We start from the raw sequence: 72089 nt of genomic DNA, 5'->3' as shown, positions 1-72089 counted from the left end.
TTTGCTAGTGGAAATCTGGGTAATGAGGTGGGAGATGCTGTGTTTCCTGCTGCTCCAGAAGAGCAGGAGCCTGTTGCCATTCAGGGGCCGGCTGCCGGGTTAGCTGAGCTCCTTCGCCCTTGAGCTACAGGTTAAGAGCCAGAGATTAACGGCTTTGAGGGCCTGGGTAGGTCAGCTGGCTTTTGTCACTTGTACTTGGGGTTGTGCTAAGGGTGTGTTCATGACCAGAGCATTAGGGGTTAATAGGACACTGAGAGGTGTTTTAATATATGGTTAATTAGTTATCATGCAGGCTGATTGATTGCCTATCTATTAAATCTTCTGTTGATGGACTTGTAAAATGTATTACTCATCTGTAAAATGGTTATAACAGCTATAAATCATTTAAGAAACCTTATAATTCATTTATGAACCTATTCTTTAGAGTAAAGTGGGATTGATCTTCATCTTCATACCTTGTATTTTTAAATTACACGTATGATGACAGCACCTCATGTGAGCATGTATACCATACCGGGCAATTTAATAGAAAGAATCCCATGTGTTTCACAGTGGCTCCTTATTTTCTACTACAAGTTTTGGTCTTTGTCTTTGTGAATGTTGTCACACTGCCTTTAAAGATGCGCTACAGGGCCTGTTGCAAAACCCTGTATAGCTATTGGAGCTGACTGGAACACAGCAATTTGCTCAGTTGGTGGGAATTACTGAGTTTTGGACTGTTGCACTACCGTGAGAACTGAAGTGTGTGGTCCTCTCCCGTGGAAGCTGCTGGGGTTCTCTGTGGCTTATGAAGAACAACGTAAGCTCTTGACCAACACAGTTTTGGTTTGACCAAGTTGTGGATAGGCTGGTTTAACCTGGTGGTACCTAAGGGCATTTCTGGGCTTGTGCTCAATTATGCCAGTTTGTGGCGCTGAGAAATGCTTCCAGGGACTGTGAAAACCTGGGAGTGAAACATGTTCCCAAACCCTCTTTTTCGCTCTCTGTCTGAAAGGGTGAGGGCTATCCCAGCCTTGGGCCATCCCATCATTTCCCTGCTTTTGGAGAGACCCTGTGGAGGACTTGCAGACCCTTTTGCCTGACTTGGAAGATGTGTGGCTAGGCTGCCGGTATAATTCCGGCTATTTTTATGGCCACACTTTCTGGCTCAATTCAGTTCTTTGTTCATACACTGCGATTTGTAATCTCTAACGGAGATGTCACTTGCCGAAGACGGCGCTGTCGCCGCTAGGTGCCAGTGTGTTCCGGCAGGACCCGCCGGGATGCGGGCTCACCGCGGGTGCGAGGGGCTCTGCTGCGGCGGGAGCCTTGGGAAACTCACCGAGGACTTTTTTTCTTTCCCTCCTCCACCCCCCTAACCGCCCCTCCCGCCCCCCATTCACCTACAAATGTATCATCCAGCCGCACCGCTGCTGCTGGGAAGAGACTGCCAGGGCATTTCTTAAAATGAAATTTTCAAATGCTTCCCTCCCACCCCTTTTTGAGATCCATTTCCTCACTCAGATTTTATTTCTCTCTTCTTTTTTTTCTCCTTTTCTCCCTAATATTGCTCGAGCATTTGATGGCTGCGTTTTAAAGGCAGCCTGTAAGTTCATGAAGTGAAACAAGCAAAGAAACTGTACTATATTGAGAAGAATGTTAATACATTTTGCAGAAAGGCTTTGCAGACTTTAGATCCAGACAGGAAAGCAAGGACACTATAGGTAATATTAGCATGGACTGTAATCCCTTAAATATTTCTGTGCCGCTCTACCACAGATGTGGGCTGCCAATAAGCAGCTGGTGCCAGACCAGACCCTATGCAATTCCATGCAAGTCTCTATGCTGTGTGACAAAGATGTTTATAGCTGCTGGAGTGCATCATGTCTGATGCATCTTTCAGGATATTATTCACATAGATCTGTCCTATGTCCTGGAGACCTTGTTCACTTGCAAAACAATTAAGAGTCCCAAATGAAACGTGTCTCATTGTGGCATATACTACATTACACCTCAGGACATGTTGTCATGAAGGCTGGACGTCAGAACATTGGTCCAACAAACAATGCCAATTTCTCTCCGTGTCCTGTTAGCGCAGCGGGGTGTGATGTCATGCAGCTGTCTGGAGGTGACGCTGACTCAGCCTGGGCTTTCTGGCACTATGCCCCTGAAACCCATCATCTCTCAGGATGCATCAGCACTATATAGCAACTGAGGAGCCTGTGCCTGTCTTATTCCTCTTTCCATGTCCCCTTCCCTCCTGTCAAGGGATTAACTTTAGGTATGAGATGCTAAGAAAACCAGTCACTTCTTTTGTAATAAAAACCTGACTCCAAGAGTCATGGTCAGTGTTGCTGGCTTTGGGGATTTCATCCTGGAATTCAAGCAATTTGTGCGTTTTCATTAAAAAACCAGACTCCTAAAAAAGCAACTCAGCTTTTCAATTATTTAGAGAGGCAAGGTTTTCAGGACTGGGAGCTCTGGGATGTGAGTTCCAAGGTTGCCAGTGTTAGTGGCAAATTGTTAAAAACAAAATGTATTTTTTTTCTTAAAAGAAAAACATTACAATGAAGCAAAGAAAGTTTAATAATTTGGGGATAGATGACTTGTGTTTTTTTGAATGTTTGTAACTGATATAACTGGTCGCCCCTACAAAAGCAACCACAGGGGTACAGCAGGATTAACTGCCTTCCACGTCTCCTTCTAATTCCAGTATGATTTACCCTTACCATTAATACTTGGTATTAATGACATATAATATAAATCAATGATTTTGTTGTTGTTGTGCAACTTTTAGCTTCATTATTGAACACTTACCAGAGAAGGGCTTCTGGAAATGTTCTAATTAGCAAGCACAGGTATAAGGATAGGGGGCCCTTTCTCTTTCACCTGTGGCTTTGCGTGACTGTGTAACCTCCTCACCTGCATCAGAAATTCCAGCACAAAGTAGCTGCTGCAGCCATCACCTTCTGTTCATCCTCAGAGCTCTGTTCAGGCATTTCTAACACGGTCCTTACTTCACTGTCTGCCCCTTTTCCTCTAGCTAAAATGATGTGAAGTAGGATGAATGCTTTCCTATTATTGTTGTCCTGTCCTCATGTTCTGAATGTGCTCTTTGCGGCGATAAACTGAACTTCCTCACAGCTGAATACCTCCAGCTTTTCTATTCTGTCTGATTCCCAGCCTTTTTAAATAGTGCTTTCTGTCCAATGTGCCCCAAATCTCATGATCACACAGCAGCTCCCCTCCTGCTTCCCGTTGCTCTTGGATCTGCACAATCCCCAACCCTGAGACGCTACATCCTCCCTTTTCACGTGAGACGTGCTGCCCCTTAGTATGAGTCCACTCTCATATCTCAGCCACACGCCCTTGTGTATTGGCTGACCCATTGCATGGCTCATGAAGCAACAGGGAGAGGCTGATTGCACCCCATGACAGTTTGGGATTCGTGCAGCCTCCATGGGGTCTCGGTTCATGATCAGATGCATTTTTGACCCACTCTGATGTTGGCGTTTCTAGATGGAGCCCACCCACTCCAGCGCAGGCCTCAGGAATTAATTACCCTTTGACAGGGCTATCATGGATGCAAAGTAGGTATTATTCACTGTGAACTCTGTCTTGCCTGTCTCCTGCACATGACCCTCTTCTCAGCCGTGTTTGAAGCAGCTCAGCACTGAGAGAAATCCTGAGCATAGTCAGAACAAACAAAAGAGCCCTGAAGGCAGGAGCTTCCAGATTTCAGTTATAAACTCTTCTTATCCAAACACCTGAAAAATGTCACCAGACTCCACAAACACTGCTGCAGTGTGTCAAGCCCCATTGCTTGTCGCAGGGAAAGCAAGGCTTTTCCTGTTTTCAGAGTGATGCCATTGGAGCCACTGTAGGGTCAGAGTGGACTTCATTAGCTACGTGGAGCATCAGGGAAGTCAAAAGGGATGAGGGAAGGCAGGAGGCCAGCAGGTGTAATGGTGCAGCCAGCTCACAAGAAGTTGCATTAGAGCCCAACCATACTGTGGCTCCTGATGCCTTGCCTCATTTTCAGCAAAGGGAGACACTCCAGCTTTTATAATGTATTGATTAGCAGAGAAAATAACGCGGTGCATGATGATGCTGTCTGTAGGGTCTCTGCGAAACTTTCCAGCCAAAACTAGGTCAGGTTTAAAAGCCTAATGTGTGCACTGAAGTGCAAAGGCAGTGAGAGAGATGACTTGTTCCCAGTAATGATATTTTAAACAAAAGGAAAGAGCCGGCATTCTGTTTGTTTAATGGCTGCAAGCTGATCGGATATTTCACTACAGCTGTGTTTTGTGTTTTTAGACGCTATCACAGTATTTACTTGCAGAGACAGGACAATGAGCTGCAGGCAGAGGCTGGCAGGGAGTATGCTACAGCAAAAGCAGCTAAATAGAGTAATTTTTTTTGTTATAACTCTGATACATTGCAGTAGCCATTATCCACACACAAAATGAGATACTCCCCTGGCCTTACCGGCAGAGTAGCTAAGGTGGAGGAGACCATTATCTATGATTTGTGGGCAGGTATCTGATACTAATAGAATAAATGACTTGCTACAAGTCTTTTACTTTAGAAATGTCTTTTTTTCTTTAGAATGTCTTTACCACAACTTTGTATGAAACCAGTGCCACGCTCTTGCATCTTGTCTTCAGTACAAATGTCTTATTTAAAAGATAGGCTGGCCAACTTGTTTTGGCCACGTGTCAGTTTGAACAGCAGAGGTGGTGGTAATTGATGCTGACAGCAGGTGTATCCACTGGCAGTGGCAGGTCTCACTCACCTCCTTTCTGGACTGTACACCCCTGTGAAGTAGCATGTGCAGCACTACAGGTACCTAACCCAGCAATCTGGGTTCCTCTGAGATGTTACTCTTTACCAGTGTCTCCAGCACTAATGTCTCAGTGAAACCCCTCTTTATCCCTATTGGAGATGTGCAGTCAGAAGTCAGGATGCCCTCAGTGATCCCCTGGGCACCTCTGGTCCATGTGGACACCTCCCTGTGGCCAGCAGCCAATGGCCTGGGGAGAGAGAAACACTCTTCCAGGGGCCAACTCTTCCACTCCTGAGAAGGACATCTAAGGTAATATGGTTTTCTTGCTGGGGAATCCTCCTTTATCTCTATTGTCTATAGAAAGAGCTTAGACATTTAATTTTTAGACCTGTGCTACATTTTTCTGGAAAAATGCGATCTGCTGTATTATTAATCTCAAATCCTGCTGGGCTGCACCAGGACACTCAACTGATTTTCCTTAGCAATAGTATTAACGTGTAATATTCTCCAAGGGCTACTGACAACAGAGTCACCACACATCAAGGATGCTGCGCTGCTTCAGTAATTCATATTTGCTGTGTGCTTTGATGTTTTCAGAGAGAAGGCCTGACAAAGAAACAAAATATTGTGACTACAGCTGATAAACTGAGACAAAGGGATGGATTAGGATCTGGCTTGCTACAGCATTTTGCTCAAGTCATTCCAGGTAGGCTTTAAGGGAGCATGCATGACTACAGCCTGAGGGCCTTCCAGTAGTGCGTTAAGAGATGCTACCAACATCTGCTATTTGTGAGTCATCCTCCTTTTCCTCATTTCCCAGAGCTAGAAGAGTATGTGCTTTTTGAAAAGAAATATGCAGCTTTATGTCCTATCTAGCATGTGCCTGGGGCCCTAAAATGCTTAGCAGTCTGCTTAAATAAATACTAAAACTCTTCACGTTCTTATGCTACTTTAGGGCGGGTAGCAAAGATGGTTATCCCTGTAGTATGCTGGGTGGAAAGCCACAGCACAGAAACCTTGAAAATTCATCATACTCATACGTAGAGTCAAAACCAGACCCCAACTCTCCTAGTGCCTTGGTGTTGCTTGTTAGGGATGAGCTGGGAAAGCGCATATTTGGCAATATGACATATTTGGGAAAGTGCATATTTGGCAATATGCAGCTTATACAGGGTTATGGCTGTTCACCAAAATGCCTTGCTCTCTGTGAGCCTAGATACAAAAGTACGATACTGGGATCACTAAGGAAGATTGTCAGCCTTCCCTTCTCCTTTACCAGACACGTTATTGGGGTGGCTGCTGTACTGGTTTATACAGCCTAGCTCTATTTGTGGGATGGAGCCATTTTCCTTACTGACATTAGTTTCTCTTGCTCCAACCTGCAAATGAAGTCAGGGCTGGCAAGGCACTGAGCCTACTCCCCACCAGAAAATGCTGACAGAAAATGCTTGTTTTATTTGATCTTATTCTGAGCAAAGCCAATAGTCTACCACATGTTTGAATATGCTGTTCATTTATCAAGCAGATCTGTGAGATGGCTGAAATTTTTCAGGATAAATGAAGGAGGCTCAGCATCTTATAAATTGGTCGGTTTGGAGCTCTCACTGTGAGTGATGTTTCTAAAACACTAACGTCATCTCTAATTTCTCAAAATTACATATAATTTATGTTGTGGTTGTTCACTACTTGAACAGTTTAGGAAAACACTTTACAATTAACTCTGGATAGTAAGATTTAATAACAGCTTTCACACATTTTTATCCTACTCATCTGTTTTGGGTTGTAAATGCAACATTGTCTTTTGATTTCTTTAGTGGTTGGACAGCTGGCTGGAGAGTAGTTGAGAGTTTCAAATACACGGGAGTCATGAAATGAAGTTTCCTTGGATTAGTAGCAGAGATAATTTTCTGTTGCAGAACATTATTTCTCTTTTAGTCCATAGACATGTTTATATTATCAGTTAGAAAATATCTTTATATCTGAGATCAAGCTCAAAATTCCACTGCCTACCTGCCATAGGCATAATTTACAAAGTCATAAGAGGAGGTCTGCTTAGATAACAGACTGTTGGGACAAGCTACCATTTCTACCATTATTTCCTCTGAAATTTTAGTCAGTTTTTGAACTTCTGTGTGCTTCCATTTATATGTCTGTAAAAAAACCCCTATGGTTATTCTGTACCAGATATGAGAGCCTTATTTCACTGAGTTTTGCAAAACACTTTGCACTCTCAGGACAAGAGCATACAGTCTAAAGGCAGGATATGCATGTTTTTCCTTTTACTGGACATCTGAAATGCAAGACACTTCTCCATGGACAATAGGCACAAGGTTATTAAGTGCACCATTAAGGAATGGGCCTCCTGGGGAGTATGAATTTTCAAACTAACATCTTCATATCTATAGGCCAGTCTCCACGGTATTCAGACAGTGTACTGTCTTCTACATCAGCTCTTAAAAAAAACAACACATGATTTTTAAAAGTAATTGTAAAGTGACTCTCTTGACCTCCTCCACCATATTACTCTAAGGTCTCTTGGGAAATATAGTATCAGCATTGCACTGCTGCTTCTGCTCAGAGCCAGTGATGCAGGTGGCCTGATTTGCCACCTCTGAGGCCAACGGTAAAATATTTTGCATGTCAGTGGGCACATGATCTTTAGAAGTTTGATATAGGAAAGCAAAGCTGAAAATTTGTCCCTAAAGCTTTGGCTTGGCAGTGGGACTCCCCAGCCCTTACTGCTTTCCCTAGATCATAGCTCTGACTCCACCTCAGGTTCACTGCTGTCCCTGCTAATTTTCCTCTGTCTGTTTAGAGAGGATGCACTGATACAGATTATTACTGCATTACAGTCCAAATGAGAGGCAAATCACTGACCGCTATGCATGAGAATGAATCCCTGAGGCGATACAGCTGTTTTGTAGCAGTGGCTTTTCTTGGAGCACTCTGACGGCATATGTGTTGCCCTGAGAGAGACAGGGCACTACTGAGTGAAAGGCAGCTCCTCCTCTTCTGAGTGCTGCAGATCTCAGCAGGCACAAATTAGGATGTCTTGGACAGCCCCACTCTCTGTTTACACCAGCTGCATGTGAAGAGAATACATGAAGGGCTATTTCTTGAGCAGGATGCAATGGGCTGCCTCACACCCTGACAGACAAGAGCAGCAACATATTTAGCTTACAACAGTATGGACTTCCTCACATGCCATCCTCACTTGTTACTGAACCCATCTTCTTTTCTGGGGAGCAACAGCATCTCCTGGGTTTGGTCTAACTGATGGCTAAGCTGGCATAAACCAAAGTGATTATGTCTGACAGAGCCTTAGCGATAAGACCCAGCAGCACAAAGGCTAAAACAGCTGAGTCTCCTCAAATTTGAATTTGTCCAGGTCAGAACTTTTCTGGAGTCTGTCAGGCATCATTTGTGCCTCTTTTATGTGCCTCATTTCTTTTACTTATGGCCAGGATGGGTAAGATGTGATACCTATGGAGGGCAGACCGCTGGGACCCATCTGTTCCTCTGGTTTCAAGCTTCCTGGGAGCTGTGGTCAGGCAGCAGGCAATGAAGCAGGTTCTAGTTTGTGCTATAGGCCAGTTGCACCAAGCAGAAGCCAAGCATAGGCTAGTAAATCATATTTCAAGGTGACCAAAATATGACTTTTGGGTCCCCCAAGGATCTATGTCACTATTGGTTTTAATGAATGGTCTAAAAGGGGATTGCAGGCAGCAAATGTGACTGTGGCATAAAATGATTAAGAGCAATAAAAGCTGAAGGAGAAATGACAAAATCAAGAGGGACCTAATAAAGCTGGATAAATGGGCAATGCAGCAGCAAATGAAACGCAGCGTTGCAAGAAAATTTATGCCAGAAAGAATGATGTTAACTCTTTTTATACATGCTTGAGTTCTCTGTTTTGCTCTGGGAAGAGCCAGGCTCTGACAGACAGCTTAAAGAGAGCTGCTATTCAGATCCTAGATGTAATGACCAATGCAGTATAAGCGATGTCATGCAATCTGCCTAGACAAGAAATAGATGGGTAGTAGGAAGGGAAAAGAAAAACATCAGAGAGCATAGTGTTTGCCCATGGTCACTCGCAATACCACATATAGAGCAGAGGTCTTGAGAATGTCGTGCCTAGGGCCAGGCACTGAATGGCATGGATAAATCCCACAGGCCAGGCTATTAACTGAGAGAGAAGCACCTCCAGAGGGCCATAGCATCATACAGATGGCCAAGACAGGGGGAATGAATCACTCTTTGTCTAGCCCTGTTAGTTTGACAGAGAGCTTACATGAGTTGCTTAGGCCATATGCTCAATTTTTAAGTGGCTGCAATTAGTAAAATGACTGCTATTTCTTTCCTCTGAACCATTTCTTTTTGGACACAGCTGAGACTAGGGGATTGTTCCTGGATGGTAAGTCCTTTTGTTTTTTCCTGAGAACTGGCAGCTGTGAAAGAAAAATATCATGAGAGGAACGAAATAAAATGAATACTGATAAAAGCTTTATGCGCTCGGACTGGCCTTGGAGCACAGGGGGACTGGGGACAGTGGTGAGGGCACATAGGATCTTGGTCTGGCCCGCTGACATTTCTGCCCTTACATCAGGGCAGTGGGTAGAATGTAGGTCTCACACAGGACTGGGGCTGCCACTTTGAGGTGTTTGCTCGTGTGACAAAGCCCAGTTCCTCCACCATGTCAGGCTGAGCTCCCTGGCTGTAAACCAATAGCAGGTTTTATGTAGTGCCGCAAGTGTCCATGGACACTGCCAGGCCTGGCCTTGAGGAGCCCCAAAGCAGGAGACTGAGGACCTGCATGATCAGCATGTTTGTTGCACTGCCAGCCAGTGGCACCGTACATTTCCTTTGGGCTTAGAGTCTTCTCCCCTCTTCTACTTTGGACCAGGCCTGCTGAGCCCTGATATGTCCATGAATGGATCCTTTTTATAGTTCATCAGTAAAAACAGAGCATTCTTCAGTTTTGTTTGTGGGAAGGTGATAGATGAAAGTGTTGGTTGTTTGCATAGAGATTTCACAGACTGCAAAAACACTGTCACCTGTTCCATAAAATTTAAAAAAAAAAAAAAAAAAAAGTCATGCTGCCAAGTGCCTGCTAAACACCAGCTGGTAAGTGTCACAGCATCAAGCTGTCCAACTATTGACTGTGCTCACAAGCTGAGGCAAACTCAAGGAGAATCAGATAGCCTAATGGTGACATGCAGCTTAGGAAGGTGGGTTCAGAGCTCATTCTGCCTTCAGGCTCCCCTGTGGTGCGGGTCCAAGCATTTAACAAAAGTGCCTTTGGTCCTTCCCCACTGGGTGACACACAGCCCAGGAAACTGGTCCCAGCTGCTGTGTAGCTTTTCTTGCAGAAGCCAGTGCTGGGGTCTTCTGTGGAGTAAAAACTGACCCCCTGGAGCAGCTTGTCCTGGAAAAACCCTCAGTAAACACAGTAGGTATCTTCAAGTTGAAGATACCCACTGCATTTCTGGACTGCATTTCTACCCCTCTTCCTAAACCATTCCTAAACTCTTCCATAAACCACTGCAGTGTCAGGACACAATGAACTATCCAGAGGCTTTTTGTTATTGTAGACTATGTCTAAAGGAAGAGAAAGAAATGGTCTGAAAATACCAAACTGTTGGTCTACAGAGGGACAGAGTCGTCTGTGTGCATGGCAGGCTTGTATGGCAGCAAGGGATACTTGGCTTATACTTCCCAGGGAAGGCTTTCACATTGAATATACTGATGCAGTGGAAGATTGCTTAGAAAGGTTACAGAGCCTTAACAGTCAGGGGTTTTAAGAATAAACAAGTGTCTGCTTAAAATATATAAAACTGATGATTAATTCAGACAAGGAAGTGGTGGAATAGGTGTCCTCTCTATTTTCCTTCCTGGCCGCATATTCTGTCATTCCTGTTGTGTCAGGAGGTGAGGAAGCTCTCAGAAGTCTCTCAACAGCAGTTTTACATGCTCTACACCACTTTCTTGGTCATGGTGGTCGCAGTTATTTGTCTAGTGCTATAAAATCAACATGCCATGGGAGGGTAAGTGGTACGGGTTGAATGAAAAAAACCATGATCACATATTTTTCGGTGCTGTTTCTGCAATGGTGTAAAGCAGGTTCAGGTAATTGGCAGCACAGGTTTTCATCACATCAGTTGAGCAAATGTTTGATAAGTCACTAAAACTTTTTTTCCTTCCTGTCTACCTGGCTTTCCAGGGGTGCATGACTTTGTATGAGTCTCTGTGGAGACACGGATCATGTCTTAAATTGGTACAGCCAAAGACTAGGCGGAGAGAGCAGTGTTTTGTGCACATCTGCAACAGAAACTGAGCACAGTATGCACATGGTAAAAGTGTGGCAACTGAGTGGTTATGTCTGCACATCTATTTTCTGGTCAATTTTGAGATTAATAGAGCCTTTAGCTAGGAAGAAACCTCCAAGTGCCATTGTGAACTTTCACCATCTTCCATGAAACTTGTGTTAGTGTAATTTATCCAACCCTTTGCATTTACATATGTAAATGAGACAATATCCAGGCTCAAAACTTTGATTGCAGAGTAAGAATGACCATAAATGGATATTGCATGTTACAGTCTGTCATGTGTCAAAAGGCATGTAACTGGGCCGTGTAACTGGTTTCCAAGCTTCTCAATGCCCCAGCTGTAACATTTCAAAAAGTCAGCCAAGACTTTCTTTTGATTTCAGTGTGGTTGGAATAGAACAGTAACTAGTCTGATGGGCTCCACATGGGCTGATTCATGGCTGTAGACAATGTCCAAGTGAACATTGAGCAGACAATCTGCTCGAACCTGCAAATTGAAGGCTTGTTTCCTTGACATGATGCTGATGAACCACTTTTTCTCGATGCTCGAGGCATCTGGCAGTAAAGCCACAAATAAACACTAACTGCTCAGTGCAAGGTAGTCAACAAATTGCCATCAGACTTTCCCTTCTGTTTAACTTTTATTAAAAGAGGTGCTAAGGTACTGTACTGTATGCAGTACTTCATATTTATTACCAAAATTAACAAATATACAAAACTTATACATGTAATTTTCTTACATCCATTTATTGGTCTATAATACTGCATTTGTTCAAGTAGGTTATCTACAGTATGTAAACATCCCTTGGATTGACCTCACACAGATTAGGAAAGCCCATCTAACCCATGTAGTTACCAAATATAGCTTTTTCTTTTTTTAAAATTTATTTGGCTTTCATTGGTAGAATCTAATCTTCACATTTGGCACATGGAAGAGACATCTACAGTGCAAAAGAGGCAGATTTTCTGGTTTTGTTCTGAGCAGTTTAGTGGAGTCATGGTTTTAAAGAACAGAGAATAAATTTACACAAACTTGATAGGAGATGGATTAGTGTTAACACCAATGACTCATAGATCAGCCATTAAACTAGAGCAGAAATTCAAAGCCTCTTCCCCAGCCCTTTTGGCCAGGTGGAAAAAAACCTCAGCCTTGTTTCTAAAGGATCAAAAAAGGACTCTGTTAGCAACAGAGAAAGGAGGTTTAGTTTACAAAGAGCCCTCTGAGATTCCAGTTTCAATTTTCTGCTTTGTGGGATTTTTTTTTTCCTCTTGTTAGCAAGCAATTTTTTTTTCCTTTTTAATAGGGGAAAAATAACCAGTGGGGAACCGCTTTTCTGTGCTGGCAATTTCTTGGTGAGTTGAAGAGTACAATTGGAGTTTACAGATCTTTGAACCCAGACATATAGAGCTCAGTAAGCTGCCGTGTATGAGGGAGAGAGAAAGGGAGAGAGAGAAAGAGAGTAATGTCATTATATTCCAGGAGTAGGGCTTTCCAATTTTGCTGTAAAAAACAGGGAAAAACTTTCTTCCTTCTGCTTCTCATTGTTTCAAAAATGTGACTTAATTTAACTGAGTAAAGCTGATCCAGAGAGACCTTCATTCGCACCCTTCTTCCCATTCTCATCCAAGCACCGTATTGCTATTGTTTAGGAGGCCTCACCCATGTCCATGGAAGCATCTGATGAGAATGGACCTAACCGGACACCGTTTCACATGGAAACCCCTCTGCCGCTGCTCGTCCGTTACCACAGAGCCCCACTGCTGTCCGTGGCACCATACATCTCGGCCAGCTTTTTGAAGCGTGGCCCCCAGTCCGTCAGGTAGTCGTAGCTCTGGTCTGAGTCTGTTGTCACCGACTGTAGGGAGCTGAGTGACTCCGCCACTGAGCCATTCCCTTCAAACATGTACGTCTGGAGGGAGTCGAAGGGAGGTGCCCATAGGTCCATGTCAGCTTCGTACAGCTTGGCGAGCACGTAGTTGTGGACGTTGTTGTCCATGACGCACGCCTGAGGCACGTATCGGGAGAGGCTCTCTATTTCAGGGAGCATGTCCTGCCGGTTTTTCACCACCAGCTGGGCCTCCCGTGGGTTCCACATGGCGGCAATATCAAAGGCCTCCGTGTCCTCCTCCCCACCGCCCTCATCGTCGTACCTGACAATGTTCTCATGGATGTTCTCCTCCTCGTCGATGATGTACGGCTGCTTCCGCTGGCGCCGCATGGACAGGATGAGGAGCACCAGCACTGCGGGAGGTAACCGAGATATGGGGCCATCAGCAATGGGGCAGTTCTTGCAAGAACTTTAGCCTCTCTGCTGCCCTGTTTTCCCCTCAGTGAGCCCAGCCAGCCCCTTGGATTTAAAGAGCTGTGGTGTTTGTGGGTGGAGGGCTGTTGAAATCCCCTACCCTCCAGTCAAGATTAGTAGCTTGAAGTTCTGCTAATCTGTCCCTTCTCTCAACTTAATTCTTAACTCTTGGTGACACTTATGACATGTACAGTGCTTGCAATGCTTTTGCTACTTTTAAGCTTGCCAGATCAGGTATCAGTAATAGTTTGCCTGCAGTGGCTCACAACTCCATAGAGATATTTTTTCCCCACTGTGTAGCTGGATTTTGCAGCCTGCTTTGGGGATGCCTCTTGGGCTGGGTGCTGCATGTGACATAGATGGATGGTGCCAAGGTACTACGGTGATATGTTTGCCTACAGGGAGCTAGCCCCTTAGTCTGCTCCAAAAGTGGTCATACAGGCACCAGGAGCCTTTACTCTTGAAAATGTGTCATCACCTGGTGACTGTATTTCCAGGGGTAGAACTCAGCAAAGGTTTTGAATGCCGAAATTTTGGACTGAGGTGTCTAGGCTCTGTTGAAGAACCAGAAGTGAGGCACTTTTAAAGAATTTTTTGTTCAGATGCTCCTCAAACTGGGTACTCTGAAATTTCAGGGAATGTGTGTTTTGAACTAATATCTCATGACTCCAGATAGTGAATGAAGGAACTGAAGTTCTTTAGATACCAGCAGCTAACAGGAGACATAGAAGGCTGGGCAAGAAAAGGATGAAATTTATTTGTGGAGACAGAACACATGCAAGGTGCTCAGCCCCTTTAGAGCAGCACAGGCACCATTTAAATGTAGTGTCTCAAGGAAAAAGGATGGGCGGGGATGTCTCCTGCCAAAAGACAAGAGGTGGAACTAGACTTACCACTCCTGGTTCCTGTGAGATCATATGATCAAAAACTTTTGAGGGTGAGCAAGTAAACTGTCCTCATCCACAGCTCTCTACTTCCTTCTGGCATACCCCTTCCAGAAAAGCAGGGCCCTACCAGACACCCTAGCACTTTGGAGATCTGGGAGAAATATTTGCAGGCCATATTTTTCCCCCATTCCTACACCCCAGGGTCTGAAGCCATAAGCAGCTGACTACACCATCTGGTCCTTGATTTAGCCTTTTAAGTATGTGTGTGTCTACATACAATACATACATGTACATAGAAGTGTGTGTGCGTTTGTATCCTCCACCTTCAGAGGAGGACACCCCCTGGCCAGGACTAAAGAGTTTGTCCCCTCCCAGGAAGAAGCCAAGGGTTTACCTAGCAGGACAAAGATGCAGGCGAGGATAGCAATGAGTGCCCCTCTGCTCAGGCTGACAGGGAGGATGTAGGCCTCCGCGTTGCAGGACATCACCATGCCATCATCATCGCAGCTGCACACGTGGACGGTCAGCGTGCCCGTGCTGCTTAGCACAGGGCGGCCGTTGTCACTGATCAGGATGGGGAGGTAAAAGGTGTTCTGCTCATGTTGTCGGAAGCCAGAGCGCCTTGTCAAAATCCATGCAGTATTGTCTAGGGGTAGAAAATAAATCGAGAGAAGAGCTTATATGCCGAGCAAATATATTCAGCAGAGAAGAAAGGTTAAAAAAATCAGCCCTAGACCCACATCCCTTTGTCTTCTCTCTTTTTTTCCTTTTTTTTTAATCAGCTTGTTATTAATCGGCATTTTGCCTCTGCCTTCCCTATTCCAGTATCTTCCCAGGCCATAGCTCCAAACCTGCAAGGCATACACACCTTACAAGTTGCCTTTACCCCTTCTGACATAAAGTGCCCCGAGCAAACTCACAGCCTTCAGATTTAGCTAAAAGAGCTTTCAGAAGGCAAGACAGAAACAAACAGTTGAAGGCAACTTGTAGTCCCTGTTTGTTCATGCTCAGCAGCTTTTCTAGACCTCACTTTTAAGCGCTGCCACCATTTTGGAGATGCTAGTGTATAACCCTTGTGGACATGTTAAGGTTCTCTTTATGTTTTTTGATACATGGCATGGCCATCTGCTGGAGGCAACGAGGAGACAAAGGAAAAAACCAGCTTGCTATCCTAGAGCAATGAGTTGAAAATTTGCAACTAAACATTTTTCAGTGAAATGCATGCAATTTCATTGGCACTTTTGCCATTGAAAAAAGTTGGAATGCTTTATGTCATCATTTGTCACAATTACTCTGCTTTGATTTGACCATTCAGTTTCATTTAGTGTGACTGTCTGCTTTTTATAAGAACTTGAATCAAAATGAATCAAAATGATGCTCCTGAAACAAAATAGTAAGAGAGTGACCTAACAGCCAGTTGCTGTTGGTCATTTCAAGGGAAATTCCTACCTTTGGGTTTTTTTCCTCCATATTCAGCATGTTTTTTAAAACATCAGAATTTCCCAGTGGCATTTGAATTCCTGTCTACCTCCTAACTCAAATTCCTCAGACCGTGCACCAAGTTTTCTAATCACAAAGAAATTGGATTCAGGAATTTGTTCTTCTCAGTTCTCATCTCAGGAATGCCAAGGCAAATTCTTTTGTCTTTGGACAAAAAAAATTATTTTGTCAGTTCTGGCTTTCAAGCTTTTTGGCCTCAGAGACTTTTGGAAAGTGCCAGACTGAATGTCTCCAATGTGATCTGGGCCACCAGGGAGTCTAAAGGAACCTGCAAGAAAATTGGCCCTTGTCACAAACATGTCTGCAAATCTTAGGACCCAAGACAAATGGGGAACAGAGGTGCTTTTTCTGTTTGGCAGACCTACAAGCCCTCACCCTGTACAGTGATGTTGTGGGACTTTTGGGAGCTGAGCTTCATGCAGTTTCTTTGACTTAATTTTGTTTCCTGTTCCTTTGGTTGAAAAGAGGTCACAATCTGGCCATCTGCATCTCCAGGTTGTTACCAATGTACTTTTGCTACGGTTGGAAATGCAGGATGCCAATCAGCTGTTCCCAGTTGGACTGGCACAATGGAGCTGCTGCCTGGAAATGGCAAGAAACCTTCTGATCACCAGTAGCCTGTGAAAAAACCCCAAAATACCAACAGGGTGTTGTTCCATTTCCTTATTATTTCCCTGTCAATTCACTGCTAAACTTTAAATCTTGGGTGATTTTCTTCAGTGCAGAGCCTCAGGTTGCATGCAGGTAAATCAGCTGTATTATCTGCTGTAGTCTGAACATCAGAAATGATTTGATGTCTTTTAGGAGTGAAATTTGGAGTGTTACATACAGTAAGCTATGAAATATATGCAAACTCAAGCTAGACTTGCTAGACTTGCTTGCTAGACTTAAATTATGCTCCAAGCTCCATACTTTGTGCTGCAAATCTCATGGCATCAGGCAGTACTGGTGCACGTAAGTATTGAGATGTCGGGCTCCACAGTTCATGAGATTAGTTTGAATTTGTGACATGCTCTTAAAAGGAATCTCAGCGTCTTTTATTTCTTGCACGTCAATGACATTTTGAGATATTACTCTGAAAGCATAAAATTCTGAACTGTGTGTGCATGTCTGTATGAGAATATATAGTGAAATTGTAGTGTCTCAGTAATTCACATAATCCCAAGAGCTGGAACTTTGAGGGAAAAAACACAAGGCGCAAGATGAAATCCCCAAAACTGATTATGTGTCAGTGTTTACTGATTTCACCCGCTGGATGTGCCATGAGTGTGGACATAGATAATTTTCAGGAATGTATCCCAAAACCTCGCAGGGAGCAGCACCCTGTGGCTCCCATAGCTCCTGGGGAAGCGGTGTGCTGCGGCTGGGAGCCCTCACCTCCTGCACACCTCCCCCTCCTCTCTCCTGGGGCACACACAAGTGCTTTCTCTCCCTTGGGCTGTTTATGTGCCCTCTAGTATGTGCTCCCCAGCTATCATCCCACATCATATCATCACTGGGCCTACTTTAGCCAGAGTAAAAGCAGCCCAAAGGGCAGAAAATGGAAAAGTGCCTGCATTTATGCAGCGTCAATGGAAATGTCTGAGTCATCTTAACAGTGTAGTAATTTGGTTGCATTTCTCTTTCCTGGGTAAAAGATTCACTTTCTTTAAACTGACCTACAATAGAAGTCACCACTTCTATTCGGGTGATAGCAAACCTTCATTTAATGTAAAATTGCTCTTTGTGAGGGAAAAAGACTTCATTATTTTGAGCTGGTCATACTTTGCCTGTAAAAGAAGTCACAGGCAGTGAACCTGACTGAAGCTGTGCAAAATCAGCCAGTGAGAGATCTCAAGTGTTTTTAACCAGGATTCTTTTTTCAGGCCAAAACCAAGTTTCTATAATCAAATATTGAAAGGTATATACATACATATGTATATATTGTTGCTGTGATATGCTGACTGTATCCCCCAGGTCTTAAATGTTTTTGGTGATAAAATTCTCTTGGTGGAACTTGGCATTACATTTTGGCCTTTTTGTTTTGTTTTGTTTTGTACTAGGCAGGCGTCCAAATTGTCCCTAAAGAATTGTTCTACCTGTTACTCTGCAACTGCAATTCGTTGGTGCCAAAGCTCGTTGTGTGACTCATCAAAAGCCAATGTGATTTGATGTGCTACTGCAGTGCGAAGGACATGCTGAAATGTGATGCAGCATGGCAGAAGCTAGAATACACAATTTTGTTTCAAATTTGATATCCACTAAGCCCCAGCCATGCAGAGAAAAGGGCTTGTGAGGATATGAAAGCCCCTATTATACTAAAAAAAAAAAAAGCAAGCATGATAAGAATGCACAATATTTTTGCATTACAGCTTCCAACACAGCATCTTTGGCTTGCAGAGGGCTGGATGGTAGCACTTAGCTACACCACTGAGCAGAGATAGTGAAAATTGCAGCATGGTGGGTCCTGCACCTGTGGATCAGTAGGAGGTGAAAGCTGTAATCCCCGCAGGCATGCAGGCTGGTGGTTTTGAGAGCAAATCATGGAGTACCTCCTTCCTGCAGTTTTCTGCCCCACTGGAAGTGATGTACCTCCCTGGAGAGGTCAGGGGAATTAACCACTGTGTAGGTCCAACCCCCGAGATCAGAGATTACCATTGCTCTTCTCACAAGAAAGGCTTGTTTTCTTTCTGCGTCTGTGCAAGAACTGGAGATGATTAGCCCTGAACTTCTGTTAGTTTTTAGAAACTAATTGTAATAATTATGAACAGTTAGGAAAAATATAAAGAAATGTTTCACCAGGAGGGGGAGAAAGACCACAAGGAAGAAGGCATTACAGACGCCACCGACTTCAGGAAGGGGTCACATTTTTTTCTTGGGAATTTGCAGCTCACTGCTTTTGCGCTCTGCCAAAGTGTTAGGTAGACCACAGTTTTAGGGAAGGAAGAAATAGCCAAAAATTTTCCTAGGAAAAATTTAAACGCAATGGGGAGGACTGCAAGAGGTTTCCAATGACAGGCCAGGCAGTGGTGTGACACTGAGGCCTGCACCCGTTAAAATGGCTACTCTCTCCTGGTACTTAAAGACAGAGGGCAGCAGTTAAGAGTCAGCAGAAGATCAGCTCAGAGCTTAATCTGGAAATGCAGTAAGTTTATTTTGTTGTTCACCCCATTCTTACACCAAGTCTCTTTTGCCAACTTTCCCCCAGCATAATCTCACCTGGATTTGGAAGTGGGGGAAGATGGCTTGCCAATGCCCTACTTTAGTAACCGAAGGGATGGGAGACCCCAGCTCAATTCCCTGCTTCATCACATATGTCCTACACAGCCTTAGGAAGTCCTTTAGACCCAGATCTTTGCAGATACTTTCATGTCTATCTCCCACTGATTTTACTGAACTCAAAGGGAACCAGGCGTGTAAGTAGCTTAGTTTCTCCTTGCCCGAATCCCTGTCTATAAAGTGGAGAACAATAGGATTTCTCTGTCTGCCAGAGATATGTGGGAAATGAATAGACTGAAGTAGTTCTCAGAGACTAAAATGACAAGGGCCAAAGAAATATGTAAAACAGCTCATCAGAATGCAAACTGTGATCTATCTGTTGCTCAGTAATTTACACTGAGGTTCATACAAGGTTTTAATTGTTGCCAGGAAGGCTGCATGTCTTGCAGTTTCTCTTACTGCTATATTGGATAAGCAAGTAATCAGCACAATTGCTAATCTCAATAGTGCCTTCCCACAGCCTGGGAAGTGTTGCTGTCTCGTGTTTACGTTCACAGGCTGTGACTAGCAAGGTGGGTTCTGTTTCTTGTCTTGCCACCCTGTGACATACAGTATAGTTACGCTCTCTGTGACTAAGTCGCGTAATTTATATAGTCCTTAGTGGTCCCTAGATGAAAATATAGATATAAATTATTGATGCTGAAATGACGACTGCATGCCAAATTGCTGAGGCAGTAAATTAATCCTTAATGTGTATATTTCAAATAGTCAGTTGTTTGATACTTAACATTTTTATTTCAAATTTGTAACCAATAGTACCTTAAGCTTCTTGTGATATATATCTCTGGAAAACTGGTACTTTACAGAGAGCAGGAGGCACAGCCATTCAGTCACTGCTGTCACTATAAATTATCACAAGTATGGCCTTAGACAGAAAAAGTGCATCTGATGCTGGGAATTTTGTGAGCTTCTTTTTTTAGAACAATGCCTTGAGGATGAAATGAGCCTAGTTTACCAAATGTTTTAGCAATAGTTGTGTTTTATTTGTTCTCTTATTTTGGCAATATATATTAAAAAAAATAAAACAGAGGGAGACAATGATAAAGAGAGGGATAAAAATGCAAGAATTTGTGTGGGGAGGCTTCAGGGACACCACAAGGAAAAAACGTTTTTGGGATAAAAAAACAATAGCATGCTGTGGAGGAGGGCTCCAGACTCTGTAAGTAGGACCTTTTAAGACACGTTTGGTTAGTGAAGGCAAGGGCTTCTTTATTAGCCTCTATATTGCTCTTTCATGTGCCTGCAGAGGCACAGATGAGGGCTTATGGAAATAAGTGTGACAAGTGGGCATGTGTAGGAGCAGGGGTGGGCACTCTGCTTGGAGACTGGCCATGGGTGCTGCAGGTGCCTTTCTCCCCATTTATTCTGGAGTTGTTTCTGATTTGTGGTACTTACGCACTAAACTCCTACTGAAATCCAGCCCCTTCATATTGACTTTCGAAGCTCTGCAGCACGTCACTCAAGGTCATCCCTCTTTCCTGCTGGAGGCTGGTGTGGACCTGACCTTGGCATTATTGTCTCCCTATTTGACCCCCTATCAGCAGGTGTGATGTGAAGGCCTGCCACAGCAGGGCTTTTCTGTGGGCTACAAAACCAGAAAGAAGCAAATTCCACTGGGTAGGATACTCAAATGCCTGCGCTTTGCCATGAGTCTTCCCACTGGTGTTTCAGTTTCTACTTAGCACATCTTACACAGACTTTTAGCTGTACGCCAAGTTACCCCCTAAGGCTCTGCATCTCCTCCCTCCCTCCCTGCCTGCCTCTCTCCCTTTCCTAGCAAAACGAGGATGTGCAAAGAGGAAGAAAAAGAGTGCTTGGGGGGAAAGATTGGAACAGTACAAGAACCTTCCCTTTCTGTGCCTGGGAGAAAACACGAAGAGTACAAAAAAAGAGCAATGTAATTCCCTTCAGATTTGTCTCCCGGTTCCAGTTGCTATCCTACCTTTAAGCATCTCCTTTTGAACGAATGCAATTTCCACTCGGGTAATCCGAGATGCCTGCAGCCTGACCACAAGACCTGAATTTGCACAAAACACTGGCAGATTTCCTCGAAGAAGAAAAAGGGGCCTATTGCTAGACAATATTTATAGAGAAGAAAATATCATATAACCTTCAAGTGTATTAAGTAATATGTCATTTTATCACTGCCTTTAAGGAGCAGGTGTCACTTGGTATTATTTGAAATGGCAGTCTTATCACACACTGTAAGTCACAGCCTCTCAAGTCCAACTCAGGCATTAGAAATCAGAGTAGCTAACTGTCTGTGTCCACTCTGATTACCTTGATTGTCCCTTAGAGTAAAGTTGGGGTTGTTGGCTGCCTCTGGAGCCAGGCTGTAGTAGAAGTGCTGACCCTCCTGTGGGTCATCCCTATCAATGGCGCTCACTGTCTGGATCAGCTACAGAATACAAGAACAAAGTAGAAACAGGTGAGAAGCAAAATACATATAATATAAATAAATAAACAGATAACATATATGTTTATATATATAAATATAAGCAACTGGAGCATTTGAATAAAACTGCCTTGCTAAGGTACAACAGGTGAATCAACAAGAGACCCAAAACCTTGCAGGCTTCATTCGTTTTGCTATGATCATGCAAATCACTTTTAAACAAAGGAGGAGCTAGTCAGTTTGGTTCAAATAACAAACACTTTTCTCTCATGCATCCCTGTCTTCTGCTGCACATTTTGGTAGGAGGATTGGACTAGGTGATCTCCAGGGGTCCCTTCCAACCCCATATCATTCTGTGATTCTGTGAGGGCCCAGGGTGTTCAGATGATGTATTGTGCATTAATGAGCTTGTAAGAAAGCCCATACTTATTTTTAGCTTAATTTTGCAGGTAGAAAAGGACTTCAGGTTGATTATTTTATCACTCTTTTAGTTTTAAATCAATTAAACTCTTCCCAAGATATCAGTGGAAAGGAAAAAAGAAAATGCAATCATGCAGACAGCCTGCATATGCAATAAATAACACCATGGAAAGCAACTAAGACAATGCTAAATCCAGAAAGAGATTTGTCACCTCACCTATAGAGGCTTATTAAAGTAGGTCTAACAGCTTGAAGCACAGTGAGCTCTAGCTCTGTCTGAATAAACATGCTGACATCTTTTTAGACAAGGAATAAATCTTCACCTGGGTTTTTGCATTTAGAAGTTATTTTTGGATTCAAAGGCAAATGACAGACTCATAAAGTCTTATTCAACATGTTAAAACTGATTTCAGAATTTTTCAAAATGTGGCAACAGAATGTAGCTATCATCTCCACTGAAAGAGGCAGACCAAATTAGCGTGCATTTCTTGGAAAGCTTATTATTTAGGCCACTCACCCTTCAAAAAACAGGAAAAAGACTAGGCAATGACTTCTACTCCCTGTATTATTAAGGACCTCTGTAAATTAGTGGGATGAAATTATCCTGTATATGATAGTTGTGAGGACAGTTGTCCCAATAGTGAATAGCTATTTCATTCTGCTTTACAGCAAGATGGGAGTAGCTTCAGTGAACATACAGTGACATTGCTAGCATAATTTTTGCTTCACAAATCACAAGTGGTGTGCCTGTGAGTTTGAACTATGCCAGTCAGCTTTGCATTTGGAGATACAAATGCCCACTGTGAACCTTGGGTAGTGAAGCACGAGGTTGCCTCCCAGGTGATCAGCAGTAGGGCTTGCACCAGCTGCAGCCAGGGAGAGCTCATGTCCATCTGTGGCACAGACAGACCTTGTTCAATGGCTTTGATGGGGTTTTGGAAGGGAGAACAGCAAAGAGCTCTCACCGCTTGCTTGGAGGTGCTGGTTTAGTGTTCGGAGCTGGAAGATGTGTTATCTACAACTCTCTGACATCTTCAGCTCACATCAGAACAGATCCAGTTTGTCACTCCTCTGAAGGTAATGTAGTATGTTTTGTCCAGCTCCTGTAAGTCCAGGGGTGCTTAAGGCTCTTATAAATAGGGTCTTTTAAAAGTAAGCCTTGTCTGCCACACACGGGCCAGGCTGACTCTGCGGCACTTATCCTAACACTTCTACTCTCTTTGTTGGTGCTAGAGGACACACCGGGTGTTCGCCTGCTGGTGCCTGCCCAAGGGGAGGCTTTAGTTCAGTAGTGAAGTATATTGCACAGTGAGTCTGGAAACTACTGCGGGAGCAAAAAAAGGTGTTGTGTACAATGTTAATCCCGGTGCCATGTGCTTGACTTTGGAAAGCAGCACGGACAGCTGCTGATGAGAAATCAGATGAAACGTGGTCAGCAGAGCCCTTTTTCCAACGCTCACCCTTTCTGGCACACTGTCTCTGTGTAGGACAGCTTCCCCTCCCCAACCCCTGGTACTACTGGCATTTCTCACCTGCCCTGCTTTGGCGTTTTCACAGACAAAACCTTCATAAAATCTTGCAAACTCTGGTGCATTGTCGTTCACGTCCAGGACTTTCACCGTCACGGAGACACTGCCCACCTGCGAGGGGTTGTCTGGAAAGCGGAGGCAGAACATAAAGATGGGCAGGATACAGGAGGGGGAAAGGGCTGCTCCTCGCTCTGCACAAGAGGTAAAGCAGCTTTTTCGCTACTGACTGTCTTCAAATGACATTTTCTCATCGGGAACTGCGGTTGCTTGTGGGTTGTGTGACTCAGAGTGAAGTTGCAAATGCTGCTTTCTGTCTATCCTGGATTCCCGTCTAATCACATCTTTTTCAAACAAATTCCGTGAAAGACTTCGACCTGGTTCAGTCCAATGGGACTATTTCTATAACAAAAGTCTTAGACAATGCCCCATTTTTTTTTTTTATTGCCCTTTGACTGGGCAATACTGTTTGTTGGGCCTTGGTACTGGTGGCACGAATTAGAAAGGGAATCTTTAAGGATAAGCTTGTTATTTAGAGCTTGTTGAAAGTGGTAATTCTGCAGTTCAGATATGTTTTTGCTCAGAATTTATGTTCCTTGAACTCAAAAATAGTGTCAAGTCTTTGATACTTTGTACAGGGGGGTTTAAAATGTAATAACACATGAAATTGTACAGAAAAGCTTTCACTGAAGCTTAAAATTGCAATGAAAATTTTACATTCTGCATGACATCATTTCTGATGTTTCTGTCCCACTGGTTCATTAGCTTCCTTTGCCAGTAAATCCAGACATCATTTCACATATCTTCACAATTTCCAAACTAAGTGACCACAGAATAATTTTTTTCTTACTGTGTTTTTCTGTCCCCAAACATTTTTCCCCTTATTTAAAGATAAAATGAAACTCTATGCACAAAGAAAAAAAAAATAATTCCGGATTTAGAGGTCAGAAAAGGTGCAAAAATCCAGAAAACTCTTAAAAATTAGTATTCTCATCTTCTTTTTAGCCATACCACTTCATGCATTTATCTTCCTTTATAGCAAGAAAAGGTTCATATAAACAATAGAGAATTTTACACTCTGGAATTTTCTTAACTGTTCAATGTGCTGTATCCATAACGCGTCACATTGTATCATTGAGATAATACTCTTAAACTGTATTGTTTCTACCTAATTTATAATTTAATCCTTCAGCTTCCCACGTATCCATACATATCTTGCTAACACACGTGTCATTGTGGCAGATGAATGTGTGCATTTACACTCTTAGTAATATTGATCTAACTTTTAAAACTGGGAGCTGTATTCAGGAGTGCACAACTGCAACATTTTTGAAACTCTTCGCTAAATTGAAATATTGTGCTGCACGTGTACAGAGCAAAACTGACAGGATTGATGGAGGATGAGTCAAAGGAAGACATGCCTTCATATTGCTCTCGCCCTCAAGTGCTGCTACAGGGGCAGCTTTTACAGACTTGATGTATATATGGATGGATTTACATGGAATTGCAATGGCCGTTGGTGGCTGAAAATAAAACTAGCATCAAAATGAAGAAGAAGAAACATATGAGAAGAAACTTCTTTACGGTGAGGGTGACAGAGCCCTGGAACAGGCTGCCCAGGGAGGTTGTCGAGTCCCCTTCTTTGGAGATTTTCAAGACCCGCCTGGATGCAGTCCTGAGTAACATGCTCTGACATGCTCTGGGCAATCCTGCTTCGGCAGGGGAGTTGGACTAGATGATCTTTATGGTCCCTTCCAACTCTAAAAATTCAGTGAAATTCAGTGAAATGTGAAATAGGTGGGAGTGAGATCCTATCATGTCACCAACCCCTCTCACTACTAAAAAAGGGACAGAAAGGCATCGTTTGCTGGAACAGCCCACAAATATATGGCAGAGTCACCCCGACTCTTGTGAAATATTCCCTCTGCTAACTTCAAGTTGGCTGATTTGTTTTTTCTGAACTTTTTTCCTCTCAAACTGCCCCTTATCTCTGGTACAGCCTGAATGTGCAGGAAGCTCTCTCAGACATGAGGAATGGCTCAGCTATTGGGAGCAAACTTCTGAAAAGCTGCTGCCCCTCAGCAGATGAACTGAGATCCTGAGGAAAAGCTATGTGGACCAAAGAGATTTCAGGTCAAGATTGGGTGAACCTTTTATTTTATTTGCTTATATATCCTGAGCTCCTTTATGAAGCTCATATCTGTTAGTATTTCAAACTCAGCTAAATCTTTCCTACAGACTCTATGAAATGATCAGCATCTCCTTGTTCTCATAGCCTTGGTAAATACCTGGGGTGGATGAATCCTCAGCTGAATTTTAGCTCATTGTAAAATCCGAAAGCAGAATGAGTTCAGCATACTAGGAGATCCTAAAGCACGGTGGCCCAAATTATTTATGCAGCAAGGAGCAGGTGATGACATTTACTTGCTGCTGAACCAGACCAGATTTCAACCAGTGACCTAGCAGTGTAGGATCATTGCTGCCCACCAGTCCCTGCACCACTCAGTCTTCCCAAGTAGGACTGGCAGTGTCTTCTTCAGCTGCCTAGCCCTTCTGGAGAGATAGAGCTCTTGCAGAAACACTTCAGGAAGAGTTTTAACCTTAAAATTAATTTAATCTTTAATTTTAAGAGTTTAAGTCCCTGGAATAATAATGAACTGAAAAAGCAGCACTCTGCATTTAATTTCCAGCCTCTGCTCCCCCCTGACCCTGTGAAAAATAGCATTAAAAAAAAAAAGTATTTGCTTGTTGATGTCAGAAGAGTAATTCAGTTAACACGGCTTCCCACTCAGTGCATAAGAACATGCGAATTGCTGAATTCAGGTCCCCCAGCCTGCTTTGTCTATTGTAACTCTTTAATCTATGTACAGTCTGCATTCTCCTTACTCAGCTCCACAGCCAGCACAGTGATGTTGTGCCAAGAAACGTCCTCCCGGTCAAGAGGTCTTGCAGTCATCAGTGCTCCTGATGTAATGTCGACATAAAAGAACCGCCCTGGATCACTGCTTCTGTCAATCGAGTATCTGCAAGAGTACATATGAAAAATATTATGCAAGCCTTGTGAAGACTGTGTGTTCTAGCCAACGAAGTACCCCAGCAGGAATAATGTCATACACAGCAGATCCAAGTTCTTCCACAACCTAGTTGTTTGCTCCATTGACTTGTGTAGGTACAGAGCGGGATGCTCGAAAAACTAGCAATTCATGTGGCTAACAGCATTTAACAGTGAGTAGTAGTTTGACGGAGCTGGAAGGCTACTCCATCAGGAGGAAGATTTAGAGGAAGAAGCCTCAAAGCAAGGCACAGCTCAGCACAGGAACATCTGCTTTCCAGAGAAAATCTGTCAGTGAGGAATGTGATTTCTTTTTCTAAGCAAAGTAATTATGCCCTTTCCTTGGGCACAATTCAGGCAGGATGAAAACAACTTTACATCAGCTTGTTCTCTGGGCACCTAGGCTGATGAGGACGATCCATTCCTTTCCTCCTGATTTTGTATTCTCTCCTCCTTGAGGGGAATAAACTCCACCTGCATCCTGGACCACTCTACCGAGTGAACCATGTCAGCACAAGGGGGATGATGACTGGCTTTCTCATATCCTCCAGCCAGAAAAACAGCTCCCTCTGTGAGGTTGATTCATCATAATTACTGAACCTGCCTGGCCAATATGTCAGTTTAATGCTGGGAACAAGCTTCTCGCACCCATGAGCAGGGGAGTGTGGTGGTACCTGCAGACCAGAAAACTCGGGCAAGGAGGCAGCTGACTGACAGCTGTCACTGCTGTACTCGGTCAGAGGGACTGTTTTGCAGAGTGTGTAAAATACTCAATACCCTTCATATGCATCACCTTGCTCTTAACACCAGTTTGTAAGGGTCACTTGCCAGCTCGCTGTGTTAGTGTGGTAAGAGATCCTGTGGCAAAAGCCACTCGTGCGCCTACATAGACGCCACAGCCTAGAACAGAGCCCAGACTTATTCTCATATTTGTTGGTTCTTTCTTTGAAGTTGATGGGAATTGAAAGCATTAGTCATAACAGATGCTGAACAGGGCTCATTCTTCTGAATTTTCTCCTTTCAGCACAAATGCATTCACTGGAACAACCATGCCAGCCTGATCTTTATATAGGGACTTATTAAACTGGGATATAAAATACTATTGAGCTATGTTGTTGGGAAATTCTTTGACGCTTTTTTTCAGAAAAATCAGAGGGTGGGATGGCAGATTTGCTTCCCTTTCCTTCCCGGTCCTTCCCACCTCTTCTTAAAGAGATTTCTGATTTGATTTATTTGGGAAGTAAGTACGAATGTAGCTATATTTTGCTGTAATAGTTATTCTTGTATGAGGGCTATAAAAAGATTTTCTCTCTGACAGTTTAAGGCCAACGAGTATCTGAAATTGAATATGGCCTTGTGATTAGTGGTGCGGTATTAATCACTGGTGTCAAGAGGCACAGGTGGAGTCTTTGTCTAGATTCTCCATGTAAGTTCTCCTGTTAATAATACCTGTTTCTTCACACTCATTTCCACTGTACTCTTTAGGTAATCTTCCTGAATCACTTAACAACAATCATAGCATATATCCAGCCATCAGAATTTCACAGTGTGGGAGGCCTGATATTGGACGGTGGCAAGATGAGAATTTGAGAGTTTCCCCATGGTTAGTGACCTCTTCTGAAATGTGTCCTTGGCTTTTCCACGCTTGAAAAAATGGCAAAAGGAGAGGCAAGATCACAGCTTTAATTTCAGATGGATTTCAGCTTGTATAACAAAATATGTGTCTGGGATTTTGGGTTTCTCATTTTGCCTTGCCCTGTGCAAAGTTAATGCAGAGCAAGCCTAAAGCATTGCCTGACTGATACTGCATGGGGTTGACATGGATGGAGGAGACCACATGAGAGGCAAGGAGAACTAATTATTAACATCTGCATTTTAGATAGCATTATAAATGGTATTTATTCTTTTTTTCCCTGTTTCCTCTACCCCAAAACATTTACATTTGAAATGTATTAGATGTGGGGGAGGAAAGAGGCAAGGAGGGAGGAAAGACAGTGGGAAGAGAGGAAGATGGGAAGAAAAAGAGGAAGAAAGTATGAAGGAACAGAGTTACAAAGGAGTCTGTGCATATTTGCAACTTTTTTTTTTATTTTTAAAAAATAAATCTTTGGTGATGCATTTTGAGCTTTATAGAGTGCTGTTTCATCAAGAGTAGTCACTGGAAAGCTCTGAAGAAAACTAAGAAAAAACTCATTAAAAATAACAATGAACACTTCTGCCCTCTGATAGTCCACAGAATTATTCTTATACTATTTTAAGCAGATTAATACAAAGCTGTTTGCACTGGAATGTTTGGATAATGCTAGACAGTAATCAGCAAAATAGGATGTGGGTGGAAAAAAGTTTAAGGTAATGAAATTGTGGTGCAGACAGTATAATACTTAGTTTTATTGAAGAATTTGAGACAACGTCATGAGAAGTATGATAATTCTATAATGTAGCTAGAAAAGGCAGGTATATTAAAGTAGCAGAGATGAAAAAAATAATTACAGCAGCGACACAGAAAGCAATATCATTAAGAAGAACAGGCTTTGTGTCTGCTTCGATCTCCTAGCTGAAGCCCACAGAGTTGCTCATATAGATTTTATTTTCTTCAAAAACTCCAAATACTCGATATTTCCACTCCCTTCTGTATTTCCCAGGACTGTTTCCAAATACAGACAATTCAGAAGCTGTACTGAGGCAAGGTTAGGCAAGCAGCAGCTCAACACCCAAAATGATTCTCAGGCGAGCAAAGTAGCTGACCTCCTGGGATTATTAACTTCCAGTCACCCAGAGCTTCTGCGGGTTGTCAAAATTAGTATGTGGACTGGCCTCAGAAAAAAACAAGTCTTTGATAAACTGGGCTGACTTGGCAGCCACTATGGAGAAGAGCACTGTGATTACACAAATCTGTTCCTTTGGCTCCTTGCTGAGTTGCAGATATGAAGCTCCCATGGCTGTAAATACAACTTTACCTTTCCTAACTCCTTATGGGAATATCTAGTTCTGCAGCTTTGACCAGACACAATATAATTTAGTGATTCATGGATATTTATTAGTATGCATTCAATCTACTCGAAAGTAGCTGTGTATTTAAGCTGTTGACAAAGGCATGCTTTGAAACAGAAGGGGGAGAGAGGGGAAGCAAGTTGATTACCTTCCCCTCAGTATGGCAGCACAGTCTCAGCAATACTGACAGGTTTTGTGCCAGGAAAGGCATGCAAGGCTGGGGTTTGTTTTTAATGTAGGCTATCAGGACATGCCTGGCCAGTTCATTGCAATGCAAGATGCAGACGTTCCCCATACGACAGAAAAGGCAAGGGTGAGCTGCTGCATTGATTTGGCTATCATAGCAGAGCCCCGCAGTGTGTGAGATCTGCTTTGACTAAACCCACTGATGACTACCATGGCCTAAAGAGAAAAAGAGTTCCTCCTTTTTCAGCTCTATCGCTCCCCCTTCAACCAAAAGTACCAGGGAGAATGCAAAGAGACAACAGACCTGATTGAATTGTTGGCCACATCTGGGTCCTTGGCAGAAATGATCTGTATGGTGGTTCCAATCTCCACATCCTCAGGCACTTCCACAAAGTAGAAGCTGGGCTCGAACACAGGAGGTTCGTCCACATCCTCCACGCTGATGTGGACTGTGGTGGTGTCGCGGAAGGGACCCAAGTTCAGGAACCGCATTTCTAGGTGGGGGTTGGCACCCTCTACTTTCAAGGTGTAGCTTTTCTTGCTCTCAAAACTTAAAGGCTGAAATGAAAATATATATCTAGCATTAGTCACACTTAGCCATATGATTGAGGCTATATAATTTTAATTTTCAGAAGTAAAAGTTGCCCTCTAATATAAGCTGATGCTTCTTTTTTAAAATAAATCTTTACTATGATTTTTAATCATAAGAGTAACAAAGATAAATACTTGCAGATGGAGACAAAGCATTCAGTGACAGTAGTATTAGAAATGGCACTTTTTGCATCTCTTTTTTTTTTAATTTGACAGTTGAACTGAAAAAGCCAGGAGAAATATTTGCAGATCCCTTCAGAACACATATTCTTTCATTCTTCTTGCTGAAATGAAACTAAAAGTGTCCACACCACCATTTTCACCAGATGAAGTTCACCTTACAGAGGACACAGTCATACTTCCCCAGTTACAGTTAGAAGTTACAAGCAATGCCGCTGTGGTTAAATGGTCACAACCCTTTATTTGGGGGGACTGTTAATGCTGAAAACCAGCACAACGGGATCCCCTTAGCTGGCACAGATCCTGAGCAAGACAAACTTTGTACAGGGAAAGAAATGGCCCAATTCTCGGGGTCGCCCGGCGGGGGACACTCCTTTTTGGTACATGAATGTCTTTCAAAATTTGTGGCTTTATTCGTACATAGGGATTTGAGCATCGTGTGTGGAACTGTCACACACAGCCTTTGTTCATGCAGACTCCAGTGAGATCACTGCTGTTCCCACCCAACACCTTTGCTTTTCCTATTCAACTCTTTCTTTCTGAATACCTGCCACCAGACTGGGGCAAGGAGGTGGGCAGGAAAATAGAAAAGAAGGAGGATGCCAAAGCAACCGGAAGTGAAAGGTGCGAAGATCATTACTGTAGCAGTGAAGTCCTCCTTGGCCAGTCATAACCCATCTCTTTTCTTCACTGCTCAATTGTGCAGCTGGCCAATTCTGCAGCCATGAGATGTATATTAGTTTAAGCAACATCAGCAGACGTTTCACATGGTCAGGCATGGCAGGAGTATATACTATGGGCCTCAAAACACCCCCTGAATTCAGTAGAGGCTTCAGGACTTGTCTACTACCACAGCAGCTTCTTTCTCCAGAACTGGAAACATTGAGGTGACAGACAAAACCTCACACTTTCACAGTAAAGTTACCAGTACTGATGTTCTGCATAGGAATGCCTGATGAAAGGCTGAACTCTTGAAATTATAAAAGTAAAACTCACTCAGTGTTTAGTACATGGAGGTGAGGAATGAAAACTGGAATGAGAACTGGTTTTCTTGTGCTGGGAGACGTGATGGTCTAGTACTACTGGAGATGCTGTGCAGCTATACAGTATGAACTGTGCAACCTGTGGCAGCAGGTACAAGCAGATGATCTGTTACTTGCTCCTGCTGCCCTTAGCTCCACCTGGTAAATCAGTGACTGCTGCAGGCATAGCACTTGTCAGCAAGAATTTAGCTAGATCTACAAACATATTACCCGTTACTGCAGAGTCATTATGGTCTACCAGTTGCATATTTATGCATTGTAAAAATAGCAATAAAATATATTCACACGGCCAAGCAACACTTACTGTCCATCTGACAAGGAATGCGCAATGCAAAGCTGCCTTAATGTATACTAAGAAAGAGGCCATTATATCTCACGGTTTCTCATGTGAAGAAAACTGCATGAGAAACATTGCATGTACACTAAGAAGCTAAGTTATAAAAAGAGCAGTTAAATCATAGAAACACATAATAACTATAAAACCCAACTGCATTAGGAAAAGACTTAATCACCTCATTAGAAAAAGTGAGGAAATCAAAGAGGTGTGCAAGGCCGTCACATTTTTGGTGCTCCTGAGTTCAAACACCCTCGGTTTGCTTTGGACTCCATCAGCAACCATGGCTTTCCCTCCTGATCTTCTCATGTGACAATGCCTCAACATCACTACCCTCCCCCCCATCAGATTTGTCTTCCACAGGTGCATTCAAACCTCTTTCCAACACTGGTCCCATGGGGAGGGCAAGCAAGTTGCCTTCTCCTGTGAACCAAGCGTGCTGCAAAACACAGCCGAGAGGAGAAGCACCCAATGGAAACCTCTCCTTGTCCTCATCCTTCTTCCCCCGGTGCTGAAACAGGCACAAAGAGGTGCACCATGTGGGCAGGATTTAAGAGGAGCCGCTGTGAGAAAGTGGCAGAAGGAGCAGGGGCTGGACAGGAGGGCAATGCAGGGCTCCGTGCTGGAGGTAACCCACCACCCTGCCTCCAACAGAAGAGGTATCTGAGGCAGGGAGAAGGGAAAGGCTGTCACTGGGCTGAGTATCAGCATCACAGGCAGGGAGCTTGGAAGGAACTGTAACTCTTCAGGAAGTGCTCAACATTTAGTTGGCTGAGATAAGTGGCCACAAGACCGCAAGCAGTGGTCTTATCTGTGACTAGATTTGGACTTTTTGATGCCCATGACAGAAGTGCTAGTTATTTCGTTTGGGAAATCTGTCTAGAAAAATGAAAGGGAAAGTTTGGGATATAGAAATTCTCTCTCTCTTTCCCCCCACTCTCCCCATTTTGATATCCTTTTCTATCAACACCAGTTAAATTTCTTTTTTTTTTTTTCTTGAGTGGATCCAAAGGACAACTTTTCCAATGTTTGACTATTGATAATCATAACATTACAAAAAGCTACAGGCATATATAGAATTTTACAAACATTTATGTACAGTAGGTGGATTGAGCAGTATGTACCAGCCAGTACATATCTGGTATGATTGATGCCATATATTTTTATAACTCCTCCTCCTGACATACACAAACATCTAGCAAAACTGTATTCATAATAACAAAAGTCAAGCTTATTGACACATTTACTCCAGAGAAACTATTATCTTTCATCAATAAATGACTGAAAAATTACATTAGAGTTTGCATTCAACATCTACTTCATTTCAGCAAAGCACTTAAACACGTGCTTAACTTTAGGGACTAGTGTTCATAAACAAGAGCTGGAGAAAGGTGACCATAAATACATGCTTAAATGCTTTGCTGTAGGGCACAGAGGCTTGCAGGGTCAAATCTTTCCCATGTGTTGTTCCATTTTAGTGCACAATTTAGTCCCAGGCTATTTAAATGGAGACTATACTTCCTTATTAGTACACTAGATATGCTTAGGCAGAAATACGGTTACAATTTCATAACCTAGAAACAGACTTGAACTTCTAGCATTTATGTAAGACTGTAGAATAAATATCCTATGGCAGGGAGTCTAAGCAAAATACTCTATCCCCTTCTGTATAGCCTGCGGTACAGAGTACTAGAAGTTTCACAGCTGCCATTTCAGAGACAACTTCTTCTAGCCTAATTAGCATTTATGGATCTTCAAGCAGCAATTAAAAAAAAAATGCCTGGGTTTTATTGGTTTATAAATAATTCTAAGGCATGCTTTACTATTGTTTGTGGGACACCGGAGTGAAAAATGTGTACAGTTCAAATGCAAATATTGATCTAATTTCTTGCTTTGTAGGATAATTAAGCTACAGAGAATATTTAAATAGATAAATAGTGAATCAGAACATCCCTTCAGTGGGAAAAGACAAGTTTATGCTAATGCTGTCCCCACTTTTTTAAAGGTTACTCCTAGGAACTCAGTCTGCTTTCATATTTTAGCAATGAATGTTAAAGAAATTGTGGTTTATAGCAGGAAAGGGGCTACTGTCACGGAATGGGAACAAAGTTACTACAGGCATAGGGAACATTGCACACATAAAAAGTAATCAGGACTGTTAGCCATATAAATTACTATAAAAAGGAAACTTTACTACCTTTCTCACAGTTATGATGCCAACTTGGTAATTAGGATCGGTGTTAATATCGAAGACATCCAGTCCATCTCCGTCCACAAGGCTGTATTTCATCTCTGCATTAATGCCTTCGTCCAGATCTTTAGCAACCACGCGGCCCACAGTGGAGCTGACGGGAGCAGACTCCAGCACACTCATCTGATAATGCTCTGGCACAAGCAGCAGAGAGAGAGCGGGGAGCAAAAAACAAGCTGTGAAAAGGAACTGAAAACTGCACAGCAATGCAAAGAGTAGATCAGGGCAGGCAACAATACTGCATAGCCTGTGGGGAATCTCTAGTACCTTTCCTAAAGCTGCAATAGCGGTGTGATTCTAGCCACAGCTAGACTGAATTGCCTGGGAAATTTTTATTTAGGTGTTTGTCATATCAACAGGTTTGTTCAACGGGTTCTTTTCAAAACAGCAATATACCTGAAAATGGGAACTTCAGCTAGAAAAATAGGGCAATTAACACCAGTGCTGCTGCAGCCATGATATAAAGCAGGATATGAAACAGATTTAATAGGACAGACATCTTTTATTAGATCAGCTTGTACAGTGGGAATAAACACACAACTTTTGAGCACCACAAATCCTTTCTTGAGTCCGTATAAACTTCTTTTCCACCCTGAACAAGGCTTTGAGCACTCAGAAGCTTGCCTGTTTCTTCCAGATTTACCAGTTACTCCATTAAAATAAACTACTCCCTCCAAACCCTGTCTTGAGCACATTTGGTGCATCACTAATTTGCTTAGCAGCAAGCCCGGGGAAAGAGAAAGCTGCTATTTTAAAAACGTGTTTTAAAAGTACAAATGTTGTATCAAAAATACTTCTCTGCCATCATACTTTATGTTCAAACCTTCCCTGCTGCACTCTCTCTGTTAACTCCACCAGTTATTGAAATTTACAAGGCAGAATTACACCAAGGGTGGAGTTTGATCTATTCTCTTTTTTCTTAATCAAGAGTTTGATATCAAACAGTTACAACTCATGCCACTTTCAAAACAGGATCGGTAATGGTGTGTTCAACAAGCTGCCCTGCCAGAAGAAGAAAAGTGGAAGTTGATGCTTCTTGCTTATCTCAGTGGAGTGCTTTGATTTAGCAGTGCAACATGCAGAAACAGATGGAGAAGAAGAATAGCAACAACAAGAACCGCAGGACTTTTCGTTTCTCAGCTAGATGAGAAAAATGGCAAAACCAAAACAGCTTGAGACTGATCTACACCACCAAAAGACACAGCATTCAATCAAACCTGAAAAATTTCTTTCAAGTTTTTAACAGTAATATATAATTTTGTAGGTAAATTTGCTCTAAAATAATTTTAAAAAGAAAGAGCAAAGTATTGCAAATCTTGCTTTGGGATTATGAAGTAGCATTTCTGATAAGAGCAGAATTGCCTATTTTACATTCCATTAACTGTGGCTGTTATATATGTTAGTGTTTAACTGTATGTTGCTACGGTTTAGATGAACCTTTCCTGGAGAGCAGCCTGTATGACAACTCACTCTACACCGGCAACACCATGACCAGATGCTCCCCTGCAGTGGCCTGGCTGGAGTGTTGAATGAATTATCTTTCAACTTCCAGCACCATAACATGTGCCTGATTTGACAGACATCCTTTTGGAGATAGGAAGAAAAAAGAATCTGGGCAGCAGTTAGCAGCCAAAGGCAATGGCCATGAGCAGTCTAGGAACACAAAAGGTCTCCTTTCCTTTTTCTGTAAATTAATTTCCTGCCTTTTAAAAAAGGTGTTGGTTTTGATGATTTTTTTTTTGACCAGAAGAGGTCAGAAACCTCTTCTGAAGGACAAGCTGGTGAATGCTCCATTTTGACATTTTCTGCAGGGAAGTTCCATCTTTGATCCGAAATTCTGCCCGTCTCTTATTGTCACTATCCTGAGTTTGAAAATGGCTCTAATGAGAGCAAATAGCAGCTGTGTAACTCCCCTTTTTGCCCATCCTGACACAGTAGGTACTCACTCTGTGGAAATCTGGGTGGATTGTCATTGACATCAGAGAGGGTGATGTTGACTGTGGTTGTTCCAGCTAATCCTCCCAGCTGTCCACCCATATCCTTGGCCTGGATAATCACTTCGTAATATTCTTTTGCTTCTCTGTCCATGTTCATTAGAGCTGTCCTAATTAAGCCTGCGAGATTGAGGGGGAAAGGGGTTTCGGGAACAAAAGAAATAGCGGTTAAAGAGTACACAAACAAGTGGGGTGGACTTGCTCCTGCATCATATTCCCTATGTCAAGAAAGAGACCAGACTCTGCATTCAGTCTCACCTTTCTTGGCAGAGTAAAACTCACCGAAATTAAATCTAGGTTAACAGAAGGTGTGAATTTTAAAGAAGCCCAGTTAAAATTCATCAGCTCTGGGGCAGGCTGTCTGTTCAAAACTAAAATGTTGCCTTCCAAGGAAGCTGGAAAAGCATTTTGGGAACAGAGCGTGCTATGCCGAATTAAGGCCCTGCTCAGGCTAAATATGTCCCCACAAAAGGTAGAAGTGATGTGATTACTTAAACGATGCAACAAGATGAGTTTTCCAGTGTCCCTAGACAAGCAGACCTGGAGGCAACCTGCTATAAACCCACGGGCTTTGCCTGGGTCCTTCGGGTCCCAAGCTGGGGGCTACGAGAGCAGAATTTGGGGGCAGGTTGCTCCCGCACCAGTGGGGGTGGGGGTCGGTGGGAGGCGGCCACCCTGCTCCCCCCACCTTGCAGAGCCGTCCCTTTCCTTCGGGGTAACACTACTGCGAGAGGACATGAGGTGGTTCCTTCGGGGTAACACTACTGCGAGAGGACATGAGGTGGCAGCAACACTTCTCTGATGGAGGATGCGAGGAGCCGGCCGGGGCAGCGTCGCCGATGCGGCTCCCGGTCGGGGCAGCGGCTCCCACCGCTCCCCTGCCCGCATCCACCGCCCCCGGCCCCTGCCTGCGACACCCTCGGGTGTCCGCCTCAGGGCTTGGGTGCCCCTTTTTCATTTTCCTTGGGGCATCAAGTCCGTCGGCGAACGCCCTCCTTTCCTGTCCACCCGGCTGCCCCCACTGAATCCTGCTCTTCCCCGTGCCTGTCTGCCAGGACGGAGGGGCACGGGCCAACGTTTCAGAGCTGTCAAACCTCCAGTCCTCCCAGTGCGACCCATTTCTCAGGCCTGCAGCACCTCCTTGCCCACAGCGTGCCGGCAGCTTGCTCCTTTGCCCGGCGTGACTGCTCAACAGGCTGCTCGAGGGTCCCCGAGCTGGAGAGTAGCAGTGGCTGATGATGCAGCCCGGGGAATGTGCTGCCAGGGGACACTTTCTAGGGCACTAACAGCCCTTGCTAGACATGGGCTGTGACACATTTGGAGTGCCCTCCTGCGTGGGGGCAAATATGTGTCAGCCCCAGGCACCACCCCGGTTGCGTGGCTCATCGTGCTGCAGTTGAACATCAGGCCACCATTAACTTGGGTGATCTGCACTTAGTCTGTATTTTTAGCAGAAAGACAATGTATGGGTTTAATAAAAAAAGCAGTAAAAAGATATTGCATCGGCAATTATCACTGTATGTAGAAGGGAAGAAATAGTGACCAGTGCTGAACAATTCACAGTGTGCTATTTTAATCTTCCTACATGCAGCCCTTAAGAGTCTCATCCTGCAAAGTTGAGTGACTCCCGTGAAGTGCAGTAGCTCCTCAGCTCCCATGGATATAAACAAGACATGAAAATGCTTAGCGTTTTTGGGAAGTATTTTCTCCATATATAAATACTTTGTAGGGAATTTCCACTCTTAACTTGTCCTTAATACATAACAGTCTAGATCTATAAAAAGACATTAGTGCCTAAAAGCCAGGCTCTGCCATGCCTATGTTTGGGGTCTCTGGTCCCTAGAGGAAGGCCGGTCCAGGATACCAGGACTCAGAGACAGATTGGGGTCCTTCAGATAGGACCCAGAGGAGCAGCCATGCTGAGCAGGGAGCCTGCGGTGCTGCTGCACACAGCTGGTCAGCAAAGAAATGCTGAGGATGGTGATGAACCTCAAAACATTCCTTAGGGCTACAGGAAAGGCTCAGAACCTCAGATCTTTCAAAAGAAATGTGCTGGTACCATTTCTTTTACTAAACCGAGTGAGGTTGGCTCTCTTAAAATAAGTAATAAAGAGCAGAGCTGATGTCCTTTCTTTTCTGTAACAGTCAGATGGTTTCTTGGGAAGTGGGAGACTCAGGGGCCTTTGCCTATTCCACTTGAGGGGATTTAAATCCATGTTTTTTACCTTCTAGGGAAATACGATCATGGATGGGCTGTAAAAATATTCTGGAAAAAGAGAAGAAGAGGCTCTCAGCTTTCCTTTGAAGTTTTGCCTTCACATATGTGTTTGTTCAACACCTGTGAGGTCAATGACGGAACACGCTTCTGGAACCAAGAGGTTGCTTTGGGAGATGAAGGATAAGGACCCCAGACGCTTCCAGCAGAGAGTGTATTGCAATGGGTTGCCCATTAGGGCTTTAATCACTACCGATCAATACAAAGCAACTGGTGATCATTTATGCCCTAGCTCTGTTTTAGAAGAACGTGAGAGCTGCAATTGGATTTTGTGGGTTACCGCATCCTGCAGGCGGGTTTGCACTGTGGAAGCCGGTTAGAGCCCTGAGCCTGGGATGGGGAAACACTTTCTGGCTCACAACTGCGCTTAGCCGAAACAGGTGCCCTGTTCCTCACTTGTGGAGTCTGAGACTGCTCTGGACATATCCAGAGATGCAGGTCTAAATGACTGGGAAATTAATAAGTGGAGGAAAAGACCTTTTCTGGGTTAAAGTACATGATTTTGAACTGAAAGGCCTAGCTTCTGACTAAGTTACACTCCAGCAGTTAAATCTGTACTGGGTCTGACCCTTAATATTGCTGCTTTGCTTTCTTAGAAATCATTCGGTACTTAGCAAATCTATGATTATGCCCTTGTTTGTCTGTGGTTCATAACCTGATTACAATACTACTATTTTATTTATATTGCAAAGAGCTGAGGAAACAACATGCCACATACAAGTTTGTCTTTGGCTAGAGCACCTACTCCATAAACTGCTAACTTTCAGAAGTAGATTATGCAGTGCCTTTTCTGTTCTGTCGCCTAGGGCTGAGCAATGACTATCATCTCATGAGTTTCTGACCTTAGCACTGCGGATGCCCTTTAGAAACTGTCAAAACCTGTCAGATTCCTCTTTTGGATATAAACCTTGGAAATACACAGAAAAAGAGAGAGAGAGAGAAAGCAAGCAAAATAGAGAGGGTGTTCTATAGATAAATTTAAGGTTATTAACAAGAACACCTTTAGGTAAAACTACTCCAGATAACTGCATCCTTTACCCTGCACTTTCCAGCCCTGGTTGCTTCATGGATTGCTTGTTTTCCACTAAGCCTTATTACCAACTAGATCTCCTGAAGACATTGGTGCAGTGACAGAAGCCAGCAAGAATATTTAGAGCACCAAACCCACCCAGCTCCTGAGCCACAGAATAGGGTCATGCAGATGAATATATCGCTGCAGCAAGCCAAGTCCTTCTTCTGGAGTTCATTACCACAGCCTTGCTTTAATCCTCACACAGTGCTGCTCTATCTTGGCTCCAAGCCACAGAAATATCTTTTACTGACCACGGTCATGATGCATGGCCTTTTCTTTCTGCTTGAAACTTTTTCTTTCTGTTTCACACTGCCCCATTCCCTGATGAAATAACATACCTGTCCGAGAGTCCACAGAGAAATATGGTTGTCCTTGGAGAATACTGTACACTACTCTTGCGCTGTTTCCATAGGTTGGGTCATCAGCATCTGTCGCTGTCACCTGGATAACAGAGGTGCCTGACAAAAAAAATCCATCAGGAAAGACCTTGTGGGATAAAGAGCTGGCATGAAAAGCACACGGTTCAAAATAAATAGAAATGCCTAACAAGAGCTTTCCTGCACCGAACTTCTGCACTTGATGCTCATAGTGCTTGTACTTATTACTCATACTTGTATCTCATTAGCACTAAAAGAATTAATAGGCATAAATTCATCATGCATCTATAAGAAGATATAAAAGAGCAAGTACTCTGTGGACCACAGCTACAGAATTGCTGATCTAACAGTACTTTGTTACGGTTTGCAGAGAGCTTGTAGTTATATACTGCTTGCTTCTTTCCCCCTTTTCTTGATTTTAAGTGTTATTTAAAGGCAGCTCAAATAAGATCTATAGCTATGCATCATGGATTGCTGCAGCGGGCCCATGGATGCTGTATGTTGACTAAGGGATGGAAACTGTACACAAACAGTGAGCACAAAGGGTTGCATCTCTGAGATAATCTCTCAGTGGGATTGCAGTTTACACTGCATGGCCTAGAGATTATACCCTGCTGAAGTGCCTTTTGGATTCCACACAGACGCATACATATTTCTTTTCTTCAATTGGTTTTCAAGGTCTGTTTCCTCTGAAGCTAATAATGGCTTGCAGGTGATGCAATTTATCAAGAACAAGGAGAAGGTAAGACATAACTGTTTGAAATATATGAGTTTTGACTCCTTAAAATGTCAGACAATGCCTTTATGAATGTATTTAGCCTTCTACATAATGTTTTGTGTTAGAAACAAATCTAGTGTTACTAGATACGCACTGGAAAATAAATCCGAATTCAAGCTAGCCTTTACCATTAAGAAACATTATTTCTGAATGGAACTTTTGTGTTTGATGCTTGTCTCTAGCTTTATGTCAACATAATATTGAAGAATGAGAAGTTGAATCATGTCTGTAACTTCAGGTCATGTGATTTATATGGTACTATCTCTGTAATGACGTCACAGATCCAAAAAGCAATAAGCATCTCCAAAAGAAAGACGAAAGTCTGGGAAAACAGTATTTTATGTGACTATTGGATTTGTTTTATGGAAATGTTTCCTCCTGACTCGCATAGGTAGAAAGGCTGCTGTTTTTCTTCTGGCTGCACTGCAGTAACAGGACTGTGTTTGACTTGATCCCATACTCTATAAGCGGAGAGCAAACAGTACCAGAACTTTAGGATCCACTGAACTGTGTTTAGTGCAGACTTAAACAGATTTAGGAGGAGCAAAGCTGCTAATAATTGTTGTCATGTCTCCAAGATTTCAAGGGCTCCTGGACAGTATTTCAGCTCTCAATACGACCTAGAATAGATTCCAAAAATTGTGTTATTTTCTGGGTGGTAATAGAAGTCTAATGGTCATTACTGTTGCTACCATCTGATGACAAGGGAGAAGGGGTATCAAGTTACTGCAAGTTGTTTGAGGATGGCATGTTTCAATTACACCTTTTTCAGCTCTTCTGCTTCCCTTGGGATGTTTTCTTTCAGAGGGACCCAGCTAACAGTGGTATAAAGCCTGCTATCCCTCTTCTGCAGCAGTTGGGCACCCCAGCAGAAGCTCTCCTGCCCTGCAGCTCTTGCACAAGGGGCAAAGGCTGAGTTCAAGGAGTCAGGGAACTTATGTTTTAGTGACAATCTCCAATTTGCTTTTAGGGGGAAGACACTCCACAAAATCTGCCTTACCCACAGGTGACATTTCTGGAACAGAGGCTACGTAAGGTCCATCCAGGAACTTGGGTTCATTATCATTGATGTCTTGGATTTTGATGATGAACTCTGACTCCGGTTCCATCGGCCGGCCCGTTCGTCTGTCCAGAGCCTGTGCCCTCAGTGTGTACTGCGACCTTTCTTCCCGGTCCAGTCGCTGGATGGCATGGATGTCCCCTGTGGTATCATCAATTGTAAATACGATGCCAGCTCCCTCTCCCGAGAGGATGTATTTGATCGAACCATCTCCCCTGTCCATGTCAGAGTGGAGCTGTGGAAAGCAACAGGATTCAATTAGACCACGAGCTGGGCAAGCAGCTGCTGAGACACGAACCACGTGAGCATCCTGAGCTCTTCCACCTCACTGTTGGGCCTCACAAGATGGTTTTAATGAACTTGTTTTGCTGAAAGAGGCAAATACTCAGTATATCACAGAGTTGCAATTAAAAGCCCTCTCCTGTATTGCCATTTCTGCACCCACAGCTGTGCCAGAAGAAAAGGCAGAGACAGCCAGACAGGAAAAAGCTCTTTGTCTTTTTGAAATGTCACTCAACACAAGAGTTATGTTTTGCCTGGTTGTAGTGGCTGTTGAAAAGGAATCACTGCCAGGCTTAGGATAAGGTGAGGTCAGCAAAGCCGCAGACTGTGTTTGCTCACCTGGCTTAAGAGGAGTCAGATATTCCAGGGTTAGTATAATGTTGGGGCAGATGAGATAGATGTGTTTGGGATGAAGGGGAAAGCAGGATGGGAGAGCTACTCAGTAACTGTCATGATTCAGAAATATTTTAATTTTTCTTTCCATGAAAATTTTATCAATAAAAATTCGGCTGTACCCTTACATCTTCAGGAAAGAATTATTGTCAAACAGTAGGTAAGGTAAGCAGTGAGGAACATTTGATTGTGTCCATGGCAGACTATAGAGATGAGAGGCATCCCAGATTTTCTAGGGAATTAGCGAACGGATTTATTGCATGACTACTAATTAGTTCTGAGCAGCCACAGATAGCTGTGAATGCAACAGAACAGAAGAAAAGTAAATGCGGTGCTAATTATGATCTAAAACAGAGAAATAAATCATCCTGGAGACTACCGTTCTGTTAAACACCTGGTTCCTATGAAATGCTGGAATGACTATGAAAAGACAAACAAATCACTAAATTTCACTCAGACTATGAAGATCCTTAACACTATGCTCATACTTCCATGCTTTTAAGGAACGGAGCATAAAGACCAATGCCCAGAGATGCTATTGGTTCAGTCCCAAAAGACAAGAAGGCAATAGAATTGAGGTGCAGTAATCAAAATGGGATTTTCAAGAATGACTCAGGTGTGAATACCATGTTCCAGTGTGATTATCATTTTGAGAGATGAATAAAGAATAATAAAAAAAAAAGTTGTCAAAGTGGGCTGGATTCAGTTAAGCACATTTTTAAATGCATATATCAGCCAATTATCTCAAGAAATATGGTCAGAATTAAGTGTGTGTTTAACGCTTTGGTAAGCTCAAAGGACATATGGGAATAATTGTGGAGGATGGGGCCAATCATAGGTAAATATTTGTACTGGAGAGAAAAATCTACGAATAATAAACTGGATAGATGAACACAGGATTGGTAGGATTTGAAAAATCCAAATAGAAATGGATAATACGTGTAGAAAAGCAGAAGTCAACCTGATGCATTTGATTACAGGCTGTTCTCTCAATAAAGAAAGAAGAAATCTCATCTCTGAGCTATTTAAAAACATACAGAAAACTGTACAAAAATTTATCACACAGGAAAAACTTTTATAGGGATGTGAACAAATTTTCTTATGTGACCTAATAATTTCTAATGCCAATGGACCAGCTATTTTAGAGCACATTGTCCATTGACTTGCGAGCTGAAAGACCATTTTCCCCAGTGAAGGGTCTGGTTGGAAGATGCTCATTCTCTGAAGGTTGTTTTCCTTACTAATCTCTCAGAGCATAGCACATGGCCTACACAAAACTTGTGCCTACTCCTGATTTTAGGGTAAGACTGATTTCAGCTGAGGTGGCATCTATATTGCTTTCCACGGCAAGTCCCAACCTGCAGACAGGTCTGTATGTAGGTGGCCCATCGATCCTTAATGACTGCTGGGACAATGAATGTTAAGGCCACTGCAAGGTGCCTGCAAGAGCTAAAGGTGCAGATTGTGACAACTTTCTTGTCAGGTCACTGATATTTCACTTCATTGCTTTGCCACTGGTTCTCTGTAGCAGCTACTGCATCTGAGAGACATCAGTCCTTTGGAGGAATGCTGGCAGTTCTCAGGTCATGTATCAGCTAAATTGAGGAAGAACCAGCCCAGACAAATTTGGCAGTGGCAAGCAGTTAAATTTAGATGACTGCCATGTGTATTAATTTACACACAGGTGCCAGGGCTGCAAACTGGTGTATCTTCAGGAAACACCATCTTGTGATTAATTTAAAAAAAGACAGCGGTTGTCACTATTTACCCTAAACACCCGTAACTCAGACATCACTGTAGGAGCTAGTAAACAGGATGCTTCCAGAAGGGGGACGCTATTATAGCTTTTTGAATTGGTTCAGAACCACTAAGCTACATCTTGGGCATTTGTTTTAGTGCATCAGTGAATTAGTGAGAGAATGCAGCTGCTGAGACAGGTACAGATGTTAGACTTTGGGACTGAGATCTGGGCCTGATGGAAGAAAATGTGTTTTGGAGCACCAACAAGTCCTCATTAAATAGGAAAAAGGAAAGAAAAAGAAAGAAGAAGTCAAAGTCAAAGAAAAGGCAAAGGAAAATAAATTATAAAAGGAAGTGGCAAAGGCAAAGAAAATTGAAATTGATAAAGGAAAGAAAAAAGAAAAAGAAATTAAAACAGAAAAAAATAAAAAGAAAATAAAAAATATTAAAAATAATAATAATAAAAAAAAGCCCAAACCAAAACAAAAAACCCAAACTCAAAAACCAAAACAAAAACAGAAAAAAAGAAAGAAGAAAGAAGAAAGAATCTTCTAAAATAGCAGGAGGTGTTCTGGGAAGTTTGAGAGACTTAGAAGAAGTCACTGAATCAAACTCATGGGTTAAATTATACCTTCTGTCTGAAGTCTATTTGGAATGAATGCTGTTGTGAAGGGAGCAAACAAGGAATGAACATGACACACTAATAAGAATTTGGGATTACAAGAGGATCTCTCCCTAATTGTGATTTCTTAAAAGCATTGGGTCTCAACCAAGGCTGGGCGGTAAGAAATCCTAGCAGCACTTTTGCTGCTTCTCATGTAATCTGCTCTTTCTAGACAAAGCGAAAAAGAGCATAAAATACTTAATACTTGCAGACTGCAATAAATCTGAAAGAATTTGGTGTCTGAAGGGACTGAAGCTCACACCATTGCAATGACAAACCCAGTATGAGGATGCTTCAGTTCAGGGCGCATGTAGAAGTCACTGTGTTGGAAAGGTGATCGGGTTTTCTGTTGGCTCCATTTTAATGGATGGTGCAATAAATTGTGCTGCTGTGTGGCTGACACAGGAGTAGAAGGAATTCATTTGTATTTTCTCCTCCATATTAAAAGAATGGACTATGAGAGGAATGAAGCTGATAACCCCTGAGAAATTGTTAACTGTGTCAACCTGGGTTGCTTCTTTTGATGAGGATAGTACAAAAGATTAAGGAGGCTATATCTGCATCTGAGCGACACATTTCCAGGCAAAGGGCGCGTGGAAGAGGGTGGTGCTGCCGGGGGCATCTCAGGGAAGGACTCGAGCAGCTCTGCTATCTGGGCTGCGACTCCATCCTTGACATGCTCTCCTTTCTCTGCCTCCAGGGAGGTAACACCTGCAGGGGATTTTTGTGAGGATCTGTGAGTGAGGTTCGTTGATCTGCAGTGATAGTCTGTACAAAGGATGTATTTTATTCACTCATTCAGCTGCTCTGGTTCAAATACCTCTCCTTTGAAACACGGTTAGGGAGTCTCCGACTCGGCAAAGTGGTGAAGTCTGTACCCAGCTCAATTTCTGATGCAGTTTAGGCTGCTGGATGAATGTGGAAAATACCTGCTGCAGCAAACATGGGAGCTTTGGTTTCCCTAGTTCATCCTATTAGCCGATAATGGCTACCTCTAGGAAAGGTAAAGCTTCATATTTATCTGTGATGGGACCAGGAACCCTCTGAAGCTAAAATACTTCAAATTAAATTTAAACTCTTTAAATGAGCATTGGGGAAAAGCAAAAATTGTACTGACTTCACCTCAGGAACTTTCTTTTCATTTCCCTGTCCAGAAGATATTTTGCCCCTCACCTTACAGTTATGTCAGAAAGCACATTTTTCATAGCAGCCTTGAAAATCATATTGGGCAAGCCTGGACCCATGGTTCAAGTCACAGTGCTTTTTGGGTTGCTCCAGCTGTACATAGCTAGCCAGGAATAGCGGTACAAGAGCATTAGAAAAGCCCCTCTCTTATGGGAAACCTTTAAAGTAAATACAACCGGGTGTCTGCTGTGCGCATTTTCTCCTGACACGGGCTTGGAGAGAGCCGGCGGATAAAAGCAAGGCCTGGCTAGCAGGATGTTTCAGGGTATCGTGAGTGGTATCGGTTAGAAGAGGCTCTGTCCGACCAGGCGTGGGACCCAAGGCTGTTTGGAGGGCTGGTGCGAGCAGTAGGCTGGGAGCCCTTCTGCACCTCTGCCCTGCTCTGCACAAGCCCTTCCAGAGATATTTCTGAGCCAGCCTAGGGTGACTCGGGCTGAAAAATTTCTGGCCTGCCAGAACGATTAATTCATCCCACAGTCTATTCCCTGCTGACCCCTTTCCTAAGGATCCCTAAGACACAGGCAGCACAAACACAGGCGACGAATCGTGGTGGGCTGCAGACTCTTCTGAGAGCCTGTGCCTTTGGCTGTATGAGACAAGGGGAAGCCTTTCCCTCATGGCAGCCCCCACTGCGTTCATCCCACTGCCTCCCTGGCTGCTCTGCACCCAGTTCAGGGATGGGAGAAGATGAAACGCTTGATCCCCAGGGGCCCGTTTTGGCAGAAGAGTTCCCTCATGTCTGGTCTACATGGAGCAGTGCAGAGCTAGGAGGCCTTCAGAGTGATCCAGCCATGTCAGCTCAGCAGTGCGTGAGGCTAATTGGCCCTGTTAAACATGGGAGCTAATTAGCCCTTGCGCACCCCTGTGCCAACAGGCGGTCCTGGAGAGAGCTCATTCACGGCAGCTTGGGTCTTTGTGTGGTGGACACGGACCATGAAGAGTCCTCCCTGCCTCTGTTCAGCAGAGCTGAGTGGCAGCAAGCTCAAGAGTACTGCCGATAGCACCAAGTTTTTCTGCTCCTAATGACACAATCAGGTCTAAACTGAAAATGAGTAGGTTTCTTCCAGTACTTGTTTTAGCTGAAATTCAGGTCACAGTGCAAGTCTGGAGTCGTTTCAGATGAAACTGAGTACGTGAAATAATATGTCTGACCCTTGTTCCAAAGATGGGAATTGCATGAAACCAAATATTAATTTCTTTATTCAATAGAGATATCAAGAGCTGAAAAGCTAGGTGCAGAAATGAATGAAGACTAATGAGGTCTCATTTGGCAGCAATCACTAGTAATGCCATTGCTGTGGGAGGAAGGAAAGCACATCTTCCTGTCAGTCACACAAGGATAAATCAGAAGGAGGTCTTTTGAAGCCTGTGGATTAATTTTGATTTATACTGGTGTGACTGTGGGCACAGTTTAGGTCTATGGGGTTATAGAATGATAAATACAAGTCCAAAATGGGCCTCTGGATATGTGATTCTTTTTTTTTAATTTCTGCAGATGGATGGCTTGGAAGGAAAGAAGGAGCCTTGATCATGTAAAAATAATCAACGAAATCTGAAGGAATTGTTTTCTGACACCCTTTCTTAGTTCCTAATTTTTCATATCTAACTATATGTAGTCTGCACTCGTCATAGTGGTATCTGATATTCTAGGCATGTAAAATCTTAGTTGCATTGTTCACACACTGAGGCACACTAACTCTCTCCCTCCCCACTTTTTCCAGATTTGTCATGTTGGTGTAGACAAGAAGCAAACTTGGTGCTGACCATAACCCTTTGAATAACAGGGTCAACACTTTAAACAATTCAGAGCCTTTAAAATCAGAAAAAGGAGCATGGGTATAGTGAGGCAGATTGTGATGGCAGACATTGCTGGTCTCATTTCCATCTCAGCTTAATCCTCAAGGAATAAGCTCCTCAAAGAGCTACAAAAAAGTGCTTAGGGATCCATTTTACACTTATCTATACTCATGTGTAGGTTCTTGGGGTATAAGGGATGCAAAAATAGGACCCTTCATGGTTGGATTTAATGAGCTGCCCCTCTAACCTTCTAGATCTGGAGCAACTTCTCTGTAGTCCACAGAGTTAACCTATAGTCAAGCTGTAGTAAGCAAGAAGCGACTCTGACCCTAGAGATTTGCAGAAACAAAAATTGAAATGTCAGTTTTCAAGAGAAATTGGCTATTTAATTTTATTGTGAATTTCAGCTTCCAGCTGACTTGATCACAGACAGAAGCATGATCACAGACTCTTCCTTTCTTTCCTAATCCTCATATGTCAATATAACCTTGCTTTGCCTTGACATTGTAGGAGTCCCTGGAAAGATCACTGCAGATTTTCTAACACTACCTCAGTTACAGATGATGATTGGTGCAGCAGATCTCTTTGAAATAGGCAAATACATTGACAGCCCCTTGAAACAGAAATTCTTCCCAAACAAAGGTGATACAGGTCAAAAGCTCTTGGGCGCAGAAGTGAAACTAATGTGGACAAATTCACTGCCAGAAAGGTAAACATGATTAGGGAAACTTCCCATGTACCACCACAGACAGCAGATACACAGATATCTACGCTCTGCCAGATATCCTCCTGGTGCGGGTCTTACCTTCCCAACGTAGAGAGGGTCAGTTCCCGTGTACTCCTCCAGAACGAAGAACTGGTTCCACACCCAGCTCCGCTTCATACGCTGATGCAGCTTGTCCGACAGGTTGTCTTCTTGGCCTTCAGTGAGGGGCCTGGCACTTCCTGACAGCACAGTTGTGGTAAGGTCCATCAGTCCCCAAAAATACAAGGAAATGCCAAGTCCAAGCAAGTTCTTTGCATTGCTCATTCTACCTGAAATCCACATCCGTCTACTAGGGCTGACTTAAAAGTCAAAACACGCTATCTTAGGTCCCTTGTGAAGAAAGTAGGTCCTGTGGGTAGTCCTTTGAAATGTCCAAGCGGGATTCTGGTTCTGAGAATGGCAGTCTCCTGTAAAGTTAAAGGAAATTCATAGGAGGATGTTTTTTTCCCCAAGGTAAAAGAGTTTCCTCAATAGGCAAATATGCTATAAAATATTTAATCTTCTATATAAAAATATAATATCAGGATGCTTACCTTCTGAAACTAGGAATACTATTACTGTATAAGCTGCAGAGCTGGAGCCTTAGACACAAGAATCATCAGAATTTAGTCAATAAGTAAGAGTTCTCTACTTGGCTAGCTTAGCTGTAGTGTTGCTTTATGGTATTGATTGGCATGAGTTAAGTGCATACTCTTTAGAAATATTTATGACCAGAAGTCCTTAGAGAATATTTAAAAACAGTTCACTCTGGAAAATTATAATAGCTGGTGAACACTTTTTGGCAACTTTCTCTTTCTGTTTGGAAACTATGATGATGATAATGATCATTACACACGTGCACGCACACGTCTACATAAATACAGATATTATTGCTATATTGCAAACCTTGAATATAATTTCTAGCAGCTCCAAGTTATTTCTAATTTTAATTATTCTTTCAGCCTCCCCGTTTCTTGAATTCAGGTTTCACACTCTGCTACCTCCTCTCTGAGGAGCTGATTGCTGCTACAAACGCAAGATTTCTAGAATTTGAATACTCACTTAATCATTTTATAACCCACAAAAGGTTTCACAGTGCTGATGGTCACATGCTATTGTGTGATATGTCCAAGCAAGTCAAGCTAACACATTTTTGACTCCACAGGCCTGAAAGACCTGCTTAGGCAGAGGAATGCTAACCTCTATCAGAGGACACTTTCTCATCAGTCTAGGATCTTTTGTTGTCATGAAGTTAGTTTAGTTGGTGACCTCACTCCAGGCTATGGATAGTAGCAAGCCTTTCCTTCACAATTTTGCTGAGTTTAATGATGTGGTGCTGCACTCAAGTTACTCTGTCAAAGCACTCCATACATCCTCTGTGGGCCTAGCATTTTTGCTGTTCTTTTTAAGAACTCTTCTTTCTCTTTTCAGGACAAACAGGCTCATGAGAATGACATATGGGGCTCAGGCTTATGCAAGTAGTTCACACTTCATTTTATTGCTGTTCTATACTTAAGTCTTAATTAAACATTTTATCCTGTGGAAATAAAATGTAGCAGGAAATGCCTGTCAATTATTTCTAATTGAAATTCTTGAAAGATTTCAAAATAATAAAAAATATTTTGAAGAGTTTCATGATAACAGTTTGAAGTGAAGAGTGAAACAATGCAATATTTTTAACAAAGAAGAGAGTGTTTGAAAATTCCCCAGCATCCAAGCTGGTACAACTGGAGGACTGGGTACACTTAGAAATGTACTGAAATAGAAATTCAGAATTTAATCCAAAAGTTGGCTGAAATCTGAAAAAAGCAGCTTAAGTCTGGAATAAATGTCCACAGGGGAAGTAAAGACAAAATAACTATCTTAGACTAATTTCTACATGAAATAATGTTTCCAAGTACAAAGCCCAGAAGGAATATGACTACACAGAGCTGTTAGTCTATACAGTTGCAAAGTACAGCAAACAACTAACAGGTCCTTTACCTTGAAAAGTTTACAACCTAAGGCTCAGTAGATAAAAGAAAGAAAGGACAAACTGTAAGCACAGAACATGACAAATCTCTTCTAAGCGGAGCAATGCACAGAACTGCTGGTTGTTTAGACATTGGCTGCGTAATGTGCTAGGACTTGTCGGCAAAGCCAAAGAATGAGGATTTATCTAAGCAGTATAAGTCTGGAAGGACCACAGTAATCTCTGTGTGTCTGTCACTTCATGAAGAAGCTGGCAGCTGTTTGCAACAGGCAGGGACGAGGCTCAGCTTGCCAAATACCTACAGTCAAAGGAGTCCAAGAGCTGTATGTGATGTGCTTGCCTTTCTCTGACCCATGAGTCCTTAGGTCCTGCTATCCAATATACATTTATACTGGGGAAAGGAGACCAAAGTGCTCTTCACACAAGGTATGGCTACCTTGCTCTGGACATGAGCCGGCAATGTGTCCGTGCAGCCCAGAAAGCCAACCATATCCTGGGCTGCATCAAAAGAAGAGTGGCCAGCAGGTCAAGGGAGGTGGTTCTGCCCCTCTACTCTGCTTTCATGAGACCCCACCTGGAGTACTGTGTCCAACTCTGGGGTCCTTAGCACAGGAAAGACACAGACCTGTTGGAGTGGGTCCTGAGAAGGGCCACGAAAATGATCAGAGGGGTGGAGCACCTCTCCTGTGATGACAGGCTGAGAGAGTTGGGGCTGTTCAGCCTGGAGAAGAAAAGGCTCTGGGAAGACCTTATTGCAGCCTTTTAATACTTATAGAGGGCTTATTAGAAAGATGGGGACAGACTTTTTAGTGGGGCCTGTTGTGATAGGAGAAGGGTTTAATAGCTTTAAACTAAAAGAGGGTAGATTTAGACTAGATATAAGGAAGAAATTTTTTATGCTGAGGGTGGTGAAACATTGGAACAGATTGCCCAGAGAGGTCGTAGATGCCCAGTCCTTGGAAACATTCAAGGTCAGGTTGGACTCGGCTCTGAATAACCTGATCTAGTTGAAGATGTCCCTGCTCATTGCAGGGAGAGTTGGACTAGTTGACCTATAACGGTTCCTTCCAACCCAAAATATTCTATGATTCTATGTTGTCAACAGCAATTTTTTCTCAGCAAAGTCAGGGGAACATTATTGACAATCACGTTATGCTGGACTAAATTTAAAAAAAATATTCACTCGAGTAAATTCACTTGAGTTATTTACTCAAGTGAATGTGGGGACGGGTCTCCCACCACCCCTCAACATGACCTGAGGGAACCCAGCACTGCTTCTGCCATGCAACAGGAAGGGAAAGCAGAGGTAGGCAGCTTCTCAGGTCCCACCTGGAGTTTTTACTTTAAGAAATGCCAGCTACTGTACAACTAAGTTACATTTTTGTCCACATAACAAAAGAGGTGATACAACATGATGGACCAATTCCTATGGCAATGAGAGTTGTGTTTGTAGGTGAACTCCCAAACCACGAATTCAAAACTAACAGTACCAGATGTCTCCTGCAATTAAATTCAGACAACAAAGATCAATAGTGCTTAGGCAAGGTACTATCAAGACATGGTTAAATAAATTTGCAGAGTTACCAGTACACCTGTAATGAGGCAACAGCAAAAGAAATCTGATCATCATGATGTTTTTTCTGCACATGTGAGATATATCAGCAGAAAGCAAAGTAAGTAGAAGCAGTGAAATAAAGGTCAAGAATAGGGACATAATTTGCTTCAGGCTCTCTGTGATAACAGCTTTTGTCATTTGAATGTCACTCATCATTGCAGCTCAGTTCCATGAGGAACCTTTCTTGAAAATAGTGTGGAACTCAGTCGCCCCCAGGAACAACATCCCTAAGAGCACTTCCTATTCCCAATAAAATCTCATTTTGGGATATAGCAACTACCAGGAAACTTGCCACCAAGTAATGTAAAGTCTTATGAAAGGATGTTCCTTCTCTGAATACCAGTAATTTTTCCATTTAATGCCAGTCTACAGTGACACGGTCATATATTTTTGTGAGAATGGAGGTGAGGTGGCGCACAATTTTTTAAATGTTAATAGCAGGCTTTCTGGTGTCTCATGCCTTTCAAAAACTGTGAGAAAACAGGCTCAAACTTGTCACATTTTGCTTCTTGCCTTCCTGCATCTTCCCCCCGGCATATACTACTGGCCTCTGCAATCTGGCCCTGGATCTGCAAGGCCCACTGGTCAAGCAAGGTATTTCTCAGCACTCGTGTACATTTAGGGTTTGAATTGTGTGGTAGCACAAGAGATGGCTGAGCTACAGTTAAGCTCATGGGTGACTGAGTTTTTCACAGGATTCATGCAGAGGGCTTCTTCACCAGCTGAGTATGATAGATGAGTATGGGGTCACTTAGACCATAGACACGACAGTTGGTTAGGATGATAGCCACGTGCTTTGATTGTGCTAGCTTGGTAGGATCTCTAGCCTCAGGTGGGCCTTAGTGCTTTTTGCCACAGATGGATGACACAGGCTTTGAGACAGAGTCTTTCCTTCTGCCTCAGGCAGGATAGTTCTTTGCAGGGAGATTGGGGGACCAGTCATACAAGAAGGCACTTATTGGCATGACTGGGTGAGGCAGAACTGAACCTTCAATGTTCTCTTAACGCAAGTTGCATTTTGGAGCCCTCCAGAAGTTTCTTATGGACATATGCTAATCATATGAAATCCATTATAGAAACATGTTTCATGGGGATGTGCAAAGCATTTAAAGGCAGTAAAGGGAGGGAAATCTTGTTTTCCTTGCTCACACAAAAAAATTATTGAGCCCAGGGAGACTGCATGACCAAAACCTGTTGGATTTCTGCAGAGGGTATTTTATTTTTTAAAAACAATCTAAATGTTTCCGAGCGCAGTTCGTTACCCACAGTTGAGTACCTCATTGTAATAGGCTTAGTTGCATCTGTGCAGTTTAGATCCCTGACCCAAAGTGAATGCCCTTCTTGCCCCTGCTTTTGTGATGAATATTTGATTACCACCTCAGTTGTTTAGGTTACTTTCTCTGTTCTTGCCTTGCAGAAATTGCTGAAAATCCTTTTCCTTGTCACTCAACAGTTACAAATATGGCTTTTGGCTTCATAAAGACCCGTGAAGATCTGATTGAACTCTGTGCAACTGGTGGTCTATGCATAGTACAAAGGAACTATCTAATTGTTCTACACAAAAGAGTCACAATAATGCGCTTTCTACCATTGCAACTACAAATTTCTCTTTTAGCCCATATTATGAATTAGAGTAGGCGTATTCCAAGTATGAGCTACTCTTCATGCTCCAATTTTAAAGACTCCCCCCAACACATATCTGTACTGTAATTAAACTATTCTTAATTGAATAGCTAATTCTGGGAAAAGATGAAAAGAAAAAAGAAATATCTGCCAGAACCAACTTCTAGCATTTCTCGCAAGTGACCCATTTATCTTGTTAATTCTGAAGAGAACAGCACTTCCAAAGAAAGGATAAAAATATTAATGGTTTGGATGACCATATGGGCATCCAGCAAGTTCCACTGAGAATGAATTGCATTGTGCTCAATACATATTTACATAAACACCAAGGATTTTATAGTCAAAAAGCTCAGACTTGAAAAGGTTTATACACACGCTTAGTGTATTTGTCATTTTGAGCAAGTGGGCTCCCAGAAAGTCAGTGGACTATTTGCATTCATAAAATTAATTACATGCTTACATCTTTTGTTCCTGGTCCTTCCGATGTTTTTTTCTGTATGGATCCAGCACTTAGGTAGAATGCTACAGATCTTAATGGATCCCATGCAGGCATATCACTTGAGCAGAGGCAATTCATTTGCAGGAGACTTATTACATTGAGAAAGTGGGGAAGAAAGAGGCAATCACTTTTAAACTTCCTCCATGTACATAAATGCAAAAATACATGTGATATTTCTAATATATATATGTAAATGTTTCTTAGCAGCACATACACTGTACTAGGAATATGTTAATGGAAAATTATTTCTGTGTTTAGTGACACATTTAAAGAGTTTTCCCCCACTAATTTGCCAAAAGAAACCAAACAACTCAGTAATGAACATAGTAGGAAGAAATTAAATTTGAGTGAAAAGAATTCTCCAAGTGAGCTATTTACTTTGTTCCTTGAATTTCTTGTGATATTTCAAACCCAAGCTGAGGGTGTGAGTATTGCGCAGTTTTTTACCCCCCATTAAACGGATTATTCTTTTATGTTTTCACAGATTATTTCATAGGTTTCCATACCCTAGTTCCTCATAGCTTTGTCATTAAATGCCTTTGCAATAAGCCCACAGGAGTACCAGTCCTGTAAGAAAGTGTAGGCTGTATTCTGCATGAGGCAGACCACCCGCAATAGGTGCCTAACACCAGCCTCCAGGGATGGAGGCTCCACCAAGCCAGGATCTAAAATCTCTTCAGCAGAAATCCTCATGCTTGCAGTATCTGAGTTAGGTACCTCTAAACAGTCTGATTATACTCCTAAATATTTTTATACTACTTCCAGAACTTCATATGTTTTATCTCTGGCCCAAGAGAGTCCTACTGTTATTATCGCCTATTGTTATACTTACTGTGCAAGCTTAAATTAAAAGGAAAAATCTAGAGACAATTGTTACTGTTCTTGAAAATAGACTGGGCCTGAACATATATTTATATTTTTACTTCATTTTATTGAGATCTTCCTAAATACAATGAAACTTGACAACATGCCATATGGTGCATAAACATTAACTCAGAATACAATCCATTGTCATAAAATTACAACTACAGACCAGTCAACAATATCTCCCGGGACACATCAGTAAACCCATTTTACTCAAGATCTGAGGTCCTTCAAAGCTACAGAGTGCCTGCAGAGCAAAAAATCCCACAGAACAACAGAGGGAGTCCCACTGTATAAATCCCAGCCCTATGTTTATAGATGAATAAAATGATCAAAAAGAATGAAACACAATCACAAAGCAAACATTTCCAAATGAAATGATGCTGATAACTTACATCAGGTGAGGATCTGATCCCCAGCTTTTACTCAGTGTGAGGTACTGTAAATACTACTGTAAAAAAGTAGGACAGAAGGACAAGAGGGTTTCAAAAAGCTCTGTGCTGGTCTAACTCTGCTGAAGTCAGCCTCGATAGGAACTAAGTGAGATATTGCAAATACATCGGAAAATCCAAATAAATGCCAGATTAAACAACCCCTATCCAATCAAGGATGTGGAAACATATATGATACATATGAAAATCATACTAATTAAACTTCTGTTACTAAGGAAAAAGGCCTTTTAGTTCTCTCAGTCTTCTGACTACTTTTGCCGCCACGTAAAGAAAAAACCTGTACTGTACAAGTGACTGTAAATTGGGACTTGATGTTCATGTAAATTGTGATAACCCTCTCAGGCATGTATCTTTTATTAAAAATATAAACTCCCTTCTTTCTCCCATAGCGTGACCTTTCTTGCTTGCTTTGCAGCTGTACCAGGAGCCTTTGCTCAGATCTGTCTCAAGGCTTCTAAGCAATATAGGCAAAATCTGCAGTTTCCTGCCAAGAATGAGAGGGCTGGGTGGGAAGGGTGAAACTTCCTACGCTATAAAAAAGGAAGAAGAAGGATGGGTCAGGTGTGGGGTGAAGTGCTGGTGCCTGTCAGAGCCAAGGTTTCTGTGAAGGCAAAGAGAAGATGAGATGGTGAATACTGTTGTGACCACCTAAGCTCTGCAACCTGAAAGGCCAGCAGGGATAAAGCTCAGGGATGCAGCCCGCTGCACTAGGCAGAGGAGTACTTATGCCCTGAACAGGCCTACTCACAAAAGTTACAATCCTCTTTGAGAAAAATGTACTAATGGCTTCCCTCTATTTTTCATTTGCTTCCTTCTGCCCATGTCCCTCCCCTCTTCCAGGTCCTGAGCAGATGCCTTGCCTGATCTGCCATTCCACTGCAAGGGCATAAAAACTGTTCCTGTTGCACACGTGGGATGCATTTTGAACCTGAGGCGTCCCTGTCTGTGCTGCATGCTGGCTATGGTAGCAAATCAAGTTCTTTACCTACTAAACATCGCATTTTCGGTATGCTTGTCCCCAGAATATGACATATTTCCATGTAGCAGTGAAAACTGGACTCTCTTTTATCCCACGGCTACTGGATAGACTATAAAGCTCTCTGATACCCCTTAAATGCCAAAGATGGAAAAAGTGTTATCTCCTACTTGGAGACAGATATGAGAAGCAGCTGTCTGCCTGGAGCAGATAGAGGTAATATTTCTTCCCATGCATGAAGATCAAAAACAATGATAGGTAAGGGCCTATGTGCTGACACTGGCGAAGACAACTTCCTAGTTTCATTATAAGTGTGTTCTTGGTTAACATGGCATTTCATACAATTTTTTGACATATTAGAAATGTACCCAAAATAACCCACTTCCAAAAGCAGCTGTTGAAGACAAAGAAGTGAGTGGGTAATTTCTTTTTTTAAACACAAAACAATATTTGGCTATCTCTCATAATAATTGTATGCACCCACTGGCACATAGTGTTTTTTTGGCTTTGTCTTTTTTTTTTTTTTTTTCTTAAAATTGTGCCTGTATTCACAGAGATTGTCTTTAACCTACAAAATAGCTGTAGGTGTTCTAAGAGGTGAAAATCTTTCTTCTAATTCATATTTCTTGAGTTTGATATTGTTTCAACTGCACGACACTGGCATCTGTACCTTGTCTTCACCTCACTGATCGCCTTGTCTGAGCATGAAGACCAACAAGATGAACATTTTCAAGCCAACTTCAAGCTACTGTCTATGAAATCAAACCAGCAAAAGAAACAGAAGTCTTACAGCACCTTTCTCTATCTGAACTGTTAGAGTCTACCTTGTTCTTACCACCTAGCTTCAGAGTGTTTCTAGAAATACAGAATATGAGTGCTTGGCCTTCACAGGACACTTTCAAGCTGAAAGAATAAAGTAAGAAGGAATAAAGACGTGCTGACCTCATTTGTCCCAGAACTGTTCTAATACAGCAAGAATAAGGTTTGTAAAGCCCTCTCTCATTTAAGAAGGTGAGTATTCTAGATGAAGCAGTTCCTCTGCCTGGATTACTTAATAGCTAAGAAGAACTAGCATTTACTAGAACATGAAAGATTTCTTAGGCTTCGTCTTGCTGGCAAACTCTTGGCTTGGCAATTTGTTACAGGTGACTCTTTCAGAGGAGACTCCAAAACCCAGTGATCCATCTGTCTTAGTATTCAATATGTAATGGTGATGTAATAGCAGCTTTTGTAAGAGCTGAGGTATTCTTGGCCAAAATTCCCATCCTTCCATTATCTGCTGTGAGCCATCTGGTTGCTGTCCTTCTTCACAAGGGAGGATTTTCTGCAGCTGTTTTGAGTTTGATTTCCCAAGAAAATGAGTTCTGGCAGTGAAATAATTGCACTGATATTCCATTAATATTGTGAAAGACAGAGATCCCAAGGATTACTGTATTTCTGTCTGCTCCCTAGGAATTAGCAGGTATGGTAGGAAAGAGAGACCCAGATTAATGTCAACACTGAGGAGAGGATGGGCAGTTATACAATCGCTTTGGCCAAATTGCATGTGGTTCCAGAGTAGCAACTGAGGTGTTTTAGCTGGTATGCTAAGGGAGCTGGAAGGAGCTGGAATTATTGTGTGCATGAAGGAACAGTTATGGGGAAAATACATAATCATAATAAACCAGGCTTTGTAGTTCTGCTTCTCTTTAGTTGTTTGTTTATAGTCTTATAGGAAAATTTTATCCATATATAAATCCCAAGGAGCACCCCACTGCTGAAAGCCTTCTTAGTGATCCACTGGTGAACACTAGTGCAAACTCTTGAGTATGGACCTGAGAGTAAGATACTTCCATTCACTGTTCTTCACTGGTGGTCACCAGCAGGTCATTTGGGATCTCTTTAATATCTAAGCATGCCTTCTCTTTAGGTGGGGAGACATCAGCCAGTGTACGAAAAATTAACGACCCTGACCACAGCACATAAACACAGGAAGACCCTACTGACAGCAACTGCATAGGACATCAAGGCCCATTTCTCCCACCGTCAGCAGTCACTTCACGTAATCCCTGAAACAGTTTGAAGATCCTTTCTTAATTCTCGAGAATTCAGACATAGAATTGCAAATACTCAATAAAAAGAGAGTGAGGAAATGCAGAAAATACAAGAGGGCTTAAAGGAAAGCAAATTAAAATACATTGCAGAAGAACTTCTCAAATGAGATCGCAGCTTTGCTGCCAGCACATCCATGTGTGCGTTGCAGTAAAAAGATTTTTCTTATATACTTGCTAAATCTATTGTTTCTTACTTGTAGATCTGCATTTTTACTAGCAAGTTCTGCACTGTACCTTTGCGAGATATCAGGATTGTCGTGCCAAATCAGATCTCTGCTCTGAAGTTGAGATTTTTGCCTTTGGAAATTGCCCATAACTAGTACTTCCAAATAGTTAAACTCCTTCTCAGTATGCTTTGGAGGCGATAGTTCAAAAATGAAGGAAATTCTGACAAAAGAAACTTGACATCAGAATAAGCTGTGATTAATAGCAGCAAAGAGGATTATACCAAGAAGCTGGAAAGACAGTACTTCCCAAGTGGAAATGGAGTGGGCTTCTAGCCTGACACAAACAAAATCCTAACCAGTGAAGGTATAAAAAAATGGAGAAAAAGTGGTATTTTTCTGAGATATTGAGCTATGGGTTGCTGGGAAAATGTATGAGACTTGAAGACATGTGCTTGCAAACCTAAGTAATTTGCCTGAAAGATGACTGCTCAAGGAAACTTTGCTTCCAGGTGATGCTGAAAAGTCCAGCCTTGTTGTAATTTTATTTCTTTCTCTTTGTGGGAGAAATTTGATTAATTAAATATTTTGTATTTGAAGTTTCAGAGAGGGGAAGGACAAGTGGAAAATAAAGAATGATGAGAATAAGTACTAGTGTTCAACGCTGAGGTAAAAAATGTGATACTGCTTGATCCATAACTTTTAGTTCATCATAAAAAGTAAGACTGTACTGTTGTGAGATGCTGGAAATGGTGAGAATTCCTTGCTGACCCTTGTGATTGGTTTATGCACTGAAGCATGAGTTTTGATTTCTTCCTTTTGACTAAAGAATCATTTTGTCTCTTTAAAAAATCTAGCAGTATAAATATCACCTCCAAGTTCTCCCAGATTTTCAGCCTTCTACTACATCTTCTCTTTTTAAAATTGGGAGAAGCATGAAGAAATAGGGCGAATCCATTTTTACTTCATCAACTTAGCTTGATCTCAGCCAAACGACTGATGTAGTGCCCAGTGAAAATTGATGGGATATTTAGATATTATGTTCTGTTTTCTCTCAAGCCGTATAACCTACATTTTTGAAATCTCTTGCCAAATTAATCAGTCCATACAGAATTTACCCTCAGGTACTTCAGAAACCAGCTAAAGCAATAGCCAAAACTTTAGTGATTTTCTTCATGAGCTTATATAAGATGGGTGAGTTCCTAGAGGACTGGCAGAGGAAAACTATTATACCTATATTTAAAGGGGGAGGGGGCAGGGGGGAGAAGGAACCAATGAATTACAGAGCCTTCATTCCAACTTCAATACATGGAAAGCTATTGGAACAAACAACCAATTTTTCAGTCTCTAGGGGACAATGAGGTCCTAAGGAATAGCCAACATGGATTTGCAAAGAACAAGCTGACAACAAAGCAGCCTGATCTTCCTCTCTTTAGTAAGATAACTGGCCTAGCAGATGTGGGATAAGAAAAATGCAATACATCTTGACCTTTGTAAAATGTTTCACACAATTCCACAAGTCATTGTCAAAGGCAACATAGAGCAATATGGCCCAGGTGAAATTAGAGTAAGAAAGACTGGAAAACAACTTAAAGAACCACTATCAGTAACTCAGTGTCAAACAGGGAGTCAAGATCAAGTAGTCCTGCAGAATTTTGCTTCATGACCAGTACTATTCAATGTTTATGCTAACAGTTTGGATGATGCAGTACAGTTACAAAATGTGAGGATGACGTCAGGCTAGAAGACATTGTAAGTACTTGGGAAGATGGGGTTAGAATTCAAAATTATCTTGATAAATTGGAGAAATGTTAGGAAATCAATACTAGAAAATTCAATAAGGACAAGTGGAAAGCACAAGCCTTGGAATGGCAAAATCAAATGCCCAGGCATAGAGAGGTGAATAATGGCCTAGGAGTAAGCATTGCAGGAACTGAGCTGACCACAAACTGAACAGGAGCCAACACTTTGATGCATGGGTTGCTGCAAAGGAGGAAATGCCACTCTGAGCTGTGTTAACAGGATGTTGGGCAAGTTGCTCATGTCGCGTATGTGAAGCACTTTTGCTGGCATCCTCAGCACAAAAAGGCAACGCATCACAGTTTAAAGGAGATAGGGACAGGCTCCCAAACTGCTGCCAGGAAGACAGCAAGAAATTTGAGCAGAGGTCTGGGAAAACAGGACTTGTGCGAAGGTTAAAAAAATTGTGTTTGCTGAGTCTGGAAAACTGAGATTTGGGGGAGGGCATAAAAGAAGACTTTAAAAAAGTGTAATACATACTAACAGGTATAACAGGAAGAGTGGTGATCTACCGTTCTTCTTAGTTTCCAGGGACAGGTGAAGGTGCAATAAACCCAATTTTGAAGCAAGAGGAATTTACATTACAAGTAAATTGAACCTCTAATGATAAGGTGGGTGAAATACTGGAACAGATGACTGATAGAAACTGTTAAATCTCACTTTTTTTAGCTTTTAAGAACAGGCTAGAGAGTAGTCTATTGGAAGTTGTTTAGGTGACCTCTGATCTTGTATCAGAAGCAAAAGACAGAAGGAATTCAGAAAAGTCCTACATTTCTATAACCCTGAAATGCATATAAAATCACATCTTATGATGTAAACCAAAAGATTTGAGCGCTCATTATGTCTAGTCTTCCTTTACTATTTCTTTGGGTTTTTTCACCTCTTCCCCTCCTCCTCTGTTAGGCTGAATCCACATGTGCTGTGATTTATCCCTACTATGTAAGTACTGAAATAAACCAGTCAGTTTTACTAAGTGGTAGAGAGAAATCTTATCAGGCATGAAGAATATTTTTAAGCTTGTGTGAACATACCAAATGAATCCTAGAATGATCAGTGCTTGTCATGACAATTAAGCAAAAACATGAAGAAAAACCCTCATGTTTTCTTGACCACCATAAGAAATTGGTCTTTCCAGGAAAGACATGATCAGAAGGCTGTGATCAGAACATCAGCTTGGCTGTGATTGCCGTACTGTGGTGCTAACTGGGAGTAAAGCATTCACTCCAGCTGCACTTTGATTGCCCTTATGGGTCCCCACTTCTATAACAGCAATAATTTCATGACAAGTAAATCAGATTCAGAGCCTCGTATGCTTAAATGGTGTTCTTTTAGATTATCCCTTCAAGCAGGAGGTTGTACCCTTGATCCCAGTGCAAGGACTTTTGTGGTGCAAACTACTCTGTAATCTCCCTGACCATACTGAACTGTCACCTTACTTCATAAAATGGCCATCAAACGATGTTCTATTGATTCAGAAGGGGCTTCTGTTTCTGCATGTGTTAATTGATACTTTATTAAAGTCTAAGTTAGCATACAAATGTGCTAACGAGGCTAGACTTCCTGCAGCTTTGTAAAAGATCATTATTTCCCATAACCTTTCAAATTCCTATATGAGAAGATAAGGACTACCTACCCATTTTTCTCATTGTTTCCTGCCTCAGAGTATAGGTTCACTCTCTATGTATAGGTTCACAGCCTATGTATCCAGGTAAAAATAATTAACTGACCCTTCCTATTAAGTACAACATATTTTCAATAAAACAAATTTTGAACCCCGGTGACTCCATCATAGCTTCCTGTACAGCATCATGGGGCACAGTAAGACACTCTTCTTTGTATTAAGTTAAGATATAAAAGAGATATATCAGTTAAGATATAAAAGAGACTCTAACTATTTCTGCCTTTTAAAAATCGATCGAAACTTACTGTAAGAGTAGAAGTGTTCTTTTTCATGTTCTATAAACTTACTTTTCTGTTTATCTAAACCCCTTGAAGCTGGCATTGATTCTCTCACTTGGCCTATGCAGTCTTACAGCAACACTCTACATTATTGCATTTGATCTTGGATTTGCCATGTTTCAACATGAAGCAAAGTGTTTCAATGTGCATAAGAACAAATTTTCCCAAAAAAGCTTCTGGCCTAGTCTCTAGATTTGTACAGATTTTGCGCAAGGCAAATCTTACTTGCTTTACCCATTCGCACCTTCCAGTTGACTTCAGTAAGAATATTCGGGTGAACAGAGCCATAAAGATATGACCTGCAGTTCTGCAGAGGCACATAAAAGACACATAAAAGAATTACAGCACCTAACTATATACTTTGTAGGTGCAAATGTAGCTTTGGCATTCAGATGGCAGAGTTAAATGCCTATATTATATCATTTGTGCCCATTAGCCTATTAATTGTCTCATTAGCAACAATGAATAACTGCAGGCACAAAATATGCCTGAAGAAACTAAAATTTTATTCAGATACTATTTATATTACTATGACATTCCTTGGGATGGAAGTGCAATATAAATTCATAGTATTACCTGTCAAAAATCTATCACCTTTTCTCCAGCCACCAGAATATCTTTCCTTCAAGAAGTATTTTTCCTGCCAATCACATGATAAGAAGCAAAATACAGCTTAAATGAAATTTTCTACTTTTTAATGTCAGAATGATCTCCACTTGCATAATATAAGGGGACTGGGTTTCTTAATCAATATTTCACTCACGTAAAATAAAGTAGTACAATATAATGTAATATAATATACTATGAAGTGATATAATATAATGCAATATAATATGACACATATGGAAAGCACAGTGTCCATTTTCTCTAGAAGATATGACATGCCCATGAATATGCATCACTTGATAGCACCAGGAAGGGCAAACCCAACACAATGCAACTCACACCCATAGGAACGCGGGCAGCTCTGGGGCAGGGGGGGTATGAGCTACTGTTAAGCCCACAGTTTGAGATGCACTGAAGAAATGATCAGATTTGATTAAAGTCAGTTGCCACCAATTTCTAGTTAAATATCGAAGGCAGAGTAATAAACCAGTGAATGTGACTGACCCAGGAAGCCCCAGCAAACAGCTGGATTTTTAGGAGGATTTAAATAGGGAGAGCATTGCAGGCCGCTGGAGTGACAAGGAGATGTGGAGGGCTGGGCTGTCCTGGTTCTGCACAGAGGCAGCTTCAAGCAGTGCTGGCCACAGCTGGAACAAGGTCTTCCTCTTGTCCTGCCATTTGTCCACTACACCTGCTCTGCCCACCTGCATCTCCCTCCTGCCCCAGAGGGCAGAGATGGTACCTGGGACCCAAGCTTTGAGAAGCACCTACAAATGGCCATGGCCAATCTGTGGGCACCTGGGTTACACCCTTCTCCAACAATTTTGAAACCAAAAGAGATGAAAAACCCTCTTGTGGCTGCCCTGGGCACCCTGAGGAGTTTGTACACTTAAAACTTGGGCAGGGGAAAGCCTTCCTCTCCAGGAGGTGCCCCAAGGGCTGCAGGTCCCTACCTGCTCTGGAACAAGTGGGTCTCAGCCCCCCTGTGATAGAGCCAGCCCACCACATGGGGAACGTGGCTGGGAAAGCCAGAGGGATGGCCCTGAAGGAGCAGCAAAAGAATCACTGCTCCTCTGCTGTGTGAGAGATGGGAGGAGGAAAGTGAATATTTCCCCATGTGCAGGAGCCAGACTGCTCCGCTTGCAGAGGTTTTTAACATTTACCCGTCTCTGTAGCTTTTGTTAAAAAATGTGGGAGTTTTTTCTTTAATGATAATCTCCACACATCATTAATTTCAGAGGGTGGACTCTGGAGCACTAGTTCCTAGTCATTTTGCTATGAAGAAAAACTGAATAAACTAGAAAAATGTGAACAGTGAATTGGAAAGTAATATGTCAAGGACAATAAAACTTTTGATTTCTGGTTTAACATTCATTCAAGTATTTCAAGAAAAGCTGCGGTGGCTCTCCAACATTATTAATTAGCATGAGCTTCATTCACTGTAACTCTTCTTTCTCTTCAAAGAAACACATATATTGTTATATATCCCCCATTTTGTTTTCCCGCAAGGCACATTTCAAAACAACATGCGCTGTCTCTGATGCAATATCATATCAATCTGATTACGTTGTACATAATAAGATATGCCCTAAGATAGAGCACTGCACGGATATTTATTTAGAAGGACACCTTTGATGTTACGTGAACTAAAGAAATCTTTAAATTCTATTGAAATAAAAGTGAAATTCTGTGTCACTGTAATCAGTCTTGATCCATTGTAGAAATCTGGGCTGTGCACAAGTGCCATTCTAATCTACTTCCAAATATAACCTTCCAACTAGACAATCAAGACACGCGGATTAGCTCTTTAAACAGGAGTTTTCTGAAAGCACAAATAGAAATGTATGTGCCTAATGCCTATTTTACAAATCAACTTTTCAATTAGAAGAGTTTTACAACTTGTTTAAGAATAGCATATCCATGTCACTGTCACTCTTAAGTAATGCATGGGTTTAAACTTACAGCCTCCTCGAACAGACTTTGTGGAACAAACAAGGGAATTACTCCTGAGCCTTTTATATGGATAACAATGACTGCAACAGACAGTTACCTAATATTTCTGAAGAACTGTTTCAGACAGCTTGTCCACATCTTAGAGAACACAGCATATTCATTTTTTTTCTTACCAACACAAAAATACAGTGCTTTCTAAATCTTTCCTGCAAGCAATCCACTGTATTCAGCAAGAAGCAATATAGAAAATATACCTTATGCCACTGAGAAAAAAAATGGTAGCGTTACAACATACCTTTCACTGTGTTTGCACTTCTCTGTTCTTTTGTCATTTGCTACAGCAGCTCAGTTTACATCCTGCCTTTCTCTTGTGTGCTTCTGGGCAGTATGTGCAACAGGCGCTTCAACAGCTCTGTCCTCTTTTTAACACAACCCGCTCTAAAGAAAAAAGTTTCTTTTGTATTACAGGATGTGGCAACTTCCAGGAAAAAAAAAAGAAAAGGCACCACCTCAAACTGATCAGAACGTTCTTAGTCTGATATCAAGCCTCTTTCCCAACTGATGCACCAGTATGTGAATGGGTCCAGTAATCCATGAGGTGAGGTACACAGACGCCATTCACTAGAAAGGACGCCGGGAGAGCATAAGCTACATGGGTGGACAGTGGGAACAACAGCAAACATTTCATGTTGAGGTGGCTGGGAATGAATAATGCATGTGTTGGGGAAACAGTTGCCCCATTCTGGTGTGGAGGGGGTGGAAAGACTGGGCATGGGAGGTACTTTCCTGATCAAGTTAGCACCTCTAATTAATATCATCATCTGCATAGATCCAGAAGACACCGTATGACAAGAAAACAAATGTCCAAGGGGGAGCCAGTTACCATTATATGGACCCACAAAAAAAGCAGCTTGGATGCAAAAATAATATTTTACGTAGGCAGGCAGGCAGACATACACAAATAAAACCAAAGGACGCAGAGAAATGTTAGTAGGCTACATGTTCTTTTGATCTGGTATTGTTTAGATATGCCATATAAATGAATACTTCATCTCAGTCAAACCACCCTTTCAAATTATTGTTAATTAAGTAATAATCCCTGAGAAATCTGTCATTACCAACAGTTAGGAACTGGTTTATTATGTTTGCCCCAGGCTATTAGTGCTCAAACACAATGGCCCCTAATTGCAATAAGAACTAATTTCCCTGGAATTACACATGCATTTTTTAACTATCTGGTGGCATATTTTTTGTTTTTAAAAATTAGTTTTTAACTTCTCTAACTAGAGCACTGGTCAGTCAGAAAACTATTCTCTAATAATCCCACACAGAAATGATCATTAAGAAAAAGAATGATGATTTTTGTTAGCTTTGTAAATTATTAAATTTTTGTTGCAGACAACAACAGCAGCAGAGGTTATAATCCCTATAAACAATGCATCAGCTCCAAATCCAGGAAAGCGAGCAAAAGCATTTTCAATCAATGCAATGAGCTTTGGATCAGTTCCGACAGTTTCTCTAAAAACAAGGCTGGCGAGGGGGAGAAAATCTGTTGTTTTCTAAGTTTACATTTTTTTTATGATGCTTCCTCTTTTACGTGTTATTAATGTAATAAGAAATCATTTCTGGGATGTCAGTGACCAAACTTTGACATTTATTCCTGTCAGCTGTTTTCAGTGTAGAACAGTTAGGTGGCCATAAGAATTATTATGAAGTATTGTTAAAGGGATAAATTGAGAAAATTAATCCAGAGTCAGGGAAAAAAAAAAATCTACCTGGAATTTAAGTGATTTGCTCCACAAACAATTTTCCCCCTGGCTCGGGAGCTGAGTATAAGGAAAAAGCCTTAAAGAATAGCTGCTATTGTCATTGCATTTTAAAAGCATCCACATGACAATTTAAAAAGAACTGCCATTTCAGCTATTTCTTAAATAACCTCTTTCTTCCTCCATAATCATGTAATATATTTCTTTCACCTTTTGACTAGCACTTTGGTTTTTTTTAATAAACTTACACACTCATTTTGCAGGAAATTATATTTTAAAATGCTTCTCAAAGGTGTTTTATCCTAACACTTTCATTTGGGTTGAATTAATGTTGAATCCTGATTTGCAGAAATAGAGGGAGAGGAAGAGAGGGAGAGAAAGAGGGGAAAAAAAAAAAAAAGCTTAGCTTGTAACCCAGCTCCAAAACACACTTATCTTCAATTTGCATTTCCAAATCAATCTTACAGTAACCTTTATCTGTAATAACAGAATTATTCTCATACTTCTAAAAACCATACAGCAGCAGTTTAGTTATCTACTGGACAATATAGTCAAAAGAGTTTCCTTCCCCTCTCTTCACTAGTGCACAGTTTGTTTTCAAGCCTTCAATGCCAGTTCTCACTTGATAGTTTTTATTCCTTTTATTCTTTTTTTTTTTTTAGGTCCTCGTCTCTCTTTTTTCCCCATTAAGATGCGAATGGGCTGGTACCTCATCCAATATGTCTATACATGCCTGAATAGACTTGCAGAAAAGCCGGATCTCCTTTTGTCTGGGCTCATATGGCTGTATGTCATTCCGCACCGATAGGCAAGGGCTCCTCTCTCCGTGGGAGATTTCCAATAATTGCCAGAACAAATTAAACTGGGGCTTATCTGTTCCTCTCTCTTTTCAGCTTGAAAATGGAGGAACAAGACCAATTTTAACTGGTGACAATGCAGCGTAGAAATAGATTGGATACAGCTTGTGTGAAGTCGTCTTGTAGACAGCAGTGACAGGACATCGCTTTGAAGTGTGAGGTGGTGTTGTGCTACATAGACTTGGCCAATACTTCTGATATTGCAAAGAATAAAAAATGAGTTGTGAGGTTAAGAGCAATCCATCTAGTCATCATTTTCACAGGTGTAGATGGATAAAGGAGTATTTCTGATCATACTGGAGTGAACTGGGCAGCCCAGAAAAGTGGAGTGGACTGTGGTGTGTAAAAAGGACAGATAAGGCATATTTTGAAAAACAGAAATGAAGTGTACAAAAATTTTTGGTATTCCACCCCCCAGTTCCTTCCCCCTCCTCATCCCCTACCATGTACACCTTTTTGGCAGTCTGGGGCTGAAAAGAGTGTTTTAAGGGATAATATAGTTATCAGACACATATTTTCTATAGCAAAGAGCTGTCACTTTCCTTTGCAGATGAGATAAAGAGAGTTCAAAGTGTTTTCTCCAGGCAAAGACAAACTCAAAACCAAGCAAAGGAAATGAATTCTTTGACAGTGTGACAGACAGAAATGTGAACCATCAGATTTGAAAGGGACCCTTAATTCTTGGGGCTGCTGAATGCCAATGAGAAATATTAGGATCTTCTCTTGACCAACATGATTACTGCTATCAAACGAGAATACGTCAAACACCTTTCAAAATACTGTTGTCAGTCAAGCTCTAAAAAGCCATCATTCACTGTAACTATCTTCTCAACTACCACTCTGCCTCAGTCAGGCTCTCCCAGCCTCACAGTCAGTGAGAAACTAACAGTGAAAAAAATTCCAGCAGTACTTAGTGCTGTCAGCTTTTCTTCTCATTTTCTCTCAAGCTCTTATGCTCCTGCTCCATCAGAAAACCAAGAAGGAAGTTGTGATACAGTCACAAATGAAGAACAGAAGTTCCAGTAACTTCAGGTTACTGGAACTGGATACAACATCTATCAGTAAGGTCACCCTTGCGACCTCTCACTGGACACCAGAGAGGAGATCAGCACCTCCCTCTCTGCTCCCCCCTCATCGTGAAGTTGTGGCCTGCAATGAGGTCACCATTCAGTCTCCTCTTCTCAAGCTAAACAAACCTAGTGTCCTCAGCTGCTCCTCATACGTCATGCCCTCCAGTCCTTTCACCATCTTTGTTGCTCTCCTTTGGACACGTCCTGATATTTTCATATCCTTCTTCTATTGTGGAGCCTAAAACTGTACACTGTACTTGAGGTGACGCCATGCCAATGTCAAGGTGTAGAATATTTGGTGCAGAACCTGGGACAAGTGTTTCCCTGCCACAAGAAAGCACTAGGATCTTACTTTTGTCTTTTATACAGGTGAGTTCATTTTAGCAACACGCACAAGAAGTAAAAACATAGTAAAAGAAGTGAAAACATTGGGGAGAAAACAGAAGGATTGAAAAAAGCAAAATGCAAAGCCACACTTTCAATTTGTAATGCGAATCCTGAGAACAGCCCTTTGACCTTAATAACTTCTGTAACTCGCGAATCTTAAATAACCAATTGTGTTTCTCAAACAGCCCATAACTAAACTAATTACCTAAAGATATGCTATAATTTTAGATCATTTTTAAATGTCTCTGGAGGAAGCTATGCAAAATTCATAATAGGTTCATTTTCCATTAAGTACTCAAGAAAAAAATTACCAAAGTGCAAGATTTACAGTGTGATCTTCAGTTCTAAAAATTGTGAACAGTCAGCAAAACTGGAATGGCAAATCCATTCTGAATTGACTTTTTTATAGTCATAAGCCTGTGAATTCAACTTTTTCAAAAGCATGCACTTCGGAGACTCTGCAGTATTTTAGTCCCATACATTCTCACTTCTAGCTATTCTTTTTGGTTGAGACAAGTATAGGCTCATCACTGTCCAATGGACAAATGCACACATCGGAAAGGGGTATTTTTAGAGCCCAAACAGAACTCAGCTTCTCTCTTTCTGCCCTGAAAACACAGCAAAGTCAATAAAACCTACATTCCTGCAAAGAAAGTAAGACCAATTTCAGTCATTATTTAGTCTAAAAATCCCTCTTAGGAGGCATCAGTAAAGGTGATTCCATGTCTATAATATGGGCTAGACTGTCATTGGTTTTAATTAGTGCCATGCTGGAGAAATCTGAATATGTGATAAAATTGTCCTTTCTCTTCATAAGTAGACAAATGCAAAACTAGAAAAAAAACTTTTGCAGAAAAATAAAGATCAGAAAGTAACTGCATGTCGGGATGAAGTTAGGGATGACCTCTGAAGCAATTGCCAATATAAAGGAAAGAAGAGGCAGCACTCACAGGAGGAATTAGCACCCATTTGACGACCCACTGAAGACCTCTCTTCAGAGCCTCAGGAACAGAGGACTGACTTTACTCGTTGTGGCACTGAATTTGCCTGGTCTGCTACTTTCCTAACAGGAACAAAACCAGCTGCTTCAAAAGGCACGGGGTGCCTTGCCAACCGGCTATGCAGCTGGGTGGAGAAGAAAACTTTGACAAACCAGCCACGTCTACCTTGCAGAACTGAATCTGTTAGTCCTTTATTGTCTCACTTGGCTGTTGTTAAAGCCTTAAAAAGCCTTGCTGCATTCATAGTGAGTGCAGCAGTAGCTAAAAGCAGGCTTGTGCTCTTGGGGCAGCAGTTGCCCTGCTGTTCCCCATCCTTCAACATAGACGGTCCTACCAGAGGGCTCTCTGGCCAGAGGCTTTCCTCCATCCTGGCAGTCCTGGGAGGACATGTGGGGTGCCCCTGCAACAAGGCAGCATCACCAGCCACGCCAGAGGAGATGAGGGGGAGAGGAGCCAGTGCCTGGCTCATCCCTTTCCCCCTTCTCCTCATTATTGATGGCCCAGATCATTTCCTGCAGTCTCTCCCTTCAAAAACACTAGGCAACGGTGAATGTACAGGTAAAGGAGTCTCCATTTGGTTTGAAGCAGGGGATCCTGACCAGCCAGAGAGCCCCGACATTTGGTGCAAGATGGGGTGGTGCCTAAGGGTGGGAGCTCTCCTCTTCCCATGTTCATGCCTGTTCTCTCAGTCAGCGGCACACAACTACTTAATTTATCAGCACTTTGGGCTGGCCTCAGTTGCAAACAAATCCAAAATCTCCTTCCTCTCTGCAGCTCTAAATTAATTATTTTTGCACACCAGACCAAAGAGGCTTGGCTTTCCCTTGACTGGACAACCTAATCCCCTCTCCCGTCTGTTGAGGACCTCCTGTTTTGCTGTTTGATGTACTGAGGCAGAAACGACACCCGGCTGATCTCAACAGCCTTTGCACTTACCTTGTGCTTAGAGCACCGAGCTCTCCAAAGGCCTCTGCTGCTGCACAGGTTTTCTCTTCATACATGCATAACAATTTTTTTTCCTGATTCAGCTAACCCACAGTGCCCAAATAGAGGCATCCTGCAGTAGCTTTTAAGCACTAATGTCACTCTGCATTATGATTCCCAGGGCTTTTAAAAGCTAGGGAAGGGCTGGAAAGTGTTGTGAGTGGGAAATCCCTAAGGAGCACCCACTTGCCACAGATACTTCTTGCTAATTCTGCAGATGGCATGTTCTTTCATATGAGAAGGACATTAAAATAAGCTCTTGCTTACGTGAGGCTATTAAAAGATGCAGTAGTCCTTTCAGCAAGGGCAGTGGTGAAGTCTTCTGTGTCCTTTCCAAATTCCAATTCGGCTAATTACATGTGTAAGGCACTGCGCACAGCTCCATCACTAGGTGCTTGATTCCTGCTAATACTTTCTGCCTAACTAAATTCCCTCCGTTGTTTCATCTGTGTTGTAGCAGTCACCTTCAGTTCCTGCCCTGGACTGTTTGAGAGTGTACATCCTCTTTAACTGCTGCTCTGTTTTATTTCAGATGTGATCTGGGGAAAAATGATATGATACTTGCACATATAAAATCTATAAAGATGAAAGGTGTTATAACTGTATGTTAATTATTCATCACTAGTAGTATTATACATACTAATGTTTTCCCCAAACGATAGCGTACCCCGCTGAGCCATAAACACATTAAAGAGCTGTAGTTTTTCAGTTAAATTTGGCACAGAACTCAAATGATTTTCACCAAAGAGGTAGGATCAAGATCAGATTTTGTGAATATAAAATCCCTTCCTCGCCTATGGATGAGTTTAGAGAAGGAATCAACAAAGAGTTCAAAAATATGCATTGTTGATAGCTTCTAGTGCCCCATGAAGTCTTTGCATCAGACCACAATTCAAAGCCAGCCACTAAAGCACATCACTATATGCACAGCAAAGATACTGAGATCTCTACTGAGCACAGAACTGCTTAACAAAAGCTTCACAATTGCCCTGTAGGCTGTCCAGCCTGGTCAGCTACTGACGTCAACAGAAATAGTGACTGGAAATTCCTGTAGCTAAATATATTTTTGCCCTATAAA

General features: G+C 42.2%; 1 protein-coding gene across 1 annotated transcript; it reads right to left on the bottom strand.

The window, feature by feature from the left end:
* Positions 1–12390: 12390 nt before the first annotated feature.
* CDH20 (cadherin 20) lies at positions 12391–48798 on the bottom strand. The gene is made up of 11 exons (XM_074146652.1): positions 48431–48798; positions 41505–41799; positions 39688–39807; positions 35955–36122; positions 33955–34142; positions 29914–30167; positions 26267–26403; positions 23387–23508; positions 21320–21437; positions 14676–14927; positions 12391–13333 (listed from the first exon to the last, which is right to left on the bottom strand). Exons 1-11 carry the CDS (start codon positions 48671–48673, stop codon positions 12834–12836), a joined length of 2397 nt encoding a protein of 798 aa, XP_074002753.1. The 5' UTR covers positions 48674–48798; the 3' UTR covers positions 12391–12833.
* Between the last annotated feature and the right edge of the window lie 23291 nt (positions 48799–72089).

Source organism: Numenius arquata, chromosome 4 (assembly GCF_964106895.1).
Source record: "Numenius arquata chromosome 4, bNumArq3.hap1.1, whole genome shotgun sequence".
NCBI classification, from domain to species: domain Eukaryota; kingdom Metazoa; phylum Chordata; class Aves; order Charadriiformes; family Scolopacidae; genus Numenius; species Numenius arquata.
This window is presented reverse-complemented; position numbering and strand designations above follow the sequence as displayed.

Bases quoted from the DNA above. Each gene is read 5' to 3' on its own strand.
- CDH20 (XM_074146652.1), bottom strand. From the start codon at position 48,673: ATGTGGATTTCAGGTAGAATGAGCAATGCAAAGAACTTGCTTGGACTT. The intron at 26,404-29,913 runs GTCTGTTGTCTC...GTACTCTTGCAG, and splicing joins GTGGCCAACAATTCAATCAG to ATACTCGATTGACAGAAGCA. The intron at 21,438-23,386 runs GTGAGAAATGCC...TGTATTCTGTAG, and splicing joins AAAACGCCAAAGCAGGGCAG to CTGATCCAGACAGTGAGCGC.